This window comes from Lygodium microphyllum, chromosome 4 (genome assembly GCF_053477565.2).
Source record: "Lygodium microphyllum isolate KBCC chromosome 4, Lygodium_microphyllum_v1.1.10, whole genome shotgun sequence".
Lineage (NCBI taxonomy): Eukaryota > Viridiplantae > Streptophyta > Polypodiopsida > Schizaeales > Lygodiaceae > Lygodium > Lygodium microphyllum.
Genome location: NC_141138.1, coordinates 142404003 through 142476091, shown reverse-complemented (window position 1 = coordinate 142476091; position 72089 = coordinate 142404003). Strand labels below are relative to the sequence as shown.

The window sequence follows — 72089 nt, the reverse complement described above, 5'->3', positions numbered from 1 at the left end:
AATGCTTATCATAAAACAATCCAAAAATGACTTTAGATTCATCCATATGTATCAATAGGAAGTTTACTTTGGCCTTCCATTTTCTTGCTTTGACTAGCATTGAAAATGCTTACTTCACCTCTTTGGCTTCTCCTTGCATGAAGGTCACAATTAGATCCTCTTGTGCCTTGATCAGCTTCAATCCATGCTTTGCTACGCATTCTAGGGTGATGAGAGGGTGATAAAGTTGTAATTTGCTTTGGTGTCCACCATTATTACTTGATCCTACTCTCTCACGTTTCCCTTCATGTATAGATGGTGCATTGCTATCACCCGTGCTACCATGCATTGTGGGTGCACTCATTATCCCAACTCTTGGATGGTCTTGGATCTCTTCGCTCCCATATGAAATCCCTTGAATCCATGGGGCTTGTGGCTCATCTCCTCCATAGGTGCAAGTAGTTGCTACTCTTGATCCACTTGATGTTGTGTCTTCCATGTTTGAATGCTCCCCTTAGTACCAAGGTGGATTGTGATGTGGCTAGTGTCCCTCAAAAACTTTCACATAAGATTTCTCACTTTGGTCCTCTTGGAAGGGCTATCTTAGGGTTGCTCCTCTTTCTCCTTCTTCTTATTGGATGACTTTGGTTGCTTCTCTTTCTCCTTCTTCTTCTTTCCAACTACTTTCTCCTGGGCCCTCCTATCTACTCTTCTATCATCTTATGCCTATTCTCTTCCTTGCTGATGTCTCATCCATTCTAGGTGAGCTTCTTCATCAACCTTCCTTTGAGCTTCCTCCTCTTCTTCCTCCCTTTGTAGGTTCTTCCAAATGGCATCCAGAAGTGTATACATGCCTATTATATGCTTCTCCAACCTAGCTACCTTCACTTCTTGGGCTTCTCTCCATTCATTCCCATGTCTCATCTTCTCTTCAATGTTGTTGGGGGCATTGTCTCCCATTGTCATTGTAGGGGGGAAAAGCTACACCTCTACTTCATATGGTATGTTATGGGGAAGATGCACCTCATCTTTAGATGGTGTATCACAAGGAAGTTGTATCTCACATTTAGAGGGTGTGATGCAAGGGAGCCACACCTCAACTCCTAGGTGTTGGATCCTCTCGCCTACTTTTGTGAGCATTCCTTAGTGCCAAGGAAGAGTCGCTCTAATGCCTAGCATAATGCACCTACCCCCAACTCACTCTTCCTCACCCACTCAACATGGCATGGAAAGAACACATGAAATGTAAGAATAAGGTAAGCACTTGCTGTATTACTCAAAAGAAAGAAAGGTACAATATGAACAACCCTCATGACTACACCCTTGTAACATCATGCATGTGATGGTTTACTATTGAGCATAAGGTTAAGTAAATAGTCTTTGGAATATCAAGTTAAACTATATTACAATTCATGGATGGATACCCTTAGAACATTACACCTATTTATTACAAGTGCCTCTTACATCAACATTTATTACAAGTGCCTGATCATGAGTAACTAGGTAACCCAATCCCTCTCACTTAATTGCCAAGCCAATTAGTCATGTAGATCTATCTTTCTTAGGGAAAGTCAAGCATATTTATGCTTGGCATTTATCAATTTGTTTTGAGCAATATTATAAACGTTGTATACAAAAGATATGCCAAAAGCTTTTATTTGCTTTCTTCAGTACATGAACATACAATGTTGTGTTCACATTTTAAGTGGATCTATGTGCACTAGAAGCAATGGAAGTGTTGTGATGCCACGAAGCAACCTAGCAATCCTTGCATGCAAAGCGCATGGGGAACGTTAGTTGGAAGGATGAGGAACGCTAGATGGAAGCAATGGAAGTGTTGTGACTTATGTTGCATTACCTACATATGGGACCATCTTCTACACATTATGTGCCTCACAGACATAATTTTTTTCATTTTTAATAGTGGTTTTCCTTTCAAAATTTGCATAGATATATGATAATATGGAAATGGTACTTGCTATCATTCTGCAACTCTAGGAGAAAAAAGTCTAATAAGATATCAACATTTGTTAACTATGTGGAATGATGTTGTATTGTGACAACTATGATAACCTTACAAATGTATGTTGTGCTAAATGCAACTTGGATATATCTTGTAACTGTTTATAAAATTTGTCTTCCCACTCAATATATATTCACTACTTTTAGTGTCTATTACATTTTCCATGTAGTTAGCCTCATTACTATGATGATGATCTTTAGTTTAAAGCCACATTAAAAATGACTCCATATTTTTGACTTATTATAACCAAGTACCTTTTCTAATATAATTTTGTTTGTAGATGCTAGATGCCCCATACAAATTAGCAAATTGAGCTTGTCATCCCTTGGGATTGTTGAGCCAAGATTATCACATAGGCATTATTCTTACTCTTGATAACATATTTGAATCCTCCCTCCCTCTCACTTGATTGACAAGCTTCACTACAAGATACAGGCCTCATAGCGAAGTTCAAAGTGATAAAAATGTTCACCAAAAAATTTGCTATCATCATCGCTAAACACTTCAATATTACCGACACCATAGAACCATCGCTATCGGCATCGCTATTTGCATTGTTATTTACGTCGCATTTGCAATACAAATAGCAATGCCAATAGCGACATTTTGCGACACAAACTCTAACGATAATAGCGATGCGTGCAGGTAAATTTGTGATGCTAATAGCAACAGTTACAGAGAGAAAAAAATTGTAGCAGGGCAGATGTAGCACTATGTGTTGTATTTGGGCCATACAAAAGTATTACAATAAAGTGTACAATGGTTGTCAAAATCAAGGCAAAGTGTACTTGAATCCACAAGAATGATACATAAAATAAATACAAGATCACTTAATAAAAGTGCTCGTGGAATCATGGCAAGATACAAAGGATGATAATAACATAGTGCATAGAAAATGCCTACATAAATCACAAGACCGAAAAAGAAGAGGATGTGTGCTCCACGGATCCAAGTGTGAGCTATAGATTTACGGAGCATCGAACGGACTCTACAAAAAAAGAAACAACTAGACATCAATCCACCATACAATAATGCATTTTAATTAAAATTAGGAACTACGGACAAAAAAGATGAGTGACTTACTGGGCCGTCACGTGCATACAATCTATCGATCAATGCAGTGCGACCGTGTCTCTCTGCATATCGAGTCTCTAGGCTGATGGGATCGCAGTTTGTAATGTAGTGCTACAAAGAAAACAAAATACAACTATTAGAAACATGATTGTTAGTACAAGTGATAATGCAAAAAAAATAAGTGAGAAGAACAAAAGAAAAACTTACAAAAGCCTCTAGATAAGTGATGTGACCGCCACTCCAAGATGATGGACCACTCTTGCCTTCAGTCGTGCCCTCGCTGCCTCGCGCTGCTATCTCCAACGTCCCGGAGAATCTGTAGCCTCCTCCCTGAGTCGGTGCCAATCATCTACATCTAGCCACTCGGGCTTTGAGGCCCCACTCTTAAGTACCTTGTGTGTGTTCAATCATCTATGTGACATGTACGCATGCATACACTCCATCATCTAGCCTGTGGAAAACCTATCTGTTGCGGTTGGGTACCGGAAACTCCTCATGCAAGGATGCTACTATGTAGTCCTTGCTCCCCTCTAATATGTTCATCCAATGATCCAAGACGTTGTGCCGAAAAACTTGTTGGCACAACTCTCTCATACAAGCCATCACCCTCCTCCCCTCATCATTCATGATGACAGCTCCTGTCCTATTATCTACAAGGTATCCATACCCCTCTGGGGTATGTCCAAGTTATGTCCTCTCCCACCTGTGACTGCACTCCTGGGCATATCTAGGAGACCCCTGTACATCTGGTGTACCCACGGGGGTCATATCTCTCAAAGGAGCACCCATAGGGGTGCCACCTACAAATGGCTGATGGAGTGACTGGAGTAGACATCCCCACATGTGTGACAAATCCCACAGATGACGCAACTCTAACAGAACGACGAGACGGAGACACTACATCGATACCTCCACAACAACCACCTGAGCCACCCTCTCTCGAACCTACATGAGAGCGAGGAGTAGCACATGTATCTCAAGCCGATCATGGGCTCACCACATCCAGGTCTCTGCAGCATCCCCTAGAACCACTCCCTCCATCCGACCCAAGTCTATGGAGCATTAACCTCATCTACTACTGGAAATCGAAGTATCAGAACATGCCGAAGTAGATCTAACGGAATAGCCTGATGGTGTCCGAGAGACAGCTCTGTCATATCTCTAAATCAAGCCATCTGATCAAGAGACATACATGTGAAGATCTCATGTAGCTCCTCGTCGCTCATCCCTCAACTTATCATACTATCCAAATATCCACAAAGGTTGCCTGCACATACAAAAATTGATATTAGCATAATCAATATAAAGATTCAAGCAAAGCATGGTAATATAACTCTAAAAAATTTTATCTTACTTAAAATGCATATTCTAGAGTACCCTTATAAGTGATTCATCAACGAATTGAGCAAGTGGATGCTCCAAGTATGATGTAGCCTATGGTCCCATGTCAATCTCTTGACACAACTCCGCATACACTAGAACGTCAATAGAAAGTTTACCACAAAAAGATGAGTCCACCTCGTTCTCAAAGAATTATTGGCCTCCTGTCTTTCCATCATTGTTATCCCATTCTGCCTCCTCTACATGCTCCAAGCTTTGGGTGGCCTCCACCCCTTGCAATATCGACCCCTCTACCCCTCTATCTGCATATTGTCCTCATCTACGTTGGAAACATTGCTTTCATCATATACTCTCGCACTTCGGGGAGCTGAAGGTACAACATACCACCGTCGAGGTTGTTAGGGGTTTGAATAGAAAATTACCTATTCAAAAACACATACAAGAGAGATTTAACATTTGTGACATATACCATGTCGTAATAAAATTTAAAAAAATATTAATTTATGCACCTATTCACAATGAGCCGGCAATACAAAGATGTTATGCAAATCCATCCATCTTTTTTTGGAATCTATTTCGAGAAATCTAGATAGACCTCATTGAACAGTTGCCCCGGCTCTTTCCAGTACCACTTTGAACCACTGCACATCAAATAGGATCATGGAGAAGCTATGGTACTCCACCGTGATAATACTTTGCAAGTTCCCAAAATACTTTATCTCATCTATAACGGTATTTGGATCCATGGCTTGCCGTCGGCTCTCTTGTTCGAACTTTGCCATGATACCACAATTCGTTGTGGAGCACATTTTGTTAATATGCTCCACAGAGAAATGTCGTCCACACAACCACGTCGCACTGTATATTTTGTACTGTACATTGAAATGGTTAATTAGTTGTCACATATAAAATCTAGATACGACAGCTTATAAAACATGTGGTCACCTTTGGACTACATCCCCTCGAGAATTCCCACTCCTTAGTTGAGACCTCCACCCACCCTCCACCCCTTCACGAGAGGCTACGATCAAAGATCCATGTAACCATCACATTGACATAAATCGTGGCATCTCCTCCATGACCTCAGAATATCGAATTGGTTGATAGTGCATACTACTTTGAAATTAGAATCAGGAAGAAGCATGATCTTTCCTAGCTTGCTCATACTTAGCGAGCCATGTCTCCATGGAGGAATGGTGCAATATACAAAAATGATTCACTTTCTTTTCCATTGCAGCATCCATCCTTTTTTCTACCCCATCTCCAACCACCACATCTCCGGTCAGTCTATCATCGTTCTTCAACAACCATAGTATGCTATTGTCTAAATCCACCGTTAGTAGCCACTGTGAAATGTGCACTAACACCTCAGACACCAACCAACCTTCAGCCATGCTACCTTCTGCCCCAGGTCGTTGTCACACAAAGCCTTTTAGGGTTTTCATGAAGTGCTCCAAGAAGAACATCCATCATGTATGGACACATCTAGCAATCTCCACTTCGTCTACAAGATGCACCAAGAGGTGGGTTTGTATCATGAGCATGCTGATGGGCATGTACTTCTCAAAGAGACAAATCGTCTCTCCTACTCCCCGCCTTGTGGATTCAATAGAGAATGTCTTAATCTCCTTCTGTGAGATCCATTGCACTAAATTTGACAACCTATAAATCTCTCTGCATATTTCTGGAGTAAGGCATCCTGCGATCGCGATCAGTAGTACAAACTGCTACAAATGAAGAAGCATTATGAACAATGACTACACTTCAAATAGCAAAATACACAGGCCACTTACAATCCATTTGTAGTACAAACCTGACATATCTTATGCCAATCATGGGATTTTAGCCCTGATAATTGGTCATCTTCAAAAAACGTGGATCTGAGAGAATGCATCATACCTATCAGAGTACAGACATACCTGATAATTTGCTTCACAAGGCGCTCTTCTTTAGTGGACAAAACCCAAGGAGTGCAAGGTAGTTGCAAGTGACCCCATCAACACTCAACTACGGCCAAAGCGCCTCCATCTTACCTACCTCCTTCAAATCCATTCGTGCCCCTACAATGTCTCTCTTTCATATGATGTGGTCCCATAGTAAGCTATCCACATTCTTAAAAATATGTATGGGATCCAACACATGGTTAATTTGTAAGTGGATCCAATACGGCAACTTGTAGAAAACTGAGAGCCATCGCATTCCATTTGGATGCAACTCTGTGTGGACCATTTTCATCTTGTTCCAGCTTTGGGCGTTCATTCATGCTGGAGGTCGTCCAAGAAAACCTTCCCTCGGTTCATACCCTCCAGCAAGAAAGCGATGTGTCCTTGATATACCATCTTCTTCATGGTTTGTGACCTTCGAGAGTCTAACTGTGGCCCACACAATGGACATGCATAATAACCTGAGGTAATCAGATCTGTCCCAACACCTCTGTCCTGTGAATACAAACTTGAACGAGCTATGATAGATATTACCAACAAGAACGGAAACCTACTTACCTGAGCACTCCTCGAATCCGGAAAAGTCATGCATGGTCCACATGAGAATGGCTCGTATATTGGCAGACTGTCGACCGTCACACTTGCTCATATCTTCTATGGCAACCCTCCTCCCACAAAATCTTAAGCTCATCGACTAATGGACGATGATAGATATCTATATTCTTGACTTTGTAGCGTCCAGGAACGAGAAGCTAAGGATCAAGTGTCCTTTCTTCGTAGAAAGTCATGGTGGCATGTTGTAGTTAACAAGGACTACATGCTACACACTGTAAGAAGTTGAGTAAAGATCGAATGGGTTTACGCCATCCATAGCAAGATTGAGTCGAAGATTCCTTGGCTCTCGTGCAAAGCTTGAAAAGGTAGAGTTAATGTGACTCCATGTGCATGAATCCTTGATATCGTTGGACTCCATTTGTGGATCTATTTTGTGCATGCCACGTTGTCAAGCTCGTCATGCCTAACGTACGAAACATGTGATATATACACGAGATAAGTGGAAAGTGTCTTAGAACTTTTTGAGTGATGGTTTGCCCTTGCAAGTCCTATCGATACATGTGAGCACCACACTTTGAACATGTCTCCATAGTCTCATATTCTCCTCGAGCACGCAATCGTTGACACATGCATGGATGCTATTGTAGTCCATGCTAAGCTTTCGTAAAACATGTCGTGCATCATCATGAGACTCACGTATAGTATTTGCAAGTGGTAATATATAATACTTTAGAAACTTGAAAAGAAATCATAAAACACCTTGAAAAAGCACAATTGTTTTTTATAATGATGCCGAAAAGAAATCAACAAAGCGTACGTAGCAGGTACCTAAACAACTCGATCACACTCGCATCACTCCACCCGTATTTTGCTTGCACACTTAGGAGTGCAATCAGCGTCTTCAGTGAGATACCTGGCACCCATCATATAATGGTATGGATGCTTCCTCTCTAAGTAAATCATATGACTCGGCATCCATGGGCATCTCAATGCATCGATCATTGCCTCCATCTCAAGTTCCAATATTGTAGGAAAGTCTGAAAGGCTGCCCATCTCCTCTGGTATTGACGGTATAGACTGGATAGTGCCTTCCAAGTGGTGGATTGGCTCAGGCACTCCATCCATTGGACACCCATGAACTCTTCTAACTGTCTACAATAGGTGCACTCCTCCTTGGAATGAGATGTCACCTCCCTGTAATAAATTTTACGGCCACATCCAATGTTTTTGTATATGATATTCAATTAGTTTGCGAATACAATGCATGATTGATATACACTTTTCTTATTGTTTTCTCAAAGTTTGAGATCTCCTGATCAATGATCTCTGATTGAACAAGCTTGAGAGCAAGGGCATGGGACACGTTGATTAAGATATGCCTCGCGATCTTGAACATCACGACCTTCATCGTTTTCCATTTGGTCTACGTTACGACAAACAATTTGTTTTTATTCTCATTCTCTTTTTCTTTCTTAAATTGTTTGAGAAGGGATTTCTTCTCTTGTAACTCAACAAAATTAACATCAACTAAAGTCTTGGTTTTCTCCTCCTTTCTTTGTTTCTCCCCCTTTCTTTGCACCTTTCTTTGCACTCTTCGTTTTATATTATTTCCCCTTTCTCTTTCATGTTTATTCTCTCTTTCTCGTTCTCTCTTCCTCTTCCTTTCTTCTTCTCCCTCTCTTATTTTCTATCTTTCTTTCTCTCTCTCTCTTTCTTTGTTGCCCCTCTCTTTGTTTCTCTCCACCCCCTTATGGTCGGGCCTACAGTATGTAAAGTCTAATATGCTATGTATGGGGGCGAGGGACTAGCTACCCTACATTGGCCATCCCATGGTATTGCACTAGACCTCGCCACCTTTTTTTCTTTGTGTGTGACTCGATATGCAGAGCGTAGGAGGAGGTAGTGCAAAGCATGTCAAGAAAACCATTCATTCACCTCCAAGTCCAATCTCTCTTTCGCTTTACGAAGCCTAGAGACACAGGCCTTCCACGCCTTCCTGAAGTGTCGAACACACCCAAGGTGCACCTTTAACAAAACCCTCTCTCTCTCTCTCTCTCTCTCTCTCTCTCTCTCTCTACTACTACTACTACTACTACTACTACTACTACTACTACTACTACTACTACTACTACTACTACTACTACTACTACTACTACTACTACTACTACTACTACTACTACTACTACTACTACTACTACTACTACTACTACTACTACTACTACTACTACTACTACTACTACTACTACTACTACTACTACTACTACTACTACTACTACTACTACTACTACTACTACTACTACTACTACTACTACTACTACCACCATCCCACCTTTCATATATTGCTCAACAGTTTCAGAACACAAGAGTTCATCAAACGCGATGGCCACTTCTCTCTTCCTCTTTCTTTCTTCTTCTCCCTCTCTTATTTCCTATCTTTCTTTCTCTCTCTCTCTTTCTTTGTTGCCCCTCTTTGTTTCTCTCCATCCCCTTATGTTTTCTCACTCATTCTCCTTTGTCTCTCTCTCTCTCTCTCTCTCTCTCTCTCTCTCTCTCTCTCTCTCTCCCCATTTCTTTGTTATCTTTCATGTTTACTCTCTCTCTCTCTCTCTCTCTCTCTCTCTCTCTCTCTCTCTCTCTCTCTCTCTCTCTCTCTCTCTCTCTCTCTCTCTCTCTCTCTCTCTCTCTCTCTCTCTCTCTCTCTCTTCTTCTCCCTCTCTCATTTCCTATCGTTCTCCCTCAATGCACCACATTCTCCGCCCTCTCTCATTTCTTATCGCATTTCCTCTCTTTCTCCCTCAATGCATATCATTGTTTTTTCAAAAAAACAAGAAAAGAATAAATTAAAGAACAAGAACAGACCCTCTCTTTGTTTTTCTCTACCCCTTCATGTTTTTTCATTCATTCTCCTCTCTCCCTCCCTCTCTCTCTCTATTTCTCTCTTTCTTTATTATGTTTCATTTTTATTCCCTCTGTGTTTCACTCTTTCTTCCTTTTTTTTTCTCTCATCTCCTCTCTTTCTCCCTCAATGCACATCATTGTAAAAAAAACAAACAAAAAAAGAAGAAATTAAATAACAAGAATAAACCCTCTCTGTTTTTCTCTACCCCCTCATGTTTTCTCATTCATTCTCCTCTCCCTCCCTCTCTCTCTCTCTCTCTATTTCTCTCTTTCTTTATTATGTTTCATGTTTATTCCCTCTCTCTCTCTCGTTTTTTCTTCCTTCTTTTTTCCTTCTTTTCCCTCTCTCATTTCCTCTCTTTCTTCCTCAATTCACCTCATTCTCAACAAAAACAAACAAAAGAAAAGGAGAAAGAACAAGAACAAACCAAGAGGGAGCAATGCACTCACTACAAAGACTCAAGGATGGGTTCTTCGTCTCCTCTTCGCGACAGCGGCTCCTCTTCACCCTTCGTGCACTTCCTCCTCTTCTTCGTGAACGGTGGTGGCAGCGGTGAGAAGCTCTCCTTCTCTCTCTTTCTCGCTTTCTCTCTTTCTCTCCCTCTCCCTCTCCCTCTCCCTCCTAAACGCACGATCTATTTCACTCTCTCTTTTGCTCTTTGCAGCAAAATGCCACACTTGGGTTTTGGCCCGTTTTGTTTTCTGAGTATCGTCGCTTTTTACGTCACTATTTGCGACGAATAGCAACGCCGCTAATATGTGTTGGAACTGTCCATTGATATTCCCCTATATCCTTACAGTGCTTATCAATGATGTAAATGTTAGGTTTTCTAAATCACATACACAAAAGATCAGTTGACTATGCACCTTTAATCACGTATCATGATCACTACCACAAAAAATTTGATTACCGGGGTGCACACAAATATTTTCCTTTCACTATCCCTTTTGAGGAAGGCTCAAAGGATTGAATCTGCACCTTACAAATCATTTCTTCACCTTAGTCTATCCTCCACAAAGGTGACTAATTCCACAACATTAATAATAAAATCATTTTTTGCTTTCGTATCCATCCTAACGGAGTCAGTAGACTTGCTAGCTACCATGCGATTACACCTTACCAATCCACAGAAATGCCAAGTAATAATATAAATCATATTTATGACATCCATAAGGATAAACTGTAAGAAATAGACTCCTCTCAATCTATCATCCCTCTTCAATGCCCATGATCTCAATTGCGGCCTTCCTCTTTATAAAGGGCAAGCTATTCCTTCCTGAGTCCAAATTTCCCCTTAACAACCATTAGAAGCTCTTCACAATTTTGAGTTCACCTCACTCATACTTCCTCATTAGGTAAATCTCTTTTAAGTGTAAAAGATAAAATGTTATAATGTATGGATTCATGTGTCTTTCTCTTCCTTTGCATAGACTCATTAAATTTATTTTTATCACTCCTCGAATTTAATCACTCATTAAGTTTATTCTTGTCACTCATAAAGTTTCATTATAGCAAAATACATTTAGAGCTTGGCACATACATTTATCTATTGCAAGTCCAATATCTTGATAAAATCTCATTCCTCTTTGTATTGTCTTTCTTAATTTGGACCAAGTTTAGAATTTTATTGCTTGAGTAATAGATATCCTTATTGCATACTTTGTATAGACAAATAATCTTTTTGTAAAATACACATTTCTTTGCTCTGCAAAAATTGGGACTTAAATTAACTTACTTAATATTTAACTAATGGTCATCTAAATATAGGCGTTTTATTCAAATACCACCAAGCTCTCCTTTCCTTTCTTCTTTTAAAATGTTTTAAATTCTCTAGTAATTGCCTAATATTTTTCCATAGTTAACTTGCACTTCAAATAAAAGTTGGAGAATACTACCAAGAACTCTTAAGAATTATAGATTCTCACAAACTATGGCTTTTCTAAAATAGCAATTGGATCAACTCACACTTAGAGACAAAAGGCAACTATTGCATACCACAACAATTATGTCTTCCTCAACTTCAAATCAAGTATTATCCACGTGGTGTGAAGGGGATAACAACCAAGGTGATCACCCAACACCAACAACCCATTGATACCTTTTAGTTCTCACTAACTTGTGTATTGGTTTTGTAGATAGGAGGGTCCCTCTTTGCATGTTCTTATAAGTACCTTGGTTTGGAACAAAATCTAAGTTGATTAATAAATGTGGTATAAAGCAAACATCAATATGCTACAAAAAATGTCAATGTATATTCCTTTTATTGAGATTGGTTTATAGCACACAACATGAATTTTGTACAAAAATATCATATAACCACAATTATTGGAAAAAAAAACTTTATTTTATTGCCACTATGTCTAAAAATCAGCAATCTATTTTCTGTGATAAGCTTATTGGTAAGACACACATACTAGTGGTCATGGTATCTTGTAAAAGCTATGATCTTAATCTTTTATAACCATTAATGGTTTTAATTGTTGACTTTTCAAAATATGTGGTGTTCTAAGGTATACCATACAATCATTAATCTTGAGTCTTCTACCCTGACCAATGACCCAAATTCCAAAGCCCTTCTACTCTTGCAACTCAATAGTACTGGATGGCTAAAAATCTACCAAATGCATTTGGTGGACCCTAAATCTGCTATCATAGAGGTTAAAGCACTTACTAAAGGCCTACTCATGTGTATACAAGAGGATAAGAAAATTCACTTTGAATGGCTTGATTCCTATAGAAAATACTGAAACATGTTTTCACTATTAACAAAGTCCCCTTTTCCTCAAAGAATTCCAAACTAAGGATATCATTTGAAATCCTCTCACCCCTCCTGAGCACTGAAAATGTGGAGTACTAATCTCTCATTACCCCATCACATTTTGAAGAGGAAGCCAATGTCCTAGCCATTACTTGGCATACTCCATCACAGCTAAATAACAAGGAGAAACACTTTACGTTGATGCCTTCATTCCACCACAACATTTAGAATTCCTTCTTCAAGACAAAAACAACAAGACTTGGAGTTTTGAGGCTTATACTCTTGTAACCCTAATCCCAATTGGAATGTGGCTTATTTTACTTGGTGAAAAAGATCTATCTACGTTACCCAAGGAATATTCTAGATTGGCACATGATGGGACTTCTTCTTTATTAGCCACTACACATCTAATGGCACCATTGTTAATGCAGACATTTGAAGCAAATAGATGCCCTTTCCCATATGGTCTTTGTGTGTCCACCTAATCTCACAAAGAACCAAAAGGCAAAAAGGATGCTAAGTTCCTCTATGGGTGTATGAACTATTTTAGGTCTTTTATAAAATGTGCATGTGATGCTACTAGTCACAAATCAGAATGCAAGAATAGTTCTACTCTATGGTTTTGATCATGCATTGTGGTTTATTATCCATGATATCAAAAATATTTTCATTGGAAGAACACTAAGAAGATCTCTGATTCTCTTCTTCAAATGGATTGGTGAATGTAATGTTTTCATTAAAGCATCATTAGTATTTGCTTATTACAAGGAGATTGTTCTATCGACCATGAAGAAGACTCTCACACATAACAATGTTAGTCTACTTGCAAATCTCAAAGAGATGGAATAAAACTTATTGATAAATTCCTACTTCCCTCAAAAACCAACATTCAAGAATCTATACAACAAGCTAACAAAAGGAGCAACTTCTCTCAACAAGTTACATCATCACGTGGCAGTAGAAGAGAACACCCTCCTACCAAGCCAAGGAACTTTGGAAATAGAAACCTGGTCCTCTATGAGCCATCCACAAGAAGTTCTAATTCCATTAATTTAAAATGTGAAAATTATTTCATTGGAAGATTGTAGCACCACCATTAAAAATTTATTGTATGATTGATATAGGTTTCTCTTTTTAAGTAACTACATGGAAGGAAGTCTCTTCCATCCAAAATAAATCAAAATATTGTAATCCATGTTTTGTTTGCCAATGTACTCATGGAGTATGTATGTCTTAAATCTCTTCTATGAGAATTCCTTTTTCTCAAGGTGTATCTCTCCTGAGTTTTGTATGGTCATCCATCACATTTTGATGGTCTTTTCTTCCCTCCCTCAAACAATCATTGTACCTTCCAAAAGATTGTTTCGTCAATAGTGACCCTTCATGTTTTTGTCAGCTCTATGACTCAAATTTCCATTTTAAAGATCATTAGCATATTGTCACTACTAACCTTGATATTATTGAGGATCCTTTTCTTTAAAATTACTAAAATTAGGGCTAAATCATATCCTTACAAGATCTCTTGATATTTAAGAAGCAAAGAATGCCCTACTTAATACTTTTTTAACCTTTAGTGAGGCTACCAACTTGCAAATACCCCTACTTCTTGGTCACTTGCCTTCCTTATGGCCAACTTTAAACTACATAAATTGAATTTTAGATGGCTTGCAAATGCAATGTCTTACCTCTATTCCAGAATTACTATTCTATGTGCATCTCTTTTAAACACATGCATGGTAATCCTTCAAACTATGTGTGGGTCCTTAACCAAAAATCTTTATTAACTTCATGCCTATGTATCCAATCATACTAGCTTATTGACCTTATCATTAACCTCCCCTTGATATATGATACTATGCTTTATTCTAATCTCTTTCTAGGTCACCTTCATTTAACTTCCTTTCTTTTTCTCATTCTTACTTTTACTCACCACTAATGTTTTAGGTCCTAATTTCTTGACTTTTCTTTGGGTATCCAACTTTGTATTTGCACTCCTTAGCATGCCTCTTTGAATACATGATCATTCTTTTTTTCCCCTCCCATCGTAGTCCTTCCATATCCCCAACTCTAAGACTTTAGCATGAAACACACACTTTCCTTATGATAGCTTTATATCCAATAAAAAGCTATGTTAGGCTCTCAAACTCTTTACAATTTCCACCTAAAACTCTTCTCAAGTCCTTAAAAGAAACACTCATTTCACTCTCTATTTCCCCTTTGACAATACTCTTCTCCCACAATTAACCATACTTCCTCACTCTCTATTTATGTAAATAGTCTTTGGAGTATAAGGTTAAAATATATTACAATTCATGGACGGATACCCTTAGAACATTACACCTATTTATTACAAGTGCCTCTTACATCAACATTTATTACAAGTGTCTAATCATGATTAACTAGGTAACTCGATCCCTCTCACTTGATTGCCAAGCCAATTATTCAAGTAGATGTTAGGTTTTCTACATCACATATACAAAAGATAATTTGACTATGCACCTTTAGCCACATGTCATGATCACTACCACAAAAATAATTGATTAGTGGGCACACACAAATATTTTCCTTTTAGTATCCCTTTGAGAAAGGCTTGAAGGATTGAATCTAAGCCTTACAAATTGTTTGTTCACCTTATTCTATCCTCCACAAAGTGCCTAATTCCACAATATTAGTAATCAAAACATTTTTTGCTTTTGTATCCATCCTAATGTATGTTACACCTTGCCAATCCATGGAAATGCCAAGCACTAACATAAATCATATCTATGATATCCATAAGGATAAATTGCAAGAAACATACTCCTCCTGACGTGTCATCCCTCTTCGATACCCCATGATCTCAATGGTGGCCTTCCTCTTTATAAAGGGCAAGCTATTCCTTTTTTAGTCCAGATTTCCCCTCTCTCTCTCCCTCTATTGGAACCAGGAAACCTGACTATTATTGGAGATACTAATGAGCACCTTTCTCGGAGTGGACGATTAGTCACACACAGCAAAGCCAACTTGACAACCACAGGTTCATCTCTCTCTATTGGCATGTTGGAGCAGCCATGTGTTGAAGAAATCTCACAGGATGGGATTTGGTGACACTTCAAGCATCAATCAATGCACAAAATCAAGAAATCACACGCTTGGCTCTCCAGTGTCAAGTGTTGGAAAGCAAGAATACACAGTTGGAACAGACTATGGAGGAACACGCCAAGAGAATCACAGACTTGGAAACGAGTATGGTGACACACATATGCATGGAAACACCAAAAACATGGGCCGGAGTAGTAGCACATATTCCCCCAAATGGAGACATGCATGTACTTCATGCAAAGGGTGGTGATGCAGTGGTAGATGATGTGGATGCATGTGAACATAAAGAAAGAGAAAAGCAAGCCCAAAACCTGGTTATTTGGGGGTTGCTCGAAATAGATGATGAGGCTATGCTATCTCTTACTATGGAAGTCACGGAGTTTTTTGGTAAGCATTTTGCCATGGCAGATGCACCTATCTTGGTGCTCGCCGTATGGGCAAGAAGAAAGATGATGGGAAGGCAAGAGCCATTGTATGCACTCTATTGGATGCACATAAGAGAACTATACTTTTAGATAGTAGTGAGTATACTTCAATGGGAACATATTTTTATGTAAATGAGGATCGCACCTCCATGCAACAGGAGGAACATTGGAAGCAATACAATAAGCAAAAGAAATCTAGTGATAACACTTCAAAGGATGCATGGGGATGCGTGACCCATGGGAGCTGCACGCTTATGAAGATGTTGTTTTGGAATTGTAGAGGGTTTCCATGGCACAAAGGTGAAAGCATTAATGCTATGGTTGGTGATGCTGACATTGTGTTCTTCACTGAGACATGGGAGCAGGAGACATGTAGAATTCCGGATATCAACCACATGTAGGAAAAAGAGGGCAAGGAGGAGTTGCATGTATATAAAAATGTCATTTGGAAGGAATGATTGATGTATGTAAAGTAGACCGACATAAGCGGTACATATGGATTATGCTCAAGCACACTACATCGATGTACATTGTGGGATGTTACATTCCACATAAGGAGTCCCCCTTCTATACACGACATGAAGTGGATTCACAAGAACCTTTTGAATATTTGAGTATGGATGCATGCACATATATGCAACAAGAACATGTGATGGTCTTAGGTGACTTAAATGCATGTATTGGACGTTTGTAATTTCAACCCATAGCGCGTGATGAGCTAGACAAGGAAGAGGTTGTGGATGTAGATGCATGTTGTTGTAGACAGTCTGAGGATACATACATTAACGCTCATGGACGTGCTTTGATGGATATGGTTAATGGTTTGCACATGCCGATATTGAATGGTATGAATTATTTTCCTGATACTGAAGGATACACGTGCTACTCAGCTAGTGGAGATTCCAGTGTGGTAGACTATGCAATGGTACACATGAATGATTTATGCATGATCAGAGAGTTCTGGTTGGGTGGAAAACATCCAAAATTGGATCATATAGCTTTGGGCTTGACACTTGATATTTGCCACCATGTAGGACATGCATGGGACACAGTAGGTACTGGTGCATTTTGTATTGATGTAGACAAGAAACAAGCATATGCTGGTCACTTGGATAGTCTTATGAGTAATCTTACTAGAAGCACATGGGTTGATCTGAGAGGTGCAATGTTAAATACAACTATATAGTTTTTTGGGAAACCAAAGAGCAATCACAAAATTGCCAAAGGATTGCCATGCAAGAAATGGTTTGATGATGAATGTAAGGCTGCACGTAGAAAGCTGAAAATCCTCCCTAAGGGACAAGAATGAAGTGAGGCGGAAAAACGATATAATGTTCTCACATGTAAAAAACGACGATGATATGTAGTGGCCAAAGAAAGTGAAGATGCTAGGGAGTTTGAGAAATGTCCAAGGCAAGCATGAATGTAGAGGCGATCAACCGCTAAGACCCACTGACTGCTTATTATTTCAAGCGTTCCAAGCCAAGCACTCATGGCTACCTCTCACATAGCCGACACGCTATCTATCTCTATGAGTGTAGTGAGCTTACCTCCACACCTGATCGAGTTGCCTCCTCTCTTGAGCACCCTGGTAGATCCACGATCCAAGTGCAAGCTTCAAGCAAGCTCCATCCTCAAACTCCACACTCCAAGCTCCATCACCGCGAGCAAGAGAAGAGAAGAGAAGAGAAGAGAAGAAGAGAGGAGAAGATGGAGAGCTTCTCCACCACAGTCCCTCACCCCCACACACTCACTCCCTCTCTCAAGCATAAGCTCAAGCAAGCAAGAAGAAGAAGAAGAAGAAGAAGAAGAAGAAGAGCTACTTTTGGCTACACACAAGAATGAGCTTCTCATTCATTTTCAACTTTATATACAAAACCCTAAATCCCTTTTGGGCGGACATCCCCTTATCCCCTTTTTTACATGGCCGGCCATGGCCTAGGCCCTTTTTTCCATTGTTCTCCTATCTTCCTAGCTTCCTTCCTACAGTCCAGCTACCTTTACAAATTGCACAAGTAAGAGCCTAGTGCTTCTTAAAATAAATCACGGTGCGCCTTGCGCTCTTTTAAAAAAGTGTTGATATGTGCTTTTTCTTGTGCACCTTTCTCCTTGATTTAGGACTTTTCTGCACTTCTTGTGTTTCCAGATTCTTCTCGGCACACCTTCAACTTCCGTTTCACTTTGCTTTGGCCCTATCTTCCTCTTTAGATAAATCTAGATTTTCCACCTTGTTCGTATGAGGGTTAACATTACCCCCCTCCTAGAAGAGTACCAGTCCCATGGCACTTACCATCGTAGGTAGCAGGCTTTGGCATGCACTGAAGACGTGGAAGAAAGGGACAGTTGTGGTTGTCTTTTGGAGGAGTTTTGGTGGTGATGCAAATGAAGGCCGTTGGGGGCATGTTGGTGGTCTGGGTGGCTAGTGGTAGGGTTGTTGGAGTTGGGGATAGGGCTGATCCTTGTTGGGAATTGCACTGACGGCTGTTGGCACAGGGTTGGTTTGTGGGGATTGTGCACATGACGATTCTCCTGTGGGCTTGCATGATGAGAAAAGACAAGAGTTCAAAGTTGAGTGTTGATGAAGAGTTGACGGTATTTTTTTTTAAGTCATCAATGCATGCAATTGAAAACCTCTCATATGGTCTCTCCCTAGGGGTTAGTGCTAGTCTTCTTATTGTGTGCACAAGACGTAGTTTGACTAGTTTGGGAGATAGGTCGAACTCTAAGCAAGCTAAGAGTAATGTCCTGCACTTGAGGACCCAAACTGTGTATAGATTGTGGTTCAGATATTATGTGAGTGCCCGTGCATACTTAGATATTACATAGTTAGAAGGCTGCTAGTCTGGTTCCTCGTAGCAATGTGTGGATGAAGCAAGGGTTCAATGGGGTGGAAAAATTTGTCAATGTTGAGGAGAAGTACACATGAAGGCTTCTTGAGACATCATTTGTGATTTTGACAACACAATGTAGCATAATTGAGTTCATTGACACCTTAGCTTTTGGTAGCTGGTGGCTACTTGCATTATTCAAAGCGTACGGTGTACTTTCCATGGTCTTTCGTGCCTTGCTTACCACTATTGATTGCAATGGTACTGAGATGGAGTGCAAAAGAAGAATCGTGCAAATGGGTCAGGGTGACAGGTCTAGCCCGAGACAAGCTCCCCAGGTATGTCCTGCCCTTGATGTGCCCTGAACAATTGTGGGGGATGTGTAGGGGGCTAGGGGACTAGGGATAGAACCAACCGACCAAGGTCACTAGATGTACCTAATTTGAGAACCCCTAGGTGTTGTGCTGTGATCGTGAGTGTTTTTTTTTTCCTTTCTTTGTTTTTTCCTTTATTTTCTTTATTTTTTTTCTCTTTTAAAAAAGAACATGGATACACCCATTGCAATACGTTGAGACTATCAGCCTTTCATTTGGATTGGGAAATGTTGAGATTCAAAGGCTGTGAAAATGGATATTACAATGATGATTGTGTTACTAGCCTCGTTGCTAAGGAAACGATTGTTGAGATAGGGAGATACACTTGAGATTTTGCAAAACCTCTTTGTAACGTGCGATGTCAGTACAATTGAGATAACAACTGTTGTGAGCCAAATATAGAGTTTGACCCAAAAGGATACCCAAAAGGTGAGAGTAGCCAATGACTATGCTTTGGGCCATGCGATGTGGGTGGGCTGCAAGGGTCATTTTCGCTTTCGGTAGTGAGGCTTCCGTCATAGCTCTTTGTGGGATTGGTGGTATTGTGGTACCTTGGATATTGAATGCTTTCATATAGAGACTTTTGTCGTCCTATATCCACTTGACAACTCGTGAGGGTACATGCAAGTCATACGTTTCAACTATAATGAATAGGTGCAATGCAAAGAGACATCACTTATCTGAATCCCATGGTTGACTTAGATGCATATCACATGTGCTTGATTATATTTTATTGTTAAAGGTGTGAAATATATTAAAAGTAGATATGGAAAGTTTGTACAATTGGAGAATCTATCCCCTTTAACCATCTAATGACAAAAAGTCATGGCAAGATAGCACTTGGTAAGCATCTTATACAAAATAGGGGCTATTCTATTTGTAAGAGACGGGGTGAGTTCGAGTGACCAAGCGACTGGGGCGTTGCCAGTGGGGGGCTCCTATCAGGTCGAGCACGAGAGATATTGGCTGGGACCCAAATGGTGGTCCCTGGCCATTGTCGTATCAAAAATGCTCTAAAACAGTTTAGCAAATTCCTTCTTGTTTTTAGCTTCCTTCTCCTCTTTCGAGCATCTGGTGCCCGAGCATCTAAGGAGGGCCTGCACATCAGGTCTTTTTTCACGTCAGTGGTCACTACCCCCAGGCATTCCCTTGAGCCTTCCTCTTCCAGGCTTGGGGAGTGTTTGGCCTGCATCCTAGGCAATGTCGCTTTGGGCCTTGTCTCTACACATACCTCTTTAGGGTGGGCACGTAGCGTTCTGGTGACAGAGCTTGTGCCGTATGCTCCCTTCTACGGAGGAGAGCTTTTTTCTAGGCCAGCTACATGGGGTGCTCCATGTTGCGATATTGTGGAGGAACCTGCAAAATGTGAACCAGGGGTTAGGCCCTAAGGCAGGGCAAAGCTATTCACATGAAAGGGATTAAATAGTGGATTATCAAGCACATATGACGAGGAGGGGTGAGGTGAGGCATGCAGTGTTTGCTATAGAGGGATGGCCCCCTGATGATGTTCGTACTGCCTCAAATATGGGGCAGATTCCAGCCGGTAGTAGATCTTTGCTCATGCCAAGTTGCACAGACTGGTTGTAATGGAATGGGGCATGGTTCATCCCCAGAAGAATAGATCGAAAAGGGGGAAAGCCTGTAAAAGGGGATGGTGCCCGTCTACACCCTCAAAGGTGTTGAGCAGGGCTTCCCATGGTGGCAATGAGGGTTGCATGCCCTCCACCTCGAGGTGGAAACAGTCATGACTATAGACACGTGGTGAGGGGAGGACCTGAGGAGCTTAGCTTGTCAAACCCAAACTTTTCTTCCTATGCTTGACTATCATTGCTTATGTGTGCTGGTATTATTTATACACAATTACAAAACTTATTGTTTATTTATGTACAATTTATGCATCCATGTCACTTTGTGAGGAACAAAACCATTTGTAGAACTCAAGATTGTACTGGAGTGTTGCACACGCATCTAGTACTTGTGGAAACTTACTCAATAACAACAGATATTTTGCAACATCGAGTAGCATGGTACCTTGTCCGAGTCTACTCGCAACATGTAGCTCCTCCTCAGTGAGAATCTTATCAACCAAAGAGTTTTATTGGCTAGTTCCAAATAAGTCCATACCCCGAATGGCGGTCAGTACTCAAAAGGAAGTTGGTCCCACATAGGTTGGATCTCTTTGAGACTGCCATTTGACCAATTTCTCCTCTAAGATTGTCATAATCTGGGCTCCAAGTTCGGCCACTATAGCACGGTTTTCAAACCAACATTTTTCAAACTGACTTCGACCTTCTGATTTTTGCTTTAATTGCTCTATCTTTAAGAGATTTGGTTGGCAAAGCACATCATTGAATGTCATAGTTAAGCATAAGTCATCAACTTCCTCGTCAGAGATGAGTTGCATATGCTTATGTAAGAGCTTGTCATAGTGCTTGTCAATATATTCTAGCTCTTCCCAGGATAGAGGATATGGCAAGTATTCCTCAAGCTGCTCCCTAAGGAATGTGCCCATGTCTGCAAGGATGTAGACATGTGCAAATATTTTGAGTTTAGCATCCAACTCAGCCAAGCACTCTATGACATTTCTATGTTCTATGAAGGCTTTCTCGATTGCTATCTCATGCAAGGTTCTGGGGATTTCCCTAGGCTTTAGTGTAGCTGGGGACTCAGGCCTAGATGAGCAAGATTGGTCAATGCTAGGATTGCTTATGTCCTCGGGGTTTTCATGTTTCTCCTGAGGCTTTGTTGCTATTGCTTCATGGTTCTCCCCAATGTGACTGGTATAGTTTTGTCACCCTGTTGTGACAGTGTTGTATCCACTCTTGATTGGTCAATGCAAGTTCTATTGTCGGTGGATTGAGTGTTGCAAGCAACCGTTGATGGTAATGGTTGCTTTGACTTATCAGAACACATCGATGCATCTGAGGTTTCACCGTTGTTAGGAGAGATGGCAATGGATTCATTGGTGGATGGACTTGATGTTTTATTCCTCAGCTCTTCAATGTTCTTGGTCTCGATCCTCTTGGCATCTACCACCACTTGCAACTACCATTGTTTTCATTGTTTTCTCCTCTTTTTCTTGGGCAATCGAGGGGTATCCTTTAAATACTTAAGACCCTAAACTAGGTTAGTCATTGATGTGCTTGGTTGGGCCTCAGCATTCTCTTTTTTTGGTGTGTCCTCATGGGACATAGCCGCGGCATGTTGGACAACCTCGCTAGGTTTTGAGGGTAAAGCTGCCTCTCTTTTTGGAGAGTCTAGCTCTTCACCTAATTCTCCTACATTTAGCTCCTCATCTGATTGCATTGGCAATTGCTTCGGGTCAGGGGGTGTTTGCTTTAGGCTCTTGTCCTTACCCATTGGGACATGCCTCCATTGCTTCTTATCAGTGACGATGTTGCATTTAGAGCTGTTTTTCTCTTGCTTGGGAGGTTTGGATAACTCTAGTGTAGAACCAAGAGACGGTTTAGGATTCTTGTCAGGTAAGCTTGGACGAAACTAGCTGAAGAAGTCAGGGTTGTATTGATGGGAAGCATAGAGATCTAGGATTGCAGGGTCTTGAGTGAGGCAAAAGACATATGCACTAACATCAAGAACCATGCTCCCTACTCCTAGCCTACTAGCCACATGTAGATCTTCTTCTAGAAGCAATTTATCATACAAGGGATGTTTTTGGATAGTGGCAGAAAGTTGGACATTATGGACTATTTCCATCTTAATGAGGTTGCTGCAACATACGTGGGATCATGTATTAATGAGGCTTTCCTTTGCTCAACGAGTGTCATTAGTTAGTGGCCAATTTTGGTTGCCAAACTTTGGTTGGAGTACCATTTCTACACAAAGTTACCTTGTCCTTTCCCTTTTCGTTTGATTGCTTTGAGATTTTCCTTGTTTGTCTCACATTGAGTAATATAGAGTGAGGGTATCAAGCGCAAATCTCTAGCTATGGATTTTGGGATGTCCTTTATGACTTCTTTAGCAACCGCTACACAGCAGAAGCAAATATGTTGTTGCTTGTCCCAAGTCAGGGGTTCGGCTATGAGCTTTGTGTGCTCTAATGTTAGCCTTCCAATGTCCACATGGATGTACGCACGTGTGATGGATGTCAGCTTGTGATCAAGCTTCATCCGGCACTTCATCTTTGGTTCATTGGTTTGATGTGCCATCTCCTTGGCCAAATCTTCGAGAGATTTCTCCTCAAGCCTAGGCTTTAGGTGCTTCAGCAGTGCTGGAGGTGTCAAGGATGTTGGTTGCGATATCTCTTCTGCAGGTGAATTGCTAAGGACACGTTCCACAAGGGGCATTGCGGCCGCGGAAAACGCTGTCGGCGGACCAGGCTGTAGGTGTCCAAGTCCCAGAATCAGACACTCGAACTGCCCAACTCTCGGAGTTAGACCGTCTATCAGTCAGACCGTCCGACTCGGACGCACCACCTTAGAGTCAGACCACCCAATCCGATCAGACCAACTACAAGATCGGACCATCCAACTCTTTTAGTTGAACCCTGCCACGTGGCAATATGACCCATTTTGAAACTTGGACCACTCGGTCCGATCGGACATTCCGACTTTATCAGTCAAACCAATTCCAGTCGGACCACCCAGACTCGGACCCCCAAGGCAGAACATTTTAAATTGGTAAGTGAGTCACCTCCTCAGGCCAAGGCCACTCTAAACACATCCCTAAACATCCTGAGTTGACCCGGCTCTTAGAAGCCAGAAATTGGAGAAGCCACACCTGGGCAGCCTAGAGTCAACCTTTAGTAGCATGCCATAGAACAGACGAGACTTAGAGCTAAAACTGGCCCTCAGATTCCATTGAGCGTCAATTGAGCTAGTCATAATGGATTGCACAGGCATATCCTTAGGCTAAGAACTAAGGGTGGTGTCATGTCCCACCTCTTGAACATTTAGAAGCTTAGATGGAGATAGAGATTGGGATTGAGCAAGTGCACTTGATGGCTACTATTATGCTTCCTATGTTCGTTTAGGGAAAGAGGGTGTAGGAGATTTGGGACTCCTAGGTGGACTTGGCACTAGTTGAAAGATTTGCTCATGGCTATTAGACGACTCTACCATTTGCTTTATTGAGAAATTAGCCTTATGACGAGCAACATTGCGCCTATGGTGCTCGTTATCTCTTCGAAAATCAAGGGCTCCTTGGGAACTAGTGGATTTTGTGTACCCTCAACGAGTACATATAATATTTGCTTGTTAAGCACACTAGGTTGAGGATCTACCTTTCGAATAGTCATGTTTGGTTTCTTGATTTCAATCGTGAGGGGCTCAGTCACTCTCCAATGTTTTTGACTCGAGACTTGTTTTTTCGTTTAGATTTCCTCTTGCACTTCTTTGCTCTTGATACGTCACGACCTTCACTTGACAGAGGTGGTTTAGCAGGGGGTTTTGGTACCCAAATCCATTGGTTACCTACGTAATACCCTTGAGCAATGCTTTGGATATCCATCACGGTGTTGTGCTAGCTCTCCATCAATAACTTCATCTATAAGGCTTGGACTTCTTTTGTGTGGTCTTCTACGATATTTGTAAGTCCAAAGCCTATCCTTGGCATTGTCTCCTAACCTTCTTGTTCCAAGCATGGCCTCGCTCCTCACTGGTTCTCTCTGTTCAACATGCGCTTGTATCAACTCTTTCAACAAGTCCTTGCTCTCATCACTAGACTCGCCTCGAATATCGGAATATTCCTTGTCCTTCCCTCGAGGTTTGATGAGGTCACCCTTACTAAAGGTTGTGATTATCCTCACACCCGGTAGTGTCAAATGTATCCTCTGTGCTACGTAATCGGCCTCACACTTTGTTGCCCTTATGAAGGGTCGTCCTAGGAGGATTTCCTTTCCACAATTAGTACTATTTGGAGGAACATGGAATAGGATAGGCAAGCTTTCAGTTTCAATAGTTACAAGGATTTTACAGTTCCCTATAAGTGCTTGTGGGTGTCCCCCATAAGGATTAAGGGTTGCATCAGTTGGTGCAAGCTCTGGTTGGCCTAGTAGGGTCCAAGATTTATAGGTCAAGATATTAAAATATGCTCCTTCATCAATGAGAGCATCGACACTATGCTCTCTTTTTGTGGTGAGTTTGACCCTAAGATAAGTAGGTGGTACTATGTCTTCATCTTCTAGGTCTTGGCTTATAAATTTATACCTTCTGATACATGCCTTTGAGTCCCCAACTACACAACTAGATGTGGATTCTCCACTAATGCCTCGGGTCATCTGTGCAGTGTCATTCAAGGTGCATCCATCATCAGAACTATCATGTCTAGTCATCCTTGCAATTATAGCTTGATGTTGTTCTGTTCCACTTTGACTAGATGCAGTCCGAATGCAATATATACATGTTTTTGTGGTATGGCCTTTTTGCCCTTGTTGGCTCGATTGGCCCATTGAGGTTCTAGGGTCTCTATTTGTCTTTGTTCGGGTATGGGCTTTTGGTTATTGTTTTGTAAGTGATGATCTATGCTTGTGCAAAGCTCTTACTACACTAGGGTCTAATTTGGAGCACCTATCACGGCGCACATTTTCTCTTCAACCTACTTGGGGGAGGTGTGGAGGGGGAAAGCCCCCTCTGTGGGGGTCCGGGGAGGGGGGGGTGTTCAGGTATTTGCAATCACTTCTACTTTAGTCCCTTTGTATAGGTCAACTAGGCTATGAAGATGCAGTCCATTCTATGAAGAGAGACAAAATCCTATATGCACAGTGGATGTTAAGTGCTACCAAAGAACTCTATATAATGTTGTACTTGACTATCACTTTCATATGAGATGAATACAATATCATGATGCTTTCCTCTTTCAGTTAGTATCATTGTCATTGTTTGTCTAATACACAAGAATGTCTTTATGAGTTCAAAACAATCTTGAAACCTAATTCACTTGTATAATAGTTGTCTCTTCTTTGTCTATGTCATCATGAGTTTGGTCTTTATCTTCGATCCTCCATAGCTACCGCCTTTGTCATGCTCTAGATCCCGCATCATTAACATGGTATCAGAGTTCAACTGAGCATGGCTTAGCTCTCCTCTACTCTCTCTTAGCTCATCTTAACCTCAGGTCAGCTCATGGCTCCATTTCTCACCTCCATCTCTACTTGACCTTCCTTGGCAGCCATAGCCAGCCTGCACCCTGCTTGCTTCAAGCTCTTGGATCTCTCTCGAGAAGTCATATCTCAACCTGCTCTCTTCTGGACATTTGTTCCTTAACTCCCAAGGCTCCTCTGTATCACTTAAGAGCTCGACATTCGCCACTCCATAACTTAGCATTGACAATTTTCTCAACATATGCCCTGTGTCTGCCGTAGCCAAACTGGACCTGCAGTACTTGGAGCCTCCATATCTTTCTCTATAGTCCTTATCTCTTCACGATTTCTTCTCAGAATATCTTCTGCACTCCTAGTCGCAACTGGCCAACATGAAAAGTGCCAACATTGTGCAGTGTACAACCCGTCATTGCTGATCTCCCCAAACTGACACAGATTTTTGCAGACATTTGTTCGTACCATTTGCGCCATCAGCACGTGACAAATCTCAGTCTGGACCATGGGGCTTTGGAAGGCTATGACATAAGCTTTCTACCCATGTAAAAGGTTTGGGAAATGATCAAGTATACAGCCCACACAGAGGAAAAAAACAGGCAGCTGCAGAAAACCTAACACAGTCCACCATAGCTTTGAGCTTCAAGCTAAAAAATCCATCACTTTCTCCCTCCTCAGGACTCAACAAAGCCCTTGCCACTCTAATTTGATCAACTTTCCCATCAAATCATCAAGGAGGGGAGATCTTGAACATTTGGAAGAATTGAAGACTAAGCCACCATAGCCACTTTAATTCAAGCTTCTTCCTTCACTTCAAGCTCTTGCTTCCTCTCAATCAACTGAAGCATTTGTTACTCATATCTATTGTCCCAGCATCAAATCAAGGAAGGGAAGAACTTGGAAAGATCGACACAAGATCAAAGACCTGAACAGGAAGATTCAAGCTCAACATCAAGTCGGACATAGTGTGTTTTCACACTACCATTACTTGTATCTCTTGACACATTGTAATCTGCTCTTTCACTTGTAAAATTTGAGAATCTTGGAACTGATTTGCTGCTGCTCTAGCTCTCCAGCATGGGAAAAGACTCACCGGACAGCTCGGTTCAAGGGAGTTGGGTTTCACACCTGGCAAACCTGCATCAAGCTCATCTTGATGAAGAAGAGTCTCTGGGCCATCACAAATGGCAAAGATAAGAAACCTCGGGATGCGGACCTTGCAGCTACTTGGCAAAAGAATGATGACAAAGCCCATGCCATTATCAAACTGAAGCTAGACGACAGCTATATCCACCATGTGGATAACTATGAGACCTCACAGGATGCATGGAAGAGACTTGACACCTTGTTCGGTGCACAGTCTAAATCATCAAAATATGGTCTCCTGATTGAGTTTTTCAGGCTTGAAATGAAGTCCAGCACATCACTTGCCACACATCTAAATTACATGGAAGAACTTCTAACCCAACTTGCAAGAATCAACATTAAAATGAAAGAAGATGTTTGCATTGGTGTTCTACTTAAGAGTTTGCCTCCTGAATATAATAATGTATCAACAACTTTAATCAACATGCCAAATCTTGAACTTGTTGATATCCAGGAATCACTGTTAGAAGAGGAAAAGAAGCTAAAAACTAAGGAAGAACCAAGTACCTCTAGAGATGAGCATGCATTATATGTTGGCAACAGGTACAAAGGCAAGAAGGATCAGCTCTTCTGTGACTTCTGCAAAATGACCGGACACACCGATAAGTTCTACCACGCAAGAAAGAGGTCCCAAAAGGCCTATCTAGTTGCAGTCCAAAAAGAAGAAGAAAACAGAACAAAGGAAGAAGAAGAAGACCACCAGGAGAAGGACTAACCTCATAAATCCTTCTATTCAGATAGACTTTTTTAGTTTTGTGTTTCCTAGTCCTAATATCTCAAATATAAACTTGTAAAACTCCTCAGTTATCCTTGTACTACAGCCTCTATACACTTTGTAAGGCCCCTGCTACAACCTCTGGATGTCCAACATGTTTGTGGTATCCACACTTAGCCTTTTCTGCGACAGCCTCTGGTGTTTTGCCATGTTTATGGTGTGCCCACACTTTGCAAGTGTTGCTTTTACTAAAGCCTCTACACACTTAGTACTTTTGGTTGTGATTGAGGAGGGGTATTGAGATATTTGCAATCACATCTACTTTAATCCCTTTGTATAGGACAGCTAGGCTAGGAAGATGCAGTCCATTCTATGAAGAGAGACAAAATCCCATATGCACAGTGGATGTTAAGTGCTACCAAAGAACTCTATATAATGTTGTACTTGACTATCACTTTCATATGAGATGAATACAATATCATGATGCTTTCCTCTTTCAGTTAGTATCATTGTCATTGTTTGTCTAATACACAAGAATGTCTTTATGAGTTCAAGTCTCAATCTTGAAACCTAATTCACTTGTGTAACAGTAGTCTCTTCTTTGTCTATGTCATCATGAGTTTGGTCTTTATCTTCCATCCTCCATAGCTACTGCCTTTGTCATGCTCTAGATCCCGCATCATTAACAGGGGGCAGTCCCCTTGGCCCGCAAGGCCGTTACGCTAAACACCATGCGTTATCTGAAGGACCGTTTGTAGCCAAGTTTTGAACCACTTGCTCTAGATTTCAGCCCAATGACAAATTTATAATGTGCTTTTGGCTCTATATGGTCTTTGGGTCTATATTTTCTTGTTCTGGTTTGTTGGTCCGATTTCCAAAATCGGACTCTCTGATTTTGGGTGGTCCGACTTTCAGAGTCAGATGGTCCAATTGGACTTGGTTCGATTCCGAAGAGTGGTCCGATTGGTAGTTGGGTCCAAGTCCAATGGTTGGTCCAATCGGACCAAAGGGCTTGGTCCGACTATCAAAGAGTGTCAAACTGGACAGTTGCTCCAATTCAAGTGGTTCGATTATGGATTGGTTCGATTTTCGTGCATCCGATTCTAGGAATCGGACGTCCAATTTGATAGGTGTCCGATTTTGAAGTATCCAATTCTGGGTAGTCCAATTTTGAACGTTCGATTTTGGGTAGTCTGATTTTGAGCGTTCGATTCTGGAATGGTCCTATTTTGAAAATCAGAGTGGGTATGTCCAATTGGACAAGACTGTTGGTTCGATTCTGTGGTCGGAGTGTCACAATTAAATGGGTCGAGCGTCCGATCGGACGAGTTGTGTGTCCAATTATGGGTTGTCCGATTTTCAAAATCGGACAGGGTGTCCAATTGGGCCAGGTAGGTTTGTTTGAGTGGTCCGACTTTGGGAGTCAGTCAGGTCGCTCGGTCTGACTCTGGGAGTTGGACAGGTCATCCAGTCCAATTCTGGGAATCAGACATTGTGGAGGTCATCTGATTCCGCTGGGCGAAACGCGTGTCAATCACTTATTTGCCCAAAAAATATATATAAGATTGATATCACTAATGGCTACCAGAACTTCCAGGAATCAAAGAGGGGTGTGGGCCAATGGCACTCCATACATGAATCTCATTGGAAGTCCTGATACGCTCCGATCGATTTGATGTAGGCATGGACTTGTGAGCTCTCTCTCTCTCTCTCTCTCTCTCTCTCCCCCTCTCTCCCCTCTCTCTCTCTCTCTCTCTCTCTCTCTCTCTCTCTCTCTCTCTCTCTCTCTCTCTCTCTCAGGCTCTCCTTAACCTTTCAAATGCAAAATAAGGTCTTCCTTGCCACTCTTGGCCTCTTATTGCCCTGCCCAGGTCTGCATTCACCTTAGTCTTACTCCTCTCACTAGCATTTAACCCAGAATCTCATTTTTTGCCCTTCTTTTCACTGTTTCAGCCTATTATACAATAGCAGAAACCCTGCTGTGTGCTCACACTATTTTGCTCCTATCCTACCTAAATGTAAGCATAAATCATAAAGAGAACATCTACACTACTCCAACCTACTTTTCCAAATTTGAAAAACCAAAAACCTACTTGCTAAGGAGATCGAATACCTCTTCAAACTCCCTCACTTTCTACCTATCTACCTCAAGCACCGGTTCGGGGAAAACCCTACTTCAATGCTCGATTCAAAGCACGCAAGTGCTCAAGGCTTGAATTTGTTTGTACCGGCAACAATAGAACCAAAACATAGAGGCGATCAACTGCCAAGACCCACGAACCGCTTATTGTTTCAAGTGTTCCAAGCTGAGCACTAATGGCTACCTCTCACATAGCGAACGCGCTATCTATCTCTACGAGTATAGTGAGCTTACCTCCATACTCGATCAAGTTGTCTCCTCTCCCGAGCACTCCGATAGCTCCACAATCCAAGGGCAAGCTTCAAGCAAGCTCCATCCTCATGCTTCACGCTCCAAGCTCCATCGCCGCGAGCAAGACAAAAGAAGAGAAGAAGAAAGGAGAAGATGGAGAGCTTCTCCACCATGGTTCCTCACCCTCACACACTCACTCCCTCACACTCTCACACTCCTTCTCTCAAGCACAAGCTCAAGAAAGCAAGAATGAGAAGAAGAAGAAGAATAGGAGAGCTACTTTTGGCCACACACAAGAATGAGCTTCTCATTTACTTTTCAACTTTATATACAAAATCCTAAATCCCTTTTGGGCGGTCATCCCCTTATCCCCTTTTTTACATGGTCGGTCGTGGCCTAGGCCCTTTTTCCCATTGTCCTCCTATCTTCCTAGCTTCCTTCCTACCACCCATCTACCTTTACAAATTGCACGGGTGAGAGCCCGACGCTTCTTAAAATAAATCATGGTGTGCCTTGCGCTCTTTTACAAAAGTGTTGACATGCACTTTTTCTTGTGCACCTTTCTCCTTGATTTAGGACTTTTCTACACTTCTTATGTTTCTAGATTTGTCTTGGCATGCCTTCGTCTTACGTTTCACTTTGCCTTGGCCATGTCTTCCTCTTTAGATAAATCTATATTTTCCACCTTGTTCGTCTAAGGGTTAACAATGGAGAAAATTGTAAACCAAATGGTCAAATGTTATGGGGGATTTTACAGATGTTGACATGCTATCGTATGTTACAAAACTTTACATGCATAAAGGGGTACAGCCCATCAAATGTGATGTACATATGTAGCCATTTAGTGCTATGTTCACTTTAGAAACATTGGAGGCAGCCCTCAACAAGATTTCTAATGGAAAAGCATGTGATACTTTGCAGTTGAATGCGGAGATATTGAAATGGACAACAAAGAAGACGAGACTATTTATGTTGCATGTGATACATAATGCTTTTGCATATGGTTTTCCCCAAGAATGGCAGGAGAATTGGATACAACCGTTGTATAAGGGAGAAGATTGCAACTTGCTCACAAACTACCACACGATTATGGTCAGTTTAGCCATGGCAAAGCTATTCAGCATTATCCTAAAAATGCAATTGAGTAAATGGGTAGAAAGTAATAACAAACGAGCTTATGGACAAGCATGTTTTCACCCTGGTCATAACACCATAGACCAATTGGTTACTTTACGTGTGCTTGCATATGAGAGTCGGCTTGAGGGAGTAACCTTGTATTGCTGTTTTGTGGATTTTAAGAAGGCTTTTGACACCATACCAAGGGTTGGCTTATGGCAACGAATGCAAGAATTAGGGGTCCCAAATGATCTATGCATGGGAATTTACAGGATATATCAACGAGTGGTGTGCCGTCTCAGAGGTCGCAACGGGCTGTCACAAGTATTTAAGAGTAATATGGGAGTCAAAAAGGTTGCCTGATCTCCCCTACATTATTTGGTTTATGCATTGATAAGCTAGAGGAAATATTTCTCACGGCTATGAATGAAGAGGAAGCCAAAAGCCTGCATATTGGTATGTTTGCCATCTTGCTCCTACTTTAGGTAGATGATGTGGTCTTCTTTACACATACTAGGGAATATTTGCAGCAGTTCTTGGGAATTCTTGAACGGTTTTGTCAAGATAGTGGTTTGACAATGAATGTATAAAAAACAAAGCTAATGGATGTGCGCACCAAGCAATCAAAGACCCCACCAAAAGTACATTATGCAAGACAGTATATAGAGATAGTATCTACTTTCAAATACTTGGGGATTGAGATACCTGCATACCACAGATGGCATACATGTGTGGAGTGGTGATTAATGGCAGGGAAAAGCAAGTATTATCACTTTGAAAACGAATGTAACCGTACAGATACTAAATGCTAGAAAATATGTTGTATGATTTTTGATGCATATGTTCTACAGACGGTATTATATGGAGTGGAAGTGGGGGGGGGGGGAGAAGCATCTCCTCATCTGCATGGAACGACATTGAGAAGCTGCAAAAAGCTTTTATTCATAGACATTTGGGCATCAAAAGCACCACACCATATGTACATATGCTTTTGGAAACTGGTTGTCAGCCAATTAAGGTACATGCTATGATCTGAGTACTGAGTTATGCCACCCGAGGAGGCTCCCCAAACGAGCATGGGATGCTAGCACACGCCTACAAAAAACGTGGAAAAGTAAAGCGCTTTCAACAGGATGGGTGTTGGATATGCGAAAATGGTTTAAAGGGTGGGGAGTGGATAGATATCTAGATATGGCATCCGAAGATATATGCAAGGACACATTTCAATCAGACCTCTTACAAGCGTATCAAGCAAAACATCAAAGCAAGGGAGCAAATGGCAAACTTGCTTATTACAGTATGCATATCTATCCTTCATGTTGGGAATCCTACATGCAAGCAGAGGCACACATGCAACCATACATAGCCAACCCGCTCTTAGTGGTATTTAGACAGAGTATTGCACAACTTTGAACTCGATCACACACTTTATTGATCGAGACATGTGCATGGAGTGGATAGGCAAGAGAGATGAGGTTATGCAAGATATGTGGACTACAAAGTGTAGAATCAGAGGAGCACATGGTTATGACATGCCTAGCATATGCACACATACGAGCTGACTTTGATATCCCTTTACATGGGCCACTTCACCAGTTTTTGACCACTACTCCTATATCGAAGTTACGGGCTCTCATCACCCGCATGTTACGCTTTCAGGACAACCACGCTGCATAGATCGTTCTTTCACCATAGCTACCCTTTCCTACCATGGGGGAGGAGAATCATTGTATATCTGGAAAGATCCCATGGGTCATAATTTGGCCTTCCATGGACAATAATAAACTACTCTACTCTCCATATCCCTTAACGGCCATTAGAAGCTCTTCACAATTTTAAGTTCACCTCACTTATACTTACTCATTGGGCAAATCTCTTTTAAGTGTAAAAGATAAAATGTTATAATGTATGGATTCATGTGTCTTTCTCTTCCTTTGCATAGACTCATTAAGATTACTTTTGTCACTCCTCAAATTTAATCACTCATTAAGTTTACTCTTATCACTCATAAAGGTTAATTATAGCAAAATACATTTAGAGCTTAACACATACATTTATCTATTGCAAGTCCAATATCTTGATGAATCTCTTTCCTCTCTGTATATAAATATGCACTTCTTAATTTGGACCAAGTTTAGAATTTTATTGCTTGTGTAATAGATATCATTATTGCTTACTTTGTATAGACAAATAACCTTTTTGTAAAATACACATTCATTTGCTCTACAAAAATTGGGACTTAAATCAACTTACTTAATAAATAACTATTGATCATCTAAATTTAGGCATTTTATTCAAATACCACCAAGCTCTTCTTTCCTTTTCTCTTTTAAAATGTTTTAAATTCAGTTAGTAATTGTCTAATATTTTTCCATAGTTAAATTGCACTTCAAATACATTATAAATGCACCCTTCCTTTTTGTAAAATACACATTCCTTTGATCTATGAAAATTGGGACTTAAATCAACTTACTTTATAATTAACTAATGGTAATCTAAATTTAGGCATTTTATTCAAATACCACCAAGGTCTTCTTTCCTATTTTCTTCTAAAACATTTTAAATTCAGTTAGGAATTGTCTAATATTTTCCCATAGTTAACTTGCATTTCAAATACATTGTTTGTAAATATATGATTGCATCACAAAATTTTATTTTGACTTTCTATTACATAAGATAGCATTATGTGGATGGAAAGATTATAGCAATTGATTAAGACTTATATGATGACATTGATAATCCTATGACAATGTTAGAGGTTTACTTAGAGGATAAGCTCTTAACGGTGCTCAATGTAAGGGCAAATGTCTCTTTATATCAAGTGTGAATAGACCTAGCAAAGGAGGACCTTATAAATATCCCTACTGCTTATTTGTTTAAGTGCAATGGTTACAAAGTAAATAAAACATGTAATCTAAAATTGTGGTACATTGTCTAAGATACATTTTTTTATTTGCTAATAATGTTAATCATGGTGAACCTCATGTGCATGTGTTCTAGAGAAAAGCGAGAATTACTTTATGCAGGGACATTCCTTTTTCTCTTGCCACAAATTATCCAATAGAAATACAATTGCAATAGTTGTAAACAAGATGACAAGGAATACAAAAATAATTCGAATTCCATTGCCAATGATGGCAATTTGATCACAAAGCTATGTTGTATATACAAGAGGGAAATTTTTTATTTGAATACAAAATTTTGGCATATTTACAATCTTTAACTTAAAAAATACTACCGAGAACTTTCAAGAATTATAGATTCTCACAAACTATGGCTTTTCTACAATAGCAATCGGATCAACTCACACTTAAAGATAAAATGTAACTATTGTGTACCACAACAATTATGTCTTCCTTAGCTTCAAATCATGTATTATTTACATGGTATGAAGGGGATAACAACGAAGGTGATCCCCCAATACCAACAACCCATTGCTACCTTTTAGTTCTCATTAACATGTGTCTCTGATTGGTTTTATAGGTAACATGGTATAAACCAAATGCTTTGTAGTACATCCAAGTGCCAATGTGGCTCAATACACAAAGCCGACTAGTTCCCACTGAAGTAAATTTCGAATACCAAATGAGCAAGCAAAGCTCAAAACATCATGTGAATGACATCCAGATATCCAAGTTCCATAAAGCATATATTTGGAAGCATATAACCCAACATGTATTCTTCAAGCTCGTAATGTCAAGGACGGAAGCAAGGCAACATAAAACCAAGGTGCCAAAATATCCAATGTGGCTCAAAACAAAGCCTCAAATGTCACCATAGACATGCCCAAGCCCATACATCAGTGCTAAGGATGGACAGTAGCATATGGCAGACTTGAGAAGCATATAAGCCTTCAATGCATAAAGCTATCAAGCGAAATACTTGTTGTCCATTGTATATACAACAAAGAACCCTACTTCAAACTGAGCAAACAAAGCTCTAACCTATCTAAGAAGCATTTCAAGACATGTATCAAGCACCCCTAAGTGTCAAGCTAACATATAGACATCAATACCAAGCCTCGGAAGCATCAAATGACGAGAGGCATATACTTTTCCTAGATAAATGACATTCAACCCTATTATTATAAAAAATGAAATCTCTAAAAAAACTGAGCCAAAAGTGTGTTGAAACCAATCCAATAGCATCTCATAACATTGACATAGCATCCCTAAGTGATCTGGCATCAAATAGACATTCTGGGAAGTATAAGTGACCTCCAAACAATGAGATGAGTGCTCTTCTAAATTCTATTACAGCAAACTATCATAAATTATGAGACAATGTCTAATCTTGGGAGCTTCAAATGATGCCTAAACTCGTCCCAAAGTGCCGAGTATAATGCCAAATTAATGCTCGAGAGTGCTCAAGAGCTCAGGAGCTAAAGATGATGACTAAGCTAATTAGAGATGGAGGCTAGCAAACTAGTGCAATTCACGTTGAGTTGTTGGTCATTTTTGCCACCATTGCGGAGTTGAATGTGGCACAAGGAGAGCTTTAGTAGGTTATATGGAAGCCCTAGAACAAACCTCAAGTGATGGGAAGAAGCCAGAAGAAGATGGAGCTCAATGCATACCTTGAAGATTGAAGCTATAGCTGCCCATAACTATGAATTGTTGTAGGTATTTGAATGGAAGCTAAAGCAATGTCGGGTAAAGCTCTCGCTCTCAGGGAAGATGGCTTTAATACCAGTCGAAGGAAGTGAGCCTAGAGTGGAAGTACTTGAGTGTAAGTAAGATCTATGGTGGAAAGAGCAAGAGCAAGAGAGACACATAAGATGTGGGAACTCCCACAGTTACAATGTGTGACCTGCCTTCCCTTTATTCAAATGTCACTGAAAGAATAAAGAATGAAGTGACATTGATGGGCGCCTGCCACCTGTAGTGTATAGGTGTGCAGATACTATCAATGTAGTAATACACAAGCGGCTAGGCATAGGCGCCTTTACCCCCAATAGTGCATGGAGAGTGAAGGGCCATGTGAAGAGATTGTGTTTCATTTTAAGGAGAGGGATATACAATAAGCGAATGGGTCGACATTGACTCATTCTTTACTTTGGGGAGTTGGTAGAGTATTGAGGGATATTTTTTCCCTCAACTTCATTTGACCCCTAGAGTCTAAGAGTTTGGGTCAACAACATTTGGCCACATGTTGATTATCCCCACTCCTATGACTAGTGCATATAATGTTTGCCTACGTGTGGCATATCTCTAAGTTCTTTTAAAGAACGATAGCTTCTAAGTTGCTAAGGCCGCTTGTTCAAGTTAGGCTGATTAAAAATGGAGGCTAGCAAACTAGTGCAATTCACGTTGAGTTGTTGGTCATTTTTGCTGCCATTGTTGAGTTGAATGTGGCACAAGGAGAGCTTTAGTAGTTTATAGGGAAGCCCTAGAACAAGCCTCAAGTGATGGGAAGAAGCCGGAAGAAGATGGAGCTCCATGCATACCTTGAAGATTGAAGCTATCGCTGCCCATAACTATGAATTGTTGTAGGTATTTGAATGGAAGCTGAAGCAATGTCGGGTAAAGCTCTCGCTCTCAGGGAAGATGGCTCTAATACCAGTTGAAGGAAGTGAGCCTAGAGTGGAAGTACGCGAGTGGAAGTAAGAGCTATGGTGGAAAGAGCAAGAGCAAGAGAGAGAGACACATAAGATGTGGGAACTCCCACAGTCACAATGTGTGACTGGCCTTCCCTTTATTCAAATGTCACTGAAAGAATAAAGAATGAAGTGACAGTGATGGGCGCCCACCACCTATAGTGTATAGGTGTGTGGGTACTATCAATTTAGTAATACACAAGCGGCTAGGCATAGGCGCCTTTACTCCCAATAGTGCATGGAGAGTGAAGGGCCATGTGAAGAGATTGTGTTTCATTTTAAGGAGAGGGATATCCAATAAGCGAATGGGTCGACATTGACTCATTCTTTACTTTGGGGAGTTGGTAGAGTAGTGAGGGATATTTTCTCCCTCAACGTCATTTGACCCCTAGAGTCTAAGAGTTTGGGTCAGCAACATTTGGCCACGTGTTGATTATCCCCACTCCTGTGACTAGTGCATATAACGTTTGGCTACGTGTGGCATATTTCTAAGTTTTTTTCAAAAGCGACTCCTGCTTTACCGTCCCTTTTGTCCAGCTCTATTGACATGTCACATGAATCACGATACAAAGTCTCAAGATCTGTGCACTGATGATCCTGAGTCCCGGCTTTGACCTGATATGACTGCCATTTGCTGTCGATGCGGACTTCTGTCAGAATCCGAAAGTAAGTCTGCTGCGTTGCCTTGATGGTGCCCCTGCTTCTATAAGTCTGCTGCGTTGCCTTGATGGTGTCCCTGCTTCAATCGGGAAAGGAAGAAGGACACTGAATCGCATCATACGGCGAAATTGTGCATCTGAGGCACACTATTTTCATCAAGCTCATGCAAAGGGGGCTGAGCTGAGGTCTTCTCCCTCAAGAGATGAGTTCTGATGCTGGATCACTCTCTGCAACACCAGCCATCGAGAAGACGTATGTCCATGGCGTTTACGACGCCATTGCACCTCATTTCAGTTCCACACGGTTCGCGAAATGGCCAAAGGTTGCCTTCTTCCTCGAGTCTTTAGATCCTGGCTCCTTGATCATTGACGCTGGATGTGGAAACGGTAAATACTTGGGACTAAACCCCAAGTGCTATTTCGTGGGCTGTGATATAAGCCCTTCCCTTGTTTCAATTTGTTCCCAGAGGGGCAGCGAGGTCCTCGTTGCAGATGCACTATATCTGCCCTACAGGTCCGGATTGTTTGATGCTGCCATATCCATTGCCGTGTTGCATCATCTCAGCACCGAAGAGCGCAGAAGGAAGGCCGTGCAGGAGTTGAGACAAGCAGTTCGTAAAGGAGGAAAGATCCTTATAACTGTTTGGGCAGTTGAGCAAGAAGACAGGACACTGCTGTCCAAGTGGACACCATTGACCTTGAAATATTCTGAGGAATGGGTCGCTGGAGATTTGAGTCCAAAGTTAACCACCAAACGGCCAGCTAGTCCTCTTCAGAGTATCGGGGAGTATGACTTGCTAAGCGGTGTACCTGATTGTACACCTGGACTGGTGGAGGAAGCCTCAGTGGGGGCTTTATCAGGAAGCTGTGGAGGTGATAACCCAGTGACAGACCAAACAGAATCACTTGGTCTTGATATGTGCGTAAAACATCAAGATTTTTTTGTGCCATGGCATTTGCCATATCACCGTGCTGAGATTGGAGGTGCTGCTGAAGCTGTTGCTAGTGGTTTTGCAAAGAAGGATGATAAGAAGGCTGCAGTTGTGTATAATCGATACTACCATGTTTTTGTTGAGGGAGAGCTTGAAAGGTGTGTTCCTACTTATTTGTTGGCTTGCCATACACAGTTTTTAGTGTTTTCTGTTGCAAGTAATGATTTACCTGTTAAAGAAAAAAGAAATAGCTTTTCCTGGTCTCTTAACCGATGGTCATTTATTTCTCAATACCCTTCTCTTAGGCTAGTAAGCAATTGCCCTCAGCTGAAAAGCTTCGTCATGTGAGTTGGGAATTTTTGGGTAAGCTTTCATGAAGTTCTTATCTATGCACTTTGCATCCATAGTGTTTATGTTAAGCCAGATGCCATTGCCACTTTACCATATTTGTTTGGCTCTCAAAACTGCCCGAAAAGACAATAAAATGGATCAATATAATTTAGAAATTTTGGTAGGACAGTTGGCTCAAATTTTTTAATAAATTGGACTCATTGTGCTTGGCCACTTTCATCCTCTGGGACTTGTTGTACTTCACCAGCTCTCCAAACCCTCTTTGCTACCCATCACCTGTCACCAACATTCTCTCTTATCCCTCATCATGATCATCATCTTCTCCTACTTTCTTCAAGTTGCTGGCTTGCTGCCCCATCATCCCTTAGGACTTGCCTATGTCTTAGCCTACTAAGCTTTTATGTCTTAGTTACCTTCATTTTGGGAGTTTCCTATCCACATTGCCTCTCCAACTTTGGAGGCTTTGTGGTGACACTATTCCCTCGCCATGGAGGATAGTGCTTCTTATCTTCTTCCTCCTCTTCTTCACATACCCCAACCTATTCAGACTTAGGGCCAGTGGCAGTTTGGAGTTAAGACAAACACATACAGAGAAGGTGGCCCAACTTCACTCAATATATTTCACTATCTACTTTGGAACAGGTCACTATCAACTTAGTCGAAGGTATGGTGGAGGGAGGTAAATATGAGTCTTCTCATTAGCCTGTGAGGTTGGCCACCTCCCAATTGGGGGAGGACAAACCACTTTCAAGATGATTGGCTAGGCCCATTAGCAAGTTTTATAATCTTTTGAATTGTATGAGCCAAAACCCCTCTTTGTTGCTTCTTTCGTTACGTAGAAATTTGCTGTAAATTACCCAGGAGACCTAGATCAGTACCAATATGTAAACACAAATAGAGAAAGTTCTAGACATAGGATAACACAAGCATGTATACTTGTAACTTTACCTTTGGTTTCATATGAATATGGTTTTGAAGCTACTCATTCTTACATCTTGCTCATTCCTACCTTCTCAAGCTTACATTTAGGGTATGTTCCCATGCATTTAACACTTTAGGCTTAGATCCTACACTTTCATTGTCTTCTTTAGGTTCTATTGTCTTCTTATTTGGACCTGTAGGTTTAGGTCCTTAAGTCTCAAGCCTAGGCTCCTCATCTTTTCCTTAGACTAGCTTGGGTACTTCCTTTATAGGCATTTAGCCTTCTTTAGGTTTCCCTACTGACCCTCTAGGTGAATGTGTTAGAAGTGGGTGCAACGATGGAAGAGTAGAAGATTGTTGTAATAGACTGCACAACACGAGAGAAGAGAAAGAAGAAAATGTTAGAATTTGCCAATTCTATGGGCAGTGCTCAATGTTTTAGTTAGTTGGTTTGTAGTGTGAACATGACTATATTAAAAAGTTGTGTCACCACTTCTAAAGTTAGTTCTCTAGAGTTAGATGAACTCTAGTTGAGTTAGGAATAGCTCTAAGTTACTTAAGACCTATTGTACTTTCATTCTATTATTCTAGCACTTGTATCTTTTGAGTGTGAAACTGCTGCTCACTCTTGCTTATTGTCTTGTGTTCACTCTCTCTTTCTCTCTCTCTTTCTCTCTATTTCTTCATTTTCCAACATTTGGTATCAGAGCAACTTCTATGTGTGGATCCCGAATAGCCACTGGTAGCCAGTGTTACTCTGCCAAGGTCCTGCTGTAGCTAGCCAATGTTTAGCCCAAGGAAGGGAAGTTGCTATGTTGGAGGAGGTACTGCTGCTGCTTTTAGTCTACATGTAGTCCTATATGTAGTCTTGCACGTAACTTTGCACACATAGCCTCTCTCAATCCTGCTCATAATATTCTTAGCCCTATCCACCATTTTCTTAGCCTTCCTCGCCCTTTTCTTAGCCCTGCCCATCATTTTCTGCAAATTTGAGAGAAAAATATAAAAATCCTAATTTTTCAAATTTGGGGGTTTTTGAAAATTTTTGCAATTTCTCATTTGTCTTTCTTGTCTCACTTTGAAGAAATTTCAATTTCTCACGCTTCGTGCCAAGGAATTTGGGGATTTTCGATCGACTTTTCCAATTTCCAAAATTTCTTAAAATTTATTTGGGAAAAGTTGGGGCGTTTGCCCAATTTGAGTTGTGTGAATCTCCACCAAAATTGCCAACATTGTGTAATTTCTAACATTGGTGCGAGAAATTTGGGGATTTTTAAATTTTTGGCTTCGACATGCATCACAAGGTGGATGCTATTGGCACGTGGCCCAAGGTGACATTTTTGCAAAAATTCAGACTTTAAGGTATATATTTTTTCAAGTTCTTTGAAAATTTGTGAAGAAATTTGGGGCTTTTGCCCTACATACATTCCAAGGGAGGAAATTAATGGTGCAACAACATTTAATTACTGCTATAGTTAAATTGAGCAGTACATTTTGAAAAAAGTTAGAAATTTGGGTGAGAATTAATATTAAATTGCTGAAATTTTTTAATTTTGTGGACATGCATTATGAGGTAGGTGTATTACAGTAGTATACAACAATGCATTGCTCTTATTCTTGTGGTTTGAGTGCTGATTCAAGTGACATTGTGCACACTTTGGTATTTGTGTGACAATTTGATACTTCTTTGATAATCTTGAGGGATTTTGGTACTCTGAGGAATACACACACTATACTTTAGCATTGAAGTATTTGGTTGCAGATTTTTTCTCACTCTTGATAGCATGGCATGTCACAAAAACTATGATTAGAGCAACATCCTTGGTGTCCTCACTCAAGAGGACAAGCTTGATGGCTCCAACTATCCGTTGTGGAGTTTTATGGTCTACAATCTTTTTGTTGCGAAGGACTTGTGGGACTATGTTACAGATGACTTGTAGTGACCAGGAGGTCTCGCATCTCAAGCACCTTAGTATCACGCTCAGGGACAGGTTGCTAGTGGTGCTGCTCCTTCCTAAATTCAGCAACAAATGCACCCTTTTTGCAATACCCAGTGTATGACAACTTGATATCCAAAGGGGTAGCAAAAGACTATGATGAGGGTGAAAAAGCAGTGAAGTTTGAGTCCTTCAGTGGTGTACAAGATAGGCTGAAAGCTTTGACTTTCATTCAGGAGGTTGATGCAGCCTATTCTGGGGGGAACTTCACGAAGTCCTCAAAGATTCGAAAGGCAGCCAGTTTCTTGAAAGGAAATGCATTACAATGGTGGTCCACTCTTTTGATGCAAGATAGAGCACCGTCAACGTGGGTATAATTCAAGCAAATGTTTGCATCAAATTGGTTAACAAGTACCTTTGAGGTGGACGTTATGATAGCTTGGAATAAGCTAGATACTGAGGAATGTACGAATTTGGAGCAATATAATATGAAGTTTTGGGATACATTGCTGCCTATTACTTCTTATCATCACCTTGTACCCCTTCATGAGCAAGTGGAAAAGTATGTTTGTGGGCTATCTAAAGGAATTAGGGATTTTTGCATTAAATCCACTATGTCTAGTATGTCTTAGCTCGTAGAGATTGTTGCTATAGCCAATGCTTTGCTGCATGGGAGGATTCAAGTTTCCTAGAGGGTGGGGGGAAAGTCGAATAAAAAGTTGTTTAAGGTTGAGAAAATGGGCTAATCTGAAAACTATCTTGAAAAGTGGCCAAAATAGCAAACAAAGGGCTGGAAACATTGGCACAAGGTAGGGAATTGATGGTTGCAAATAAATGTTTTATTTGTGAACAGGAGGGTCACATTGTAGGGGATTGTCCCAATAGGCAACAAGCTAGAAAATAAAAAAATCAGGGATATTCCAAAGGAAAGAAGCCCAAAACATCAGTGGGATTGGTGCCCAACATTGTTAGTGATAAGTTGAATGATGATGCTACTGAGTTGTACAGAGTGTGGTGCAAAATTTGGGCTCAGCATGCATTGATTTTCTTTGATAATGGTGTATGAGCCAACTTCATCTCTGTTGACATGGCAGTCTACCTAGGCAACAAAGAGGATGAGATGGGACCCATGGGGGAAGTTAGAATGGTATGTAAAGACCATGTAGAGCCTATCACACCCTCATTGGAAAGCTTCGGTTATATATATAGGGATATGTGGATAGCGAAGAGTTCTTCATTGCTCCACTTGAGGGTTGTGATTTATTGCTTGGTATGCCATGGTGTCAATGTATGCATGGAGTGATTGATTCTCGTGCAAAAAAGATCACTATTCAGCATAAGGGAAAGATACTCACACTTGATTTAAAGTTGAAATGTGAATCTGTCCCTGTTGTATTTGCAACCACCATTTCTAAAGTAATGAAAAATCATCTTTTAGCATACTTGGTTTATTCTAAGGATATAGATGATAGTGAGAATATTGGGAATATGTCTAAGTTAGAGAAGTATCGCATGTCATTTCTAAAAATGTAGTTGATTGCTTCTCTCAATCACTTCTAGGGCAGCTATCTCCTGAAAGGCCAAAAGATCATGGCATAGATCTTATCCCTGGAAGTAGCCCACCTAATAAGCCACCCTACAAAGTTAGTCCAGCCCAACAGGAGGAGATTACGAGTTAGGTAGAGCATTGCAATGGACTTTATTTTTGAGCTTCCTAAGACACTGAGAGGGAATGATGGGATATGGACTATCATTGCAGGCTTAGCAAACAAGCCTATTTTATTCCGATGAGGAAGAAAATAAAGGATGATTATATGGCACGATTGTTTTTGTAGCATATCTTTAAGTATCATGGTATGCCAGAGTCGATCATTAGTGATCGAAACCCTCGGATGATCAATTTATTTTGGAAGGGATTGTTTGAGAATATGGATACTACGCTGAATTTCTCATTATCCTTCCATCCTCATACAGATGGTCAATATGAGGAAGCAAATTCCATAATGTTAGATCTTTTGAGGTGCTATGTTTCAGGCCATAAGACACAATGGGAGTAGTATTTGCCCTTGGTTGAGTTTGCTCACAACACAGTACATAATGCCATGAGCAAAGCTCCATTTGAGGTGGTTGAGGGTGGCAAAAAGGTACCACCTATTCTGCAAACTAAGGATAAGATCTTTGAGGTTGATCATTATGTGAAAAACTTGGATGTAGCCTATGCAAAGATAAAATATGCACTTCAGAGATCGCAAGAAAAGCAAAAGAGGACAGTTGATTGCCACAAACGTGCTTTGCAGTTTGGAAAGGGTGATTATGTATTACTACGTTTTAAAAAGGCAAGGTTAAAAAAGATGAAAGGAAGAGAAAGATTGTATCTAAAGTTGAGTATGAGATACTATGGGCCCTTCCAAGTATTGGAGAAGATCAGTGATATGGCATATCGACTAAAATCACCTCCACATTGGCGGATACACAATGTCTTTCATGTCAACTTGTTGAGGCCTTTTCATTGTAATGTGCTAGAGGATATGTCGTTGAAATTCAGTCCGAGATTAAGGAGCTGGATGAGATTTTAGTACCTAAGCAGATTTTGGCACATAAAGAAAGAAATGTCAAAGGTAAAGTTTCTAGGAGATACTTGGTGAAATTTCAGAATTATTCACCAATGGATGCCAAATAGATGGAAGAGGATGACTTGGCAGACTATCCTCAATTATTGCAGTTTTACCTAGATGCCTTTTAGTTAGAGCCAACTTTAGTTTGGGCTCCACCAGGTTCAATAGAGCAAGGGTCCAGAGTGTTGCTTGATGCTCAAGGGGGAGGTAGCACTTCCACTCCTCCAGTTATGGACAACTCTCGTATGTAGTGGATCTCAGATGTATTCAGCATGTATCCAAGGTATTGTGCTAATAGTATGTTTGCCATGAGGTTACTACTGAGTGTACTAGTCACTATGAGATGTATGTAGATAAGTATGAGTTTCTCCCGGGCACTGGAACTATACTTTTGCATCAACTTATGATGAATTTGGCATGAATTTTACCTCAATTTTGAGACAAAAATTCTGATCAGTTTTTTATCAACTTGAGAACCGTTTATGGTTAGTTTTGGGATCAGTTTTTGCATTGATTATTGATCAGTTTTTGCAATGAATTTGTGATCAGTTTGGGGTCACATTTGCAGCAGTTTGTGATTAGTTCTTAGATCAACAAGTGATCAATTTATAATGTGATTATGCTCAGTTTTCAATGGTTTACATTTGGTTCCATGGACAATAGCATATGGTATGATGCCATTGATGTTTTTAACCATGGTTTATGCTTGGTTATGCTATGCTATGATTTGGTTTTGCCGGATGAGTTGAGCTCATGAGAAATAGACATGTCACATGATAATTTAGCAATGTTTTTGAGATTCTTTGTGAGTCTTATATTATGTTGTGATGGACTGGTAATTTTCAGCATGTGCTTGGCACATGGAATGGTTGAGCAACAATGTGCAATGTTGTGTTAACTATGATGCCTTGTGGAAATTCCAGTCTACTATTTTACTTTTGATGCATTTGGCAATGCAATTGAGGACGATTACAAGGATTTTAAGGGGAGGGTTGTCATGAGAACATGTATTTTTGAAACCTTGCCTAACATGTAGATTAATTTTTAATCACATGATTAAGTGAATGTTGTATATATGAGGTGTAACTAGGGTTAGAGTAAATTTACGAACTCGAGATCCAAGGAAATCATGAGATGTCAAAGGTAAAAGTTGCTATAAGTTATGCCGCACAGGTACTTGGTGGTATCTAGTGCTAGTTGTTGGGCTTTGTTATTCATTTGGCCATAAGTGTCAGTTGGCGGTGATACTAGAGAAGTGGCATTTAATGGTATCTAACACTAATCTGATGGTCAAAGATGGCATAGAGATACTCGAGAATGGGAGTTGCCGAGTTTAATTATTTTTCACGGCACCGAAATTATTATTAGATTAAATTTCAATATTTAAAGATTGAAAATTAATATTTATTATAGATAATGTTGAAAAAACTATTTGGGAAGGCTGTCACTTGTCAAAAATGCCCATGTAAGATTGAAAAACGTCTTGAGAGGTCGGAGAGAGACATGTTAGTGTATGCATCTTGCGCGCGCGCGAGAGAGAGAGAGAGAGAGAGAGAGAGAGAGAGAGAGAGAGAGAGAGAGATGTTGCTTGTTTGATTTGCAACCATTGGAGAACCTTTTGAGGCAGCCAAGGGTAGGAGAAGACCAATCAACAACAGGTGACAATATCTACAAGGTGTTGAGATAGGGCAGCAACAGTAAATGATTAATTTTCTTAAATCTTTGCATTTACAAGCTATTGAGACAGGGCAGGACAGGCAAATGATTGATTTTCTTTAGTTCTTTGCATCGAAGAAACTCTGAATGTTCTCTCTCCTCGGCATTCTGTCTCATCTCCCAGCCTTTCTACAGCCTTGCTCTGAAGATTACAGCATTGAGATCACTAGAGGTCGTGAAATTTCAGATTTCTTTACTATAAACCCTAATCTGCATAAATTCTAATATGCAATAGAAATTAGGGTTTAGTAGCAGCCTCGGGAAGTGTGCCAAAAATTGGAAGCTCCAAGACTTGGATTCAACAAGGTTGAAGCTGTTTTTAGTCAAATTCAGGTGGAGGGACCAACAAATCAATGAATTTGGGGCATTTTCCATCTCCATCAAAGCGGGTAAAGGCCAATTGACTATCCGAATTAGAAGGTAAATCAGGCTGAAGACTTGTTGGTCATTTTGGACAGCAAGGGGAGTTGTAATACTAAAAGGGATTGGGAGAATCCCATTGTACATCAATTTTTCTTCAATTAAGTTAAAGAAATACTAAAAGGGGCGCCAGTTCTGGGGCCAACAGGATAGGGTGTCCATTGTCCAAGATTGTAAGTTAATTTACATTTCTCAATTTTGGAATAAATATTATTGTTTTAACTAAGTTGTAGTTAGGGAATTACCACCCATCCATGGAAGGAAGGTTGGTTTCATTTGCTATGTTAGATATGGGGATGTCTTCACTATAATTTGGGGATTTAGTTCACCCAAAATCAACATGGCATCATCTTGTCACGGTCATAGTATATGGACAAGTTGTTACATAGGATTAATAGGCAAGATTGCAAACCTATTTGCATTCCTATGGAGCCAAGTTTAAAGTTGTCTATGCATGATGGTGAAGAGATGTCTGATGTTGCAATTTACAAACAAGCTATTGGCTGTCTTATTTATCTTTGCAACACATGCCTTGACATTAAGTATGCAGTATCTTAGGTGGGCCAGTGATGTAGACACTAGGCAATCTATTTGTGGGACATTGTGTCTTTTTGGGCCCCTTATGCATTTCATGGCTAAGTAAGAAACAACCTACAGTGGCTATCTCGTTTTGTGAGACTGAGTATAGGGCAACCGTCACTGCAATAGTGGTATGTGTATGGTTGCATAGATTGTTGGTCTACAGATTTATTTGGAGGGTCCTACACCCATTCTTTCTGACAATTAGAGTACTATTGTATCGGCACGGAATCTTGTGTTTCATACTTGTATGAAACACATTGAGGTACATTACTATTATGTCAAAGAGAGATGCTATGTATGAGAGATTATTTTGATGTATGTCCCTACACAGGAGGATGTTGCAAACCTTTTCACCAAAACACTTTCTCGTGAGAAGTTTGAGGCTTTTCGAAAGTCCTTGAACTTGCTACCCTTTGGTGATTAATCTTCGTGTCCTACCACATTGGCACTATAGGGGGATGTTAGAATTTGCCAATTCTATGGGCAATGCCAAATGTTTTAGTTAGTTGGTTTGTAGTGTAAACATAATTGCATTAATAAGTTGTGTCACCATTTCTAAAGTTAGTTCTAGAGTTAAATGAACTCTAGCTGAGTTAGGGATAGATCTAACTTACTTAAGATCTATTGTACTTTCATTCTATCATTCTAGCACTTGCATCTTTTGAGTATGGAATTGTTGCCCACTCTTGCTCATTGTCTTGTGTTCACACACACTCTCTTCCTCCATTTCCACCATTCAGTCCTTTTTGCTCCATGTTACACAGGTACAAGACGGGCTTCAATATGTGCAGTTTGTCCTTCTAGAGCCACATCTTCCCCTAGAGTTTGATGGAGTGGCAAATGCTTTGAGGGCACAAACATCATCTACACCTGTGAGCTTCACACATATGTCCTCGATGCTTCTTGAGTATGAGGCATCTTTCCATCTACAGGGTAGGCTTCTATCTCATCGTGGAGAATCAAGTGAGGCTTTTGCAACTTTAGAGAGGGGCGAGAAGAAGAAGTCGAAGATCTAGTGTTATCACTGTGGTAAGAAGGGACACTTGCGGAAGGATTGCAAGGAGTTCTCAGCCTCACGAAAGAAGAAGGAGAAGAAGAAGCGAGATGCGGACTCCTTCGACAAGTCATCCTCTTCCTTCGACTCTAACTCCAGTCCTCTGGGGCTAAGGAGAAGTCCAAGGTGGGATCCTTATTTGCAGATTGAGGGAAGGGCTTGGTTGTTTCTTCCTTTGCTGCTTTCTAGTCCAGGTGATGCGGTCATTCCTCACAACTCTCCAATGTTGGAGAGGGAGTGTAAGAGGGTGATGCAATGGGGCAGCCGAGCCTTGTCTATATAGGTATACATGTGCACAAATTCCAGAGAGGGATGTCCCTAATGCATCGATCGAAGTATGGCAAGTTCAAATTGTGGAGGTGGGATTGACCTCCAGGTTCATGATGGGCTGTTGTTTGACAAGGCTTGGCTCCTAGTCTTGAGCTCATATGAGGGGACAGTTTTGCGGGCTGGCTAAAGGCGGGGAATCCATGGTCACATATATTTAAAGGCATTTTTGACAGGCTGGTCTTGTATACTACAATGAGACATTGATGATGGACACAGAGACATGCTATGGTTCGTCTCTATTTTCAAGAGTTGGTACGATTGACTTCAATATTAGGTTCTCTTCGAGGCACCTTGGTGGTGGCTTGATCACCCCTTACTTGGGTATCCATGGTTCTACTCTGGTGGTTCTATGTTGTATGGACTATGATGTGTTTATCTCTTTGTATCATTGTATCGGATCACCCATGATCTGAGAGAGGGTGTTAGTAGGATTGTTAACTCATGTGTGAGTGCATGCATGCCATTTGGGGTTGGGTACATTGTCCTTGTTTTAGCATTTTTATTGTGATTTATTTGTAGCATTTTAGGCATTTTATGCGAGTCAGCGAGCTTTTAATGTTGGCCAACCAACTTCTGTTTTGACATATTTATTGTCTCTTTATTAGGGCTCCTCCTCCTTAGTCATCATCATTCACCAAGTGGACTTCCTGTTGGAGAGAGGAGCTGGTGTTGATGCCCACATAGCCAGTGACTCACTCTTTTTTGCCACTATATTGCATTTGGTATATGGAGTCCATTTCTTGAGCGTTCCTCTGAGTTCTCTTCTTTGCACTGTTCGCTCTTTCTTTCTCTTTTGTCTTGTGTTTAGTGGTTTACTTCAGCACTTGTTTATGCATCCATTGCTGCATCACTTTTGACATATTTACCTTGGAGTGTGGGCTAATCAATACATTGGCATGGTCATGAAAAATTTGTGCAATGTGCACGTGTTAGCAGAAAGTGTAGAGTGCACATTTCTCTACAAATCTCATATCATACTTCCAGAACTAGTTTTGCAATGCACGCAAAAGGGTGCTCATATGATATGCATCTTGGGAACCCCTATATTTTAGCCTTTAGGGCATTATTAATTTTAGGGGGTCCTTCAATTTTGGGAGCCTTAAGCTAGCATGAAATGCAAATCCTAGAAAGGGATAATGCTCTAAAAATAATTAGTTTTGTCTTGATAGTTCTTAGCCAAAGAAGGATAGCCATAAACAAGAGACAAGTGTCCAGACACTTTGTTATTCAAGCTTCCAAGTACCATTCTAGTTGTCCCAATTGGTGACATGTTTGGGCACTTGACATGTGGTACTTGAGTTTACTCTTTGCACTTGAGCCTTCTTTCCTATAAACAGAGTTCTCTTACTTTTAGTTTTATATTAAGTATCCTTGCTATAATCCATTGGATAGTAGTTGAGGAAAGCCCCAAAATTGCTCGCATCCATTTCCACCATCATCCTTCACCTTTTCAACATCATCTTTCAATTTTCCTCTCCTTTGAAGGGACTTTGTCATAGTTAACCTTCAAGAAGTTGTTGGGTTCGATGCATGAGAATTGAGTCCTATTTGGCCTGAGAGATTCGATATGTCTTGTATTGTTCAATGTATATCTCGGCATGTGTCGAACTCCTTGGGAGCTGGCTGTGAGTACCACTCTTGTTCGGTCCTTGGCATAAGTTGAGTTGGAGATTAATTTGAAGATGAAGTGTTTGAAGTCATCTTCCCTTCTGTGCTCTTACTCCTCTCTAATGTCAAGCTTTCAGATCAAGGCTTACATACTCTTCAAGTGTACCTAGCTCTAATATGTAAAGAAATACTTGGGCAAAGAAGATAAAAACAAAGTGTACGACAAACATAATCATAAACAATAGAACTCAAAGGTGAAGAGTGACTTGGAATGAAAGAGAATGAATGCTGAAAACACACTATGCTAAATGAATATAATGATCTTGACCCCCATGTCTCAAAGTGGACCGGGGCAGAGATGAATTGGAGATTGTGTCATACTTTAAACAGATTCTCCTAAAACGTAGTAGACAGCCTTTGATGTTAGTCAGCTGTTGTAAATGTAGATCAGAGTGTTGAATCTGTCTGGAATAGGCTGATCAATGGCAGCGGCAACAGGGCAGCCTGCACATGTGGAAAAACTTAGGCAGCAGCTAAGAAATGCAGACTAGGCTGCAAATGCAGCAGTTGGCAGCAAGATGACTGCTGTAGGGAGTGCCAAAGGTGTTGGGTGGCAGCAGGTGTTTGCAAGTTAGTAAGTTCATGTGTGAGTATGTATTGTACTTGTGGACTGCACATTTTTTTTGAGTTGCACCAGTTTGTTTTTGCCTAGGATGTAGCTGCATGGTTATTACTGATCACTTTGTTTTCGCCATTTTCAGCTGGCCGACATGATCCTGATTATTGGCTATATATAGCGAAGCCCCCTCCTTTTCAAACACATTGTCAGCATGCTTTGTTACTTGCAGGTCCTATTGGAGAGAGAGAACCGTTACCGGTGCCCATTCAGTCGGTGACCCATTGTTGTATTCGACTATCTCATGTCTTGGTATATGGATTCCATTTCCTGAGCATCCTTTTGAGTTCTTTATTTGCAATGTTCTTCTTTATCTTTGCAATGTCTCTTCTTTCTTGTGCTATGTACTCTATTTCAAGTTTCACACACTTCCATTGCTGCACCCACTTTTGACATGGTATCAGACGTCTGTGTTCGGGATCTTGGTGTTGTTTTCTGCTATTGCAGGTCTGCCTTCACACTTCAGCATTGCTGATCTGCCTCCTCTTGACTGCTGCTATCCAGGCGACTCATGTCTATTGCTGAACAGCTTGTTTCCAGCCATCTGCTGCCTGTGTTTTTCTATAGCAGTCTGCGCTTTAATTTCAGCATTATGTAATTCCTGTCTTGCCTGCAGTTAATGCTTGTATTGACTGCATTTTGCCTTTCAACATTTGCGCTTTCAGTTGTTCTCATCTTTGTAGGTTGGGCAACTGATTTTTCAAACTCTATTGGTTGCGTTTGATTAGATTTTCCCTATTTGAGTAGTCATTTTGTGATTAGCTGTCTCTACATTGTGTGTGAACTCTTGACAATGGAGTGTTTGCTATGTTTTGGTTGTACTCTCTCTTTGTTTCTCTTCTTTGCTTTATCTTCTCATGCTATCCTCTCCAAATAGCACCACCTTGCCACTCAATTGATGATAAACTTCATGGTCCTAATTACCTAACCTGGAGTGCTATTATGAAAGCATGGTTTGAGTAGAAGCACCTGTGTGTGTCTTGCCCTTGGAAATTGAGTTGCCGACCATAAGATTCGCAATCAATCATTTTTTGGGTGATGAAGATCTCTTCTTTCTTGGGTCGTGTAATCTATTACAATAGTTTCACACGGTTCCATCAATGCACCACTTTTGACAGTAAGTAGTTGCAAATACAGCCTTCTAGGTATTGAATCTAGAGACTAATGGCGATGCATATCTCCGGGCTAAGTTGGGCAGCAACTGACAACAAAAAACACAAGTGCAGACATCTCTAGAATAGGGTCCAAATGATGGGTGATTCTTGTTAGGGAAGCACCTCAGCTAGGGTAGGCTGGATACTAATTTAGGAACTGGGATGTCCGTTGAGCGAGGTGTAGATGGCAGTGCAACAGTTTTGCCATCTTTGACCTTCAACTTGTATGTGTCTCATGGATGTAATTTATTTCAAAATAATTCCATTTTCTTGAAATGTTTAGTCATAGAACTGGAGTATACTTTTTCTTAGGGTGTTCAATGGAAGAGTTGAGTACTGTCCTTCAAGCCATTCAAAGCTTTAGAGAGGAGAATCCAAGGGAAGAAGAATCCCATTTGCTTTGAGGAGACAAAGCCATAGCAAACAACGAAACGAGTTAATCAAGAAGCCTATCTACTTTCAGGAGGCCAAGTGGATCAAATGAAAGGACCTATTCCACTTTGAGACCAAGAAAGAGATTGCATTGAAATCCATCCTTTTCTTCAAAGTTATCTGGTGCCTTTCTTGATTGAGGCTTATCAATTGTCCCACATTTCTTTGGCGGGTTGACCATATTTCAGGCACAATTGATCAATTGTCAGCCCATTTAGGGCAATCAACAGCAAATTGGCCCTCCTGGGCAGCAAGTTGACCAGTTTGCAGCTCCATCTATATATAGTTGGCTGTCTTTATGCCTCTCTCCATTAGTTTTCCATCACGATCTTTTTCCTCGTTTTCATCTCCTTATCATCTCTTGCACTCTCTTCTCCCAGCTCATAAGTCCAACACCCTCACTAATGTGGCATTGTTGACATGTGCAAGGGTTGACAATATCGAACCTTCTTCACATTTAGATTAGATCTAAGTTTTGTTCCTTCATTATCTATGTGTTCTTTTGCTCTCACTCTCTTCCACTTTCTTTCTTTGTGTTCTTGCTTTTGTATTGTGCAGTCACATGGTATCATTGCCAATTGTGCATGGAGAGATTTCCTACAGCCTATTGTGTTTTTCCTTCTGCTCTTTTCCCAACCTAATCATGCTTGTTTGTGTTGAGACTCTTGTGAGGAAACAATTGGTGATTTGTGTGTTATATCTCTTGATTAAATGCAGCCCTTTACTTTGTAGATTTGAAGGATCAAGATGTTGGACTGTAATAATAGAGATCATTGGGACTCCCAAAGACCATGAGAACTATCATGAAGATCAATGAGACTATGAGGATTGTTGCAAAGATCATTGAGATCATGAGGATTGTCACAAAGGTTGTCATAATTGTGAGGATTGATGCAAAGACCAACATGATCATGATGGGGATCAAGATGTGGACCGTGATTGGCCTTCCTCTCGTCCCCCATCCATTCTTGTTTGCCTTCCCTCTTCCTTTTCTAAGATGTTTCTTCCTTGTCTTACCCTTGTGGCACCACAAGTGCAAGTGCCTATAATTCCCAACTTTTCCCTTGACTAGAAGTTGGATGGGACTAATTATGTCATTTGGTTGTACGAAATTGAGGCCATCCTTGATACCTTTGACCTATAGGAGATTGTGTTAGTCCCTCTTTCTCAACCTATTGTAGATCTCCACAATAGTTTTTTTGCAGATTTAGCATAACTTTGGGACAAGCTCAGCTCTCATACTTGCTTCTTTCTCTTTTTGAACCACAATGATGTAGTCCTTGTTCATGTCAAACACATCCATCTTGTTGCTGAGATCTAGACTTGATTATCTTCATTATACTAGGTCAAGACATTTGCTTATCAGATGACCCTCGAAATGGGGCTACAACATCTAGTTGATGCAAATTTCCCCACCATGAAAGACCACATTAACATAATGGAGGAGATTTGGTATGAGTTAGGATTGCTCAGAAAGAATATCTGGCTCAAGGATATGGCTATGGCACTCTTGTTACATCTCCCCTCACTCAAGTATGATGTTCTCTATCAAAAGACGACGTACCAGCGAGACAGTTGGGTTTGCGGGGAGGAACACGGAGTGAACTCGGTAAACATTGAGAAGAGAAGAGAAGAGAGAAGAAACTCTGATGAATGGAATGATGAAGATCTGAACCATGGAGTGAATGTGATACAAGGAAACAAGGGTACCGTAGCACAAGAAAGATGATGAAGATAGCCACGAACCATGAACTGCAATGTTCTCTTGAAGGGGTGTGAGGGTAGTGGAGAGGTTGGAGAGAAGAGGTGATAGATTGAATGAATCTGCCGTGTATAGTGAGTGACAGAGGCAGCCTATAAATAGGCAAGAGACTATCTAGGGTGGCGCTCGGAGGGAGGGCGCTAGCTGTCTAGGGTGGCACCACACTAGGCGCCCCTTTTTGGGGCTGTCCATTGTGAAACCCTAAACGAAAAACGCAAAATGCAAAACTGTGGGTGAAGGGTTTCTCAACACCCCCTCTCAAGCCCAAAAAGGGAAAGAAGAGAAGAGCGAGGTGGAGATTCAATGCTACATGCTAAAGAATGCGCATGCAGCAGGTGCCATGTGGACAGTGTCCCTCATGGGGAAATTGTTCACTTGCCCAAGGGCCCTAGTAAAAGATGATGAAAACATGCAATGCATAGGAGGAATGTCAGGCTTTGTGTGGTGCAGAGAACCATAAGGATATGCTCGTACTTGATCTCGGGAGTTGGCTCCATGCTGACCAAGGGACGAAGAAGATCCACCCTGTAATCTGAGAATACCACTTGAAAGGAGACCTTTGAAGATAGTCAGGAGACTACATGAGCTGTAGAACTTGAAACTCAACTTCGGGAGAGAAGCCACTAGCTCCATGACTCCATGTTGGAAGGAATACGAATGCCTAGCTACCAAGTCATTGTTAAAGACCCAAGGGCCCCGATCTAGATAGATTCTCTAGCTCCTAGGTATGAATAGAGGAAATGACTGCTCAAAGGAGAGCCACTTCTCGAAAGTGAAAGGTAGTGGTGTGTGAAGAACCTCATGGCACATAGGATCTCTCTCTAAATCTGAAGGAGTAGAAGTAGGAGCCCCCTTTGGAAGCCGAAGAAGAACTAGAAGTCCCCTCTGAGGGCGAAGTAAGAAAACCCCCCTTTGAATCCGAGTCGGTTGCGCCTTATTTCCTTGAGCATAATACTCCGATAGCCGATGTAGAACGAACTTCGTGGCCCGGAAAGGAGAGGTGGCACAAGGAGTGCGTAGTGGAAGACGCATATACTCCGGAGGGGTGGGGAGCAAAGGTCGATGTCGATAGTCATCGGTGGAATGACCGATCTTGTCGCAGTAGGAACACCTAGTAGACTGGTCATCTATTGGGGAAGAAGCCATGGGTACCAATGTGCCTTACACAATGTGTGCCAAAAGGGGTACGAGGGCAGTGAAATGATTAATAGTGAGCTATCAACTGCAGGAGGGTGCTGCCAGTAGCATGAAGTCAACCGCCAAGTGCATAAAGTGCCGCCAACTGTCAGGGAAGAGCCATTAGCTGCAAACGCAGCCTGCAGCAGTGAGGGAGGAGCTGCCGGCTGCAAAATATCACCGCCAAGAGTCAAGGAGGAGCTGCCAGTTGCCGCCAAGGGTGGGCAAAGCAAGAACGAAGGGCAGACTGGTGGACAAAGGTTGGAAGGTTGCTGCTAGCTGTCGCCTAGCTGAAACGCAGGCTGAGAAGGCAAGTGGAGGTGTTGACGGTGGCAAGGAAAGCCAAACACAGCAGGGGATAAGTGCTGGAATGCTGCTAGGTGCAGCAAAAGAGCTGCCAGCAATAAACGCAGCAAAGGGGAGGTGGAGGCGGCAGCAGCTGCCCTGAACACAAGCTGGAAAACAACAAACACATGAGGGAGCAACCGCCAGTTAGGGTGTTGATGCAACGAAAGAAGAAGAGAAGTGGATGCCGAACTCGCCACCAGTCTTTGCCTTCATTAGAGTGGAGGATCTTTGCCACTGTTTGAGCAGATCCAGCTCTGATACCATGTCAGAAGACGACATACCAGCAAGACAATAGGGTTTGCGGGGAGGAGCATGGAGTGAACTTGGTAAACATTGAGAAGAGAAGAGAAGAGAAGAGAGAAGAAACTCTGATGAATGGAATGATGAAGATCTGAATCATGTAGTGAATGCGATACAAGGGAACAAAGGAACACGGAGTGAACTTAGTAAACACTGAGAAGAGAAGAGAAGAGAGAAGAAACTCTGATGAATGGAATGATGAAGATCTGAATCATGGAGTGAATGTGATACAACGAAACAAGGGTGTCGTAGCATGAGGAAGATGATGAAGATAGCCACCAACCACAAACAACAAACCGCAATGTCCTCTTGAAGGGGTGTTAGGGTAGTGGAGAGGCTGGAGAGAAGAGGTGGTGGACTAAATGAATCAGCTGTGTATAATGAGTGACAGAGGCAGCCTATAAATATGCAAGAGACTGTCTAGGGTGGCGCCACACAATGGGCACCTAATCTCTTTTTGGGCCTATCCACTGTAAAATCCTAAATGCAAAACACGAAACCCTAAACGCAAAACGCAAAACTCAAAACTGTGGGTAAAGGGTTTCTCAACATTCTCTATACCAACCTTCCCACTTTATGGGTGCAATATATGGTATACTATCATATTGGTAGGATTAGTAACAATGATCAAGAGTAGGATGCATGTCACAAGGAGACATGTTTAGATAGAGCAGGTACTGCTAGCCATGCTTTTGTGACTGGCACATTTGGGGATGGGCCAAGACAAAAGAAAAAGAAGAAATTTGAGCAAGTTGACAAAGCTAAGGATGAGAAGTCCAAAAGTTGTCCCAAGTTCTTCCCTCATTGTGGAAAGGCTACTTATTTAGAGGAATCATGTTTGGCTTAAGGTATATAGTGAATGACCCTCAAGATGAGACTACAACTTGAATTTGTTGTAGATTCCCCCTCACCATGAAGGACCACATGAACATGATGGAGAAGATTTGTTAATATCCCTAGGGAAGACCATTCAATTTAAGAATATGGATGTGATTGTCACCAAAATGAGAAATGAGCTTAATGATTTTATTAAACATAACGAAGATTTTAAGTGAAAATAAACTTTAATTATAGTACCCCTAGCTCTGGGTATAGTGAGTATTGCATCAATAGTGAAGGATGACATCAGACATGCAGTGGATAAGTGTATAGACTATGTGTTACAAGAGCAAGGCAACAGTAACAACGTGCAATGTAAAACTTTAATTAAATTAAAAGTTTGCACGTTAGAATTGAGTTATATTGGAAATTTTACCCAATAAGCAACTCACTTAAGGCACTTGAGTTATAAAGCAAACCTTGAGCTTAAGTATGGTCTAATGAGTAGCTCACTCATGATTATTTGAGAAGCTGAAGTTTAGAGAGAGCCATTATTTTTTTCTTTGTTGTAGAAATTGCAAGCTTTAGCCATGGAATATGAGTTGATAGCATGAATGGAATGTGGACAATAGCTAATCTTCTTCTCTTGGCATGGAGAATCCATTGGGAAGCCTTATAACTCCATATTCAACAAGGTAGCTTGCCGGTTTTGAATTAGATATTAGAAAATCAAGTTATTATAGCACTGCGGGTTGCATCACTTTCTTTGCAAGAAATCGCTCTATTTGTGAGAGGAATAGTATGGGATTACATAGAAACTATATAGGCTATTGTCCAGACAAATGCTTTGTGAAATTAGATTCAAATGCTGGCTATGATTTTTAGGGTTTGGTAAGTTGAAATGTTCATTCGCATTTTTGAACACCACAATTGATTGGAGGCCAACATTGAAGATGACAAGGTCCTTGTGCACCCGTGGATCAATTGTGCCACGGTCCGCAAGAAATTGCTGAATACAACAATTTGTAACCAATTTTGAGCCTACATTAGTAATCTAAAGAAATAACAAAAAGAGTGTCTAGCTTTGGGGCCAACAAGGGCCAATGTGTGGTGTAGAAGCACTCTAGCTCCAATTTTTTGCTCAATTTACATATTTGCCAAAAAATTGTGATCTACCCTTTGGGCTTTTAAAGGCCAATTTCATGGCTCTTTTGTTGGGGTATTGTCATCTTTCTAAAGGAGGTGAGCTTGTGGTCAACTTGAGATGCAGACGCATGCACTTTGGCTTGCTATTATTTAGTTACAACAAGGTTTACACTCCCCAAAAATACTATACAAAAAGGGTTAAATAGTAAAAGATGTCACACAACAGTGGTCATAGGAGTGAGGAATAAGAATCCCCTCTTGAAATCTCTCAACATATTGTTTTCAAGTCATTGAATGCTGAAAAATGCCTCAAGACAACAAGCAACGAATCTGATCAGTTAGCATGCAGCTCAATCACATGCAACTCCACAAGTACAAGGTACTCAAGGCGTAGCTTGCAATTGATGTTATGAACTTGCAGCACTTAATTCAGCAACCTCAATTTGCTGAATTTATGCAGTCAATTTGTGATGTTAAAGGACAAAGGGTTGCTTCACATAAAAAACAGTCAAGTGAGGTTTATGGACAATCTTTTTGGCCAAATGTATTGCATACACCAACACATGCAATGCTGAATGTGCAGGGAACTCCAGTTAAATATCACGTTCCTCGTTAGGGAATAATCTGTAGCATTTTTGAAGGCAGAATCAGCTCTCTCTACATCTCTCTCTCTCTGGAAATTTGAATACACAAATGGGCCTTTTGGCCAACCAAGTGGACTTGAAGATAGATAGAAAACAATATAGGAAGCCAAAAGGTTACAAAAAGACAGGGCTATAATGAGAGGAAAAGGGAATCACGAAGCAAGCACAACCGGGGTGCTCTGAGTGTGTGTGTGGCTCATGCTCTGAGCAAGAGCAAGCTGATACTCACTTCAGTTAAACATTCTGCTTTGTCTAGGGTCTGTAACTCTTCTCTGTTGCATGTGAAGCTGCATAACTCAATTTCAATTCAATCTGATCAAAATTCACACTGCCATCTTTGGTTGTGTATAGGGAATGCTAACCCTTGCAATTTTTCCTCTCATGTTAGTTCATTGTTGTCATACCTTTGGTTCTTGTTACAGCCATCATGATTCAGGTTTATCTGTATAGTATTCTCCACTTGGCATCTCTTTGCAACTTATGCTGCTGAGTCCTGACTGTCCTCTTTATGTTTGATGTTAGTTTGAACAGTCTGTCCTCTCTTCACTTACAAGCAGGGTCTGAAATTTAAGTTTTGATCTGGCCCCATTAATGTTTCCTACCTGTAAATTTGATCCTGCTTTTCCAGATCTGCATTTTGGGCATGCCTGCATTACATCTGGTCAGGCCCACTGCTCTGGCTGCCTATCAGCTTATGTTCCACCGATAAATGAAATATTTGGTGAGCCCTAATTTGATAACACAGTTCAGGGATTTGGGATCCTTGTGCATTTCAACAGCCATCTATTTTGCGTGGAATCTTCCAGTTCTAATCCTCTTGTGTCTCTGATACAATCATGGAAAAACAGTCTCTTATTTGATTTCACGTGATATCTTGTCACTGGGATTTCCTCAGCTGTTCACATAAGCACATTGTCACTTAATCTTGTTAGCCTTCATTCCTCCTCTCATACCACATTACAGAGGGAGGGAGGTCTAGTTCTTAGAACCAAGACAATGGACACCTATGAGACCTGAAAAGGAGAGAGAGAGAGAGAGAGAGAGAGAGAGAGGATTTTTTTTAAAGAATTTGTCTTTTAAAGCAGGTTGGTGTCAACCATAGAAGGTATACGTATATTGGAGAGCTTCTATGATAAATCCAATTGGTGTGTCATCCTGGAAAGAACATGAAGAGGGAGATCGTTCAAGCAGGCAAGCCTTATCATGGTACTCAATCATAGAGGTTCTAAGTATTTTGGAGGTCTTCTATGATGAATTCTGCTAGTATGGTATCACCCTGGAAAGGATATCAAGAGGATCAGGCAAGCCTTTTGTGATACCTGTATCTCTTGTGCATTTTGCAAATAACAGTGTGTCTATGTTGTGAAATACAGTTATAATGAAGGATAAAAGAGAAAAGGTCTGATACCTATCATGCATACAGGACAAAGGAGGTGATTTTGAAATGGATTGCTGCACATTGTGAAGATCAAAGTGTGTGAGCTCAGGTTTCTTTCTGTTACTCAGATGAAGGTCTCGTTGAGAAGTGGAGAACTTTTGGAGGCCTTGCTAAAGAAGACACTCCTAAGGCCTTTTGGCTTTGGTTTTCTGAACCACAATGAACCTGCAAAAGGACCAGATGCTGTCGCTTGATTATGGGGCTTTGTTAAATACTCCAGACATTACCTGTGTGGTCGTAGACTAACTGGACTTCAATTATGTTTCTGACAGTCGTCTTCAGAAGGAGAGCTTCTGATTTTGTTGCACATCAACTATGCATAAAGGGATTCTCTCTCTCTCTCTCTCTCTCTCTCTCTCTCTCTCTCTCGTGTTCATACATGAAATCGTCTTCTAAAATGCTTACTAATCTGAATCATTGCCCTTGCAAATTAGAAGATGAATCTTAAAAAAGGGTGTGCTAAGATTCATTGCCCTGCAAATTATTAGAAGATGAATCTTAAAAAAGGGCGTGCTTTCTTATCAGGTTACTTATTTCTGAAATGGAGTTTCTTGGAGTAACATCAAGTTCTTGGTAGCTTATTGGGTTTTTAACGATGTACTATACTATGTACATAATTGTCCCATGGTAGTCCCTGGTTGAACTTACTGGAAGGGCTTCAACTTCTACCCACCATCGCCTATGTGATTCAAACCTTGTAGATAAGATCAATCATAGGATCCAGACAAATTAGAAGAAGATGAATCTTAAAAAGGGTGTGCTTTCTTATCAGGTTGCTTATTTCTGAAATGTCTGCGTTTCTTGGAGTAACGTCAAGTTCTTGGTATTTAAAGATGTACTATACGATGTAGATAATTGTCCCCCGGTAGTCCCTGGTTGAACAGGAAGGCTTCAACTTCTCGAGAACCAACCACCACTTACGTGATTCAAACCTTGTAGATAAAATCAATCATAGGATCAAGACAATTTCGATCGAAAACAAGTATTCTGAATGAAATTGAAGGTTGATACTCAAATCGCAACGAAGATCTCATACTACGGGCCTCATATGATGTAAGCGCTAAGTTGATTGATAGCGAGCAGTGTAGGTTTGGTCTTTTATTCTGTTGTCCTGGCTGTGCCTTGCGGCCCAGATACATGCTGAATTGTGAAGATGCAGGCAGGCTGTGGTGTGCTGCTTCTTGCATTAACCCAGTTTTCTCAGTCACTGTGTATTGCCATCTGCAGGCTTCTGTGGGCTTGCCACTTCTTGCACTACCTCAAATTTCCCAGTCTGTGTATCGTTATCTGCCTAGAATCCGTGGTCTTACCTAAGAAGAAACGATCTTTGGACAATCCAGATCTGCTCGGTACATGAAAACCCTTGGTTCCTTTTTCTTGTTCAAGGTGGTCTGTTCTTCATACATGTATTTACCATACTCAGCTCTGCAGCTTCTTTGCTTGCTCCTTGAATCAGTCAATCGTTAAGTGCGAATTTTAATAGATTTTCTCAGTCAAGCGCGCGCACAATTTGGATGCAATGCGCACAATTATGTTTCAAAAATCTGGGGAATTTTATGTGGGTCTTGTTACAACGCTTTCATCTGTGGTTGTGAACTGCTACCCAGGGCCGCTATCTTCTTTTGTGGTTGTACACTATCGCACTTAAGCACAAATGGATGCGTGAGCAGTAACAAGCTTGCATGGAGAACTGTGATCCATTATTGACTAACATTGTGGTGTTTGATCTTGTCATACAGTATGCAATTGCTCTATCATAATTTGTATTACAAATTTTGGAGAATTGTACCAACTCTATGCCGTATATCAGGAAAGCTTCATGTTAATGCACTCAATCTATGATAAGACTACATAACATATTGCTTTTTGATCTCTAAATCTTTTCCTTAGTGGTTTAAATATTTCCATGTAAATGTGAACAATAAAGTTCTTTTGGTACAAATACAATTTACCTTTGCACGAACAGCATACATCTACAAATTAATATATCATTTTGATTTTTATTCATCACATGACATAAGTGCACATAACCTACATGGATGGTTATGTAAAGCATTCGAATCTACAAGGAGTATCCATTTTGACTTCAAAACTCATGGTCTATATCATGCTCTTTGTGATGTGGTTTGGTCTCCACTTTTTTGCCTTCCCCATTGGCACAATTGCTTGAGAAACTACTCCAAGTTATTATTGTATGGGTTGGTAGTGGTATTAGTGGATCTTTGAGACTAGTGTAGAGTAAATTAGTATAAGGCTTTACTCATTAGTATTGAGCAGATGCATCGATTGTGGAAGGTTTGAATCACTATTGGAGTCCTTGAATCTACTACCAAAGCAAGCTATATTAGTTTGCCATGAACCATGGTTAGGCTTGATGACATGTCTTTTCACTCGTGCAAAAGGTGAACTATCAAGCAAAATCATCTCTAATTCCTCATTAAGTCATTAGAACTTAATATTGAAATTTTAGACTCTTTGGATGGACAAATTCTGCTCCCTGAAAATCCTATAAAGATGCTGTTGAAGTAACCCATAAGCACAAGTTCAAAAAACTTGTATGGATGTTATTTTTTCCTTTCTTTTCCTTTTCTAAACCTATAGCCTCGTGACAATGTTAGTGTTTATAATAAATGACGTTCAAGGGAAAGTCTCTATACTATTGTAGGGGTGCTTTGTAGATGAAGGTGAACATGACAAGTTGGCATCCAAGAAGAACACTCTTATGGTTCTAGGAAAGAAAGTTTCTAGAGTTGAGTAGTGCAAACTACAACTCTAAATAAGTATCGAAACATAAAATCCACTTATGTATATTTTTCGATTCATTGTCATAATTTTTTGTTTTAAAATTTTTAGGGGTTAAGAGGAATTCAAGTTTGCAAAGTTCTTTAACACAGCATTTTAGGAGTTAAGAAGCCTATAAGCCTTACTTTGACATTATGAATGAAGCATTTGGACCATTGTAGTTCAAGTTATTTGCTTGCTATAAGTAGTTACAAGTGCCTAAAACTTGCTTGCTAATTAATTTATGTAAGAATTACTAAACAGTCATATATAAAGGCACCTTGAAGTGTGTAGATCCTTACAATGTTCATCTAGCATACACTACCTTCTCGATCCAAGCTTCTCATGTGTTAAACATTGTATACCCAATTAATTTGTTCATTGAATCCTTGGCTTTGCAACCATCTTGGTGCTTTCTTTGCATCATATTTGCTAGAGTTAAGAAGCATGCTTGCACAAACTCTCTCAATCTATGTGGAGTAACAAACACTTCTATGAGACCAAAGGCTCTTGGTATGTTGACCCTTTTTACTCCCTCTACTCTTTTAGGTAGTATGACAACTTAGGAGGTTTCTCAAGATTTTGATGCTTGCATAGGTTGTTGAACCAAGTAGAGCATCACTTTGCATTTTAGTGTCAACATTTCTTAGTTGTGTGAACGTTTGTAAGTAGCCAAAAGTTCATGGAAGCAAAGCATTTTTTGAGACCTAGAGTAGCTAATCATGACCCATGAAATTGCTCTCAAATTCTAGCTTTCTAATTCTATATGATGCAAGCACTTTCTTAGTGGACTTTCCTAGGAACTTGTAAGTACCTCTAAACATAAAGGACTTCTTTCCTAACCCCTTCAATACTATCAATATCTCCTCCTTGCACAATTGTTTATTCTTGAGTAATATGCATGCTTATTTGCATTTTCCTAAAAAGTGAGCACTTATGGTGTGAAATAAAATGAGTCACTATTGATTGAAAGAGTGGTCACAATCCCTTCTTCGTTGCATTGGTCTAAAGTTGTTCGAGAAAGGCCACGTTTTGATCCCCACAGATATAATGAGCAATCAAGGTCAAGGCATCCTTCCCTAAGGCATCATAAAAAGCACACCGTTGCACTATCAAATTTGAAAAAATCACTAGTTGCTTCTTACATGTCACACAAATCTCAAAGTATGTCACATGTACATTAAGTTAACCATGCAAACATGTAGGCTTCAATTCATTAAAAGAGACACCATTGATGAATATGTAAAATGTCTCTAGGTGCTTAACTAGAGCCCCCATATAAAATTCTTGCCATGTAAATGTGCAAGCTTTAGTTTGTCAAAAGAGACACCATTGACGAATATGTAAAATGTCTTTAGGTGGTCAACTAGATCCCCCATATGAAATATCTATGTTGGCACTTTTAGCATAGGCCTAAACAAAAAAACTAGTCTTTGAGATTAAGGTTTATTGTTCTCATATATACTTTCACTCATTTCTTCACTGTTGGGTTTGAAACTAGTACTAAGACCCATTAGTATATCTTCCTCTTATAAAAATTTATTAAAAGGGAATGCCAAAAAAAAAAAGAGGATACTTCTAGGTTAGAGGATTCAATAGAGTAAGGTTCAATATCCCCTTCCATGTGCCCAATGAGGTCCCCCTTCCCCACTTTGGGGCTTTGTAGGTATGCTTTAGCAGTGGATCCAAATGCACATATATGGTTGTAGTGATGCGCTCAAGTGAGGTATCCTATAGGTGATCTCCATCCTCTGTCCTAAAGTCTCACATGTGCAACATTAGGAGGGTGTGGTCTAGGGGCATGCTTTATGTCCCATGAAGGTCCATAACACTTCATATTAGAGTGAATCTATTGCAAATCCTTCTAGCTCAGAGGAGAGCAGCCTCATGGTTGTAAAGGAGATCCTGATGGAATATGAAGCTGACCACCCTAATGTGCCAACTGAGCTATAAAGACCCACAATGAAGCTAAGCTATGCTCAGAAGCCTAAAGACAAAGGTTGAAGATCTAGAATAGACCCTATATGAGGTTCACTACCAGCTCATCATGGTACAAGAAAGAGACAAAATTTGTGGCAAAGTGAGGAAAGCTTGAGACCTTGACACAAAGTTGCAAGGATACATAATCATTAGGCAAGATTGAGAGACTACCTTTAAATCTAAAGACGTGCGAGAATGGGCCGACTCGTATCTAAAGGAGATGAAAGTCAAAAAAGTTTAAGAGCTGAAGAATGGATCCAAGCCAATCGAAAAAGAGAAGAAAGATGAAGAGAAGCCAAAGGAGAACAAGGGAATGAAGAAAGTGACTCTTAAAGATGACTTTAAGCCAAAAGGATAATTAGAAGAGTACTAGCAATAGCATCAAATGACTACCCTAAAGACTAGTATCATGAAGCTAAATACACACAAGGAGGCTATCCAAAAGAACACTACTACATCAACTACTAGCAAGGAAAAGAAGGATACTACCTTGAAAATTATCTCATCAACTACCACTAAGCAGGAAAATGCCTCTCATTAGGGGAAATTTGGACTCAAGTTTGGGCCTTGTAAGAAATTCCACCTTAGCAAAAAGAGAGGTAATTTAAAAAGATTAAAAATGACAAAAAAGTCAAAAAAATAAAATTTTATTCTTTTCTCCAAAATACACAAACTAACACATAGCTTTTAAGCCATCAATGAGCCCTGATTAAGGGTCTAGATGTCAATACTTAGAATTAAGTGCACAATGCTCATAATTAGATTGCTCATATCTAGATTGAGTGGGATTGATGGCATAATTTCTGTTTATCAAAAGATGATACAAAAGACTATGTGAAGTCTTAGTTGAGCTCACCACATTATGCTTTGAAACATTCCATGTATTCTATCTTATTTTTTGGAAAAAACTTTACAAACATCACAAACAAGGACAGTTGGGATCGCATCAACATCACAAACGAAGATGGCTAGCATGGAATCAACAGGGATGGTTGGAATTGAATCAACATCATAAAAGGAGATGATTAGGGTGGAATCAACAACACACATAGAGATGGCAATACCCAAATCATCATCAAAGATATGCAGGAGAGAGGCATATCACCTCCATGTTAAGCTTGATCATGAGTATGAGCCATTATGTAAGAAAAACAAACCTTGTCTCATGTCTTCTACGCCTAAAGAACTACACAAGTCATATGGAAAGAGGAATATAGATCTAGGGACTAATGGGAAACAATATCCAAGGGGTCCTCTGCATAACTCATGACCTTCGTTCAGGGATATTACATCCTCAGTAATTTTTGTTAAAGATAGTTATAATGGCCTCTTAGGATACACACAACATTTGGATGCCATTAGCAATGTGCATAAGTTAGAAAGAGATTTGTTAGAGAAGGAGAATGCCTATTTGAGGATAACATTACAACAATGTAAGCATAGACTACTGTAGAATAAGGAGACTCTTTTAGAGTTAGAGAAACAAAGAGATCAATTGAAGCTTACAGAAATAGTACTAGGGAAATAGTACTAGAGATGAACATTGACATTAAGAAAAGGATACATGTAATGAAATAAGCTCTTTGTTACTTCTTTCTCCATCTCATAAGCTATTTGCAAAGTATTTTACGATCGTTGATGAACATTTGATTCTGAATACAAAGATATCCTACAACCCAATGAAGAAAAGGATTCAAGCATGGAGGCACTAACTGCACACATTAAAATGCTTCTCACAATAGGGAATCTACCAAAGAGATCTTGAAGGATCCAAAGTATCAAAAGCTTACAAAGCAAGAGATTGAGGCATTCTTGAAAGGGAACTAACTTAAGTGATATGTAGGCCTTGTTGGGGATGAGGCAAGTATATCCAATAGGGGATACATAGCTATTTACAAATCTTGTCAATTGAAGATGAAGGAATCTAAGCTACAGAGATTGATATTTTCAAATCCAATATCACTCAAAAGAATGTGAAAACAAGTGAATGAACAAGTTCTACATGTCCTAGGAGCTCAATTTCATATCAAAGATACATGCTATGGAGCAACAAGGGAGGCTATGGTTTATAACAAATACAACAATATATTTTATAACTTGGAGACCTTACAATCATATAGTGTTTAATTATTTGAGGTGACTCTAAATGAATGTGATGGTATCTTAAAACTTTTACTCAAGCTCGATGAGTGCTAGATTGTTGACGATACAAAGCTAGAACGAGTCACCATCACCCTAATGAACTAGAGACTCAATCCAACAATAGTGTGGTTCCTTTAAGGTGATGGTGACTCATTCTAGCTTCTTTAAGGTGATCCATATATTGCTAAACTCTAGAGTCCTTTAAGCTAAGCAATATATTTATATTGTAAGTTTCCTTATGCTAATAGTGTGCAATATATTGCTAAACTCTAGTCCTTTAAGGTGAGCAATATATTTATATTATAAGTTTCCTTATGCTAATAGTGTGGTTGTGTCACATGCTTATAATATATGTGTATTCCAAATTATGTCCGAGAATTTTCAAACCTTGTACTGGATTTTTCATAAGACAAATATTCCCCAAATCATGAGTGAGCAAAAAAAAAAAGAAAAATCTTAGGCGTGGAAGGGTTCAGAAGATTCAAAGTAGACATGCATCTAGCAAATGATCTGAAGACCTTAAAGTGCATGTATAATGCCTTAAAAGGAGGCAATTCGAAGAGTACATGCATAAATTTTATATGTACTACAAAGGAAGTCGACAAAAAGAATTGGAAAAAATATTAACAAGCACCTCAAATATTCAAATTTTAGAGAAAATTTAGATATTCCCTTGCCTAGAGCCCAAATTTGCACAATGCATGGCTTGTACAAAATCATAGAAATATTACTTTTCTTATACATATGTTTTATTTGGGCAATGCGACCTAGGTCTACACAAGTCAAGGTAATTGCTGCACTTGAGAAGGCATTGTCGTATGTTGGTTTGCATGGTGGAAATGTGAAGATTGAAAAGGATGATAAAAGATCAAAGAATGATTGAGACATGTCAAAGAAACTTTCCATTGGAGGTGTGAAAGCACAAAGATTTTCATCTACACTGCTCTCAAATAATTCACTATCAAGTAATACAGTTCACTTAGAGAATTTAATTCAACAAGTGGAAGTGCATCCATAATGCAGTTGTGGACCACGTTGATAGTGGTAGAGCATAATTATGCAAGGTAAATGTTTAGAAGTCTTTATATATAATTTCTAAGTTTTGTGACATGTGGGTATGAAACTCACATGATTATCAAGCATTTGAAATACTATTTATATGAGTTTAAAAAGTTCAATGATTAATGCATGGACAAATCAACACATTACCCACTCCATGTATCCTATCCTCATAATATTTGATAAAGTATAATCACTTAATTGAAAGTGTAGCACTAATATATCATCCTTTCTTATGCTTTGATAGCACATTATATATAATCACATCCCTTAGTTTGACTATGGGAGTCTATCAATGTGGTCAACTCAAGATATGGAGAAAACCCATTATCAAGCTCACACGGGCTACTTTAGCAATACAAGATATGGTGGATTAGAGAAAGCTAACAATTTAGAAGAATCATACCAATGGACCTATACAAGCTTGTCCATAGAGCTAATACAAAAGAAATACTAAGAATATATTAAATTAATAATGCAATGCAATATTTGGAGAGACAAAGAAGAAAGGAATCACAAGAAAATTCTAATGTAGCAATAAAACATACTATGTGGTGATAAACTAGTCAAAGACATTGGATACCCATTAAAAATACATTTTTTAAAATTATTTTTTCTTGAGGAAAGTGATAATACAATACTCAAAGCTCACTTCTCTACTCATGGCCTCTTTGAAGATGGCCCAACTTCATCATAAAATTGTTGCTATAGTTCTTTTAAAGATTATTGATCAATTTTTGGAATTGTCTAGTTCTAAGTAGGTGCTTTTTTCCATAATTGACAAGCACATTTGCATCCTTGATCCCACTCATCAAGCCAAATGATGAATATGCTAAGTGATATTTACCACATCATGCATAGCAACTAGGGCCTTGATCACAAATTCAAAGAGCTTCATGTTTCTCTATAAACATTATCTTCTCTGCGTTCCACCTAATAGGATACCCTCTAAGATATCTTGATAGGGTTTTCAATGTAAAATGAGAGAACTTTGCATTGTCCCTTGAGAAATTATGATGGAAAACACTATATTAGCAATCCCCCAAGAATTATATATGTTTGAATTTAAAAAACTATTACCTCATTAGTATGCTACAAACAACTAGATTTTGAGTAAAACTCTACCTTAAACCTGACTTTCTTTTATGATGCCTTTATAAGTTTGTCACATTAAGAAAAATAAAATGAATTAATCTTCTTATCTCTATAATTACTCTCTAACCCCATGAATGATTCTTGATGAGGACTCTAAAATCAATAACAAAGAGTGATTATTTTAAGTTATTTATGTGATTTTATATCATCAAGTATCTTAACATCTTTGGATTAAAGATTTATTACAACTTGTATGTACTCCATCTTTGCAAGAATATTAGAAGGCATTAGAGAGCTCTTCAATAAATCTTTTTTTGTAATACCCTGATACCCCCACGCGTGAACAGGTGGCTAGGGGGGGTAGAGCTTAAAGATATTAAAACCTTTCAAGAAAAAATTTTAAGAAATGAAAAAAACGAAAAAAAAAAATGTCACTGTGTTGCCACCATCTAATACCAATGAACTGCCACCAGCTCATGAGATCATTCGCCAATGCTTGAATCCTCACGATCAACAAACTTAGAGCCACCGATGTACATCATCTCCTTCACAATCATCAATCTCTCCCACACTGTCAATTGGTGCAAAAGATGCCTCGTTATGCCCAAGAAAGCCTAAGGCTACAAAAGCTAGCTTTAGCTTAGAATTAGGCTAATGCTATTACTCTAGGCATTAGTTGCTACCACACACACACACACATAGAGAAAAGAAGAAGAAGAAGAAGAAGAAGAAGAAGAAGAAGAAGAAGAAGAAGAGGGAGAAGGAGAGGTGAAGGAGAAGAGAAGAGAGGAGGAGAGGTGAAGGGAGAAGAGAAGAGAAGAAGTCAAAGGGAGGAGAAGAGGTGAAGGAGAAGGGAGAAGGAAAAGGAGAGGAGGAAAGAGAAAAAACTAAAAGAGGGAGAAAGGAAGGAATAGATAAGAGGGAGAGAAGGATAGAGGGAAAAGAGAGTAAAGAAATGGAAGGAGTGAGAGTAAGAGGAAGACATCCCCAATCCCAAGAGGAGCACTTCTCCGACCCACGAGTATTTCGACACAAGTCCTTCCTCTCCTAGTGAAATCGAGATCTCACAAAAAATGAGCCGCCAAATCATCTAGAGCTCAAGACCCGTCAGAGTTAGTGCCACAAACGTCTTCTCGCAACGGCCCCCAAGAGGAGATATTCTGGAGCAAGGATCATGGGAGCTACCAACACGGTCACAAATGTGGTCGACATGCCATCTCATGTGACACAAGATCAGGTTCTTTCGTAAATGAATGCTCATTCAATACATGCCTAGAAACGTAGCAATAGGACACGTAAAGATTATTAAGTCAAAATTGTATAATTGGAAGTTAGGATAAATTGCATAGTATTGCATTGAGCAATTATCCTAAGATCCTTATGAACAAATAGTTGTGTCAAGAATAAGTTCTTTTTGCATTTATAAATCGTGTTATAAATCATGGGAAGATGAAAGTTATATTAAGCATAATTCCTTTACATTTATAAATCATGCAAAGATGAAAGTTACATTAAGAATAATTTCTTTTTGCATTTATAAATTATGTAAACATCGGAAAGATGAAAGTTACATTAAGAATTGTTTTCTTTTTGTATTTGTAAATGATGTGAACATAAAGGATAGTGAAAATTGTATTAAAAATGTCTCTCTTTACGGTTACAAAAGTCTTAAATATTAAGAAATATTCCCATAGTACCTACCTAAAGGAAAATTAAAATAGATGATCAAGATGATCGATTAGGGTTACTTCTTAAAGGAGAAGAACCCCACTTTATATTCCAAAATTTGATAAATTCTCTCAACTTACGATAATCTCTAGATTTTTGATAGGATTAACAACCAATCCTTGACAAGAATTACGAATGAAAAATCACAAATAAAGACCAATGATAATTAAGGAAATGATTAAAAAAAGAGAGGAAGGCTAATCAAACTTTAAGAAAAAGGAAAAGTAGAAAATTAAAGCCGATGGAAAATTGGAAAAAACCCAAGAGTTAGAAGAGAATCGAGTTGGAAGGGTTGCCTTAAAGTTAAGATCTTGCTCAATTGTCTCTTCATTTATTGGAAATATTGCTTGAAAGAAATTGCTTGTGCTTGTAGCAATGCATACAAGTTTAACTTGATGCACTTAGAAAATTGATTGAATAATAAAAAATCCTAGTGCACTAAGTCTGCAATCAACATGATAAAAAGGAAGGCACACTAGACCTCCCCCACGGTTAGTTGTGAGTCCCTTTCCAAGGGGGAAATAGATTGCCATCTCTCGAAGATTTTTTGGACCGACCTCGATGGCGAGAGGTCACTCTCTCAGAAGTCCTTGGGCAAGAGGAGTTGAGGGTGCCAGGGGGCTCTGGTTGGTAAACTCTTAAGCTCCTAAGAACTACCCAAACTCCTATGTGACTTAGGAAGAATGTGTTAGGTAAGTAGATAACTAAAACTATCCAACTGAGTGAAGTGGGAGAGCGTGATCCCTGACGGATCTGCGCTAAGGCAGGGTGGTCTCGATAAGACAAGAGCTTCTCACAAATTTGTTGCATTAGAGTATAGGAGAAATTGACCCCTTGAATCAACTAGGATCCTTGACTCTGTATTGTTTTACGAGAATGGAGTGAGACTTTACCTTATGGGTAGAGGGATTGTCATTTTCATACTCCCCCTTGTTTCTCACTCTCCTTGAACCAAGTGCGATATGAGTTGGCTTCAACTCGAGCAATCTAGCACAAGCACTTGCTCGAA

At 40.2% G+C, this 72089-nt stretch overlaps 1 protein-coding gene across 7 annotated transcripts; it reads left to right on the top strand.

Moving 5' to 3' along the window:
- The first annotated feature begins 37788 nt into the window (after positions 1-37788).
- LOC148037701 (S-adenosyl-L-methionine-dependent methyltransferases superfamily protein) lies at positions 37789-60636 on the top strand. 7 transcript variants are annotated; one of them, XR_015690677.1, is made up of 5 exons: positions 37789-39024; positions 50847-51030; positions 51162-51328; positions 59943-60158; positions 60281-60636. XR_015690677.1 is itself a non-coding variant. In XM_087676640.1 (3 exons), the coding sequence occupies exons 1-2, from the start codon at positions 38138-38140 to the stop codon at positions 60025-60027; spliced, it is 972 nt and encodes a 323-aa protein (XP_087532766.1). In that variant the 5' UTR covers positions 37790-38137; the 3' UTR covers positions 60028-60048; positions 60231-60636. The 7 variants fall into 7 exon arrangements, 2 of the variants coding, with proteins under 2 accessions (XP_087532766.1, XP_087532765.1); XR_015690674.1 differs by lacking the exons at positions 50847-51030; positions 51162-51328 and adding an exon at positions 59486-59578; XR_015690676.1 differs by lacking the exon at positions 50847-51030.
- The last annotated feature ends 11453 nt before the right edge of the window (positions 60637-72089 follow it).

What these genes read in the sequence shown, in the direction of transcription:
- LOC148037701 (XM_087676640.1), top strand. Translation starts at nt 38,138, where the DNA reads ATGAGTTCTGATGCTGGATCACTCTCTGCAACACCAGCCATCGAGAAG. An exon ending in GTTGAGGGAGAGCTTGAAAG is followed by an intron (nt 39,025 to 59,942) that starts GTGTGTTCCTAC and finishes CTTTTAAAGCAG; the next exon opens with GTTGGTGTCAACCATAGAAG.